General features: G+C 41.0%; 3 protein-coding genes across 10 annotated transcripts; 2 read left to right on the forward strand and 1 right to left on the reverse strand.

Annotated features, from left to right (window-relative positions):
• Window positions 1-11,974: 11,974 nt before the first annotated feature.
• Window positions 11,975-35,057, reverse strand: cenpe (centromere protein E). 8 transcript variants are annotated; one of them, XM_036935814.1, is made up of 65 exons: window positions 34,828-35,057; window positions 34,428-34,537; window positions 34,250-34,339; window positions 33,561-33,679; window positions 33,360-33,479; window positions 32,458-32,539; window positions 32,285-32,352; window positions 32,129-32,203; window positions 31,988-32,039; window positions 31,781-31,868; window positions 31,564-31,693; window positions 31,337-31,456; window positions 31,081-31,233; window positions 30,841-30,982; window positions 29,837-29,912; window positions 29,439-29,745; window positions 29,281-29,337; window positions 29,029-29,196; window positions 28,729-28,803; window positions 28,536-28,604; window positions 28,302-28,433; window positions 27,996-28,173; window positions 27,727-27,881; window positions 27,085-27,378; window positions 26,840-26,986; window positions 26,643-26,756; window positions 26,479-26,562; window positions 26,243-26,359; window positions 25,975-26,151; window positions 25,888-25,932; window positions 25,707-25,814; window positions 25,396-25,617; window positions 25,229-25,291; window positions 24,580-24,678; window positions 24,267-24,428; window positions 23,949-24,170; window positions 23,751-23,846; window positions 23,571-23,654; window positions 23,368-23,484; window positions 23,056-23,277; window positions 22,875-22,958; window positions 22,565-22,786; window positions 22,387-22,482; window positions 22,215-22,298; window positions 22,012-22,128; window positions 18,216-18,437; window positions 18,038-18,133; window positions 17,866-17,949; window positions 17,663-17,779; window positions 17,352-17,579; window positions 17,084-17,167; window positions 16,900-16,995; window positions 16,560-16,640; window positions 16,310-16,447; window positions 14,916-15,110; window positions 14,610-14,825; window positions 14,286-14,498; window positions 13,971-14,174; window positions 13,705-13,881; window positions 13,492-13,604; window positions 13,242-13,339; window positions 13,016-13,151; window positions 12,565-12,923; window positions 12,412-12,465; window positions 11,980-12,210 (listed from the first exon to the last, which is right to left on the reverse strand). In XM_036935814.1, exons 1-65 carry the CDS (start codon window positions 34,881-34,883, stop codon window positions 12,131-12,133), a joined length of 8,589 nt encoding a protein of 2,862 aa, XP_036791709.1. In that variant the 5' UTR covers window positions 34,884-35,057; the 3' UTR covers window positions 11,980-12,130. The 8 variants fall into 8 exon arrangements, with proteins under 8 accessions (XP_036791708.1, XP_036791714.1, XP_036791713.1 ...); XM_036935813.1 differs by having other exon boundaries at window positions 11,975-12,210; window positions 17,352-17,573; window positions 25,888-26,151; XM_036935812.1 differs by having other exon boundaries at window positions 25,888-26,151.
• A 6-nt stretch (window positions 35,058-35,063) lies between these two features.
• ddx51 (DEAD (Asp-Glu-Ala-Asp) box polypeptide 51) lies at window positions 35,064-39,665 on the forward strand. The gene is made up of 16 exons (XM_021621423.2): window positions 35,064-35,498; window positions 35,643-35,965; window positions 36,073-36,275; window positions 36,378-36,528; window positions 36,623-36,768; window positions 36,851-36,922; window positions 37,021-37,127; window positions 37,289-37,397; window positions 37,513-37,658; window positions 37,838-38,015; window positions 38,091-38,206; window positions 38,303-38,419; window positions 38,512-38,613; window positions 38,862-38,925; window positions 39,211-39,345; window positions 39,486-39,665. Exons 1-16 carry the CDS (start codon window positions 35,476-35,478, stop codon window positions 39,510-39,512), a joined length of 2,019 nt encoding a protein of 672 aa, XP_021477098.2. The 5' UTR covers window positions 35,064-35,475; the 3' UTR covers window positions 39,513-39,665.
• A 1,141-nt stretch (window positions 39,666-40,806) lies between these two features.
• LOC110535988 (leucine-rich repeat transmembrane neuronal protein 4-like) lies at window positions 40,807-44,977 on the forward strand. Its single transcript, XM_021621424.2, has 2 exons — window positions 40,807-42,065; window positions 42,558-44,977. The coding sequence occupies exons 1-2, from the start codon at window positions 42,062-42,064 to the stop codon at window positions 44,177-44,179; spliced, it is 1,626 nt and encodes a 541-aa protein (XP_021477099.1). The 5' UTR covers window positions 40,807-42,061; the 3' UTR covers window positions 44,180-44,977.
• The last annotated feature ends 13,776 nt before the right edge of the window (window positions 44,978-58,753 follow it).

Raw genomic sequence — 58,753 nt, forward strand, 5'->3', positions numbered from 1 at the left:
TTGACACAAACTGAGGTGCCTGTCCACGGTCAGAGGTTGAGAAACACTAATCTGAATTAAAGTACCATACCTATGGGTTGTTTAGGGAAATAGTGGAGAGTGATTGTGGTATTGTATGGTAAAAACATCTAACCTAAATGCAAGAGCTGCATGCTGCAAGAGATCAGCTGCGAGTGTGCTTTTTTACATGAATTAGAAATTACATCCATCAACATTGAATTCCTGTGGGTGATATTGAGAGTAATGTGAGGTAAAATGAAAGGTGAGTAGTTCAAGAGGGATAGCAACTATAAAGGAATCATGCTCTATAATTATTTTCAATAAACTATTATGATTAAGACAATGGCCAAGCAGGAATATCTGTAAATTCAAAGATAATTGATGGGGATCTGTAATTTCAAAGAATCTATTAGCCAAGCCTCAAGCCACAAATTTATTGGGACATAAAACCTGTTGTAAAAGTGGTGACCTTCAGTTTCACATACCATAATACTTTCATTTAAGTAATTGGACGTTTTATGTAATACTATATCATGGGACAATAGGACAGCTCAGTTGTGTATAAATGCAAATAACAAACTGAGACAGAAGAAGACCAAAGAAGAGGCTAGGCAACGTTTCTGGTTAGTAATTAAACAGAATCAAAGCAATTCAAATCAGCCCCTGATTCCTTTGACTTATTTATTAATTTCGGTCTCTATGTAATGCATTGCATTTTGCTAATGAGAACAGTGTCAACACGGCATCCCATGAAGGCAGATTGAACACTGATGAGACCAAAAACATAGGAAACCTGTTGATCAAAGTGAAGACTATTTATTTATATCAAAGCTGTATTATGACTACTTACCATAGCTTGCCCTCCTAAGAAAATGAAATTGCGGTTACAAACTCGAGAAAACCCTTAAAGTTATCAAAGCTATAACTTAATAGCAAGACGTTTCAGATGCAGAAATCCTGTCTGCCTGGTAGGCTAATTTCATAAAGGCCACTATCCTAGCCTACAACGGCGGCACATTCGCATTAGCATACGGCAGATTGATAATAGTGTTCCCTTCATGAGGGTCTGCATGGCATATTATGCCTCTAGGAATTTTCCTGTATTTTGTTCTGGAATTATAGGACTTTCAATTATATTCCAATAGCATAGGAAATACATAACACATGGGTTGTCACAATAGCCTAATGTAATCAATTTCGTGATTCGTTTGTCTTTGAGCAGTTGCCTTGCCTTCCATGAGAGCAATGTAGTTGGGCAAATGGAACACATTTGTATGATGTTCAACATACCCATCATGTTTTCGTGGTGTCGGCTCCTTTTCATAGGTTAGAGCCCTCTGATGCTTGATTCCAAAGCCCGCATGTCGCGCGCAGTCCTCACTTGGTTGGACAAATAGCCTAACCAACACAGCTGAACTAGCCCACTCAACGAAGCCAATGCAGCTACTTTGCTCCTTGGCCAAACGGACTGCACTGCAGAGCTACTGCTTTGCTTCAAAGTCTTGTAAGTATGGAGTAGCCGTATATCTCCTTATTTCAGTTGCATACCACGACTCAAAGTATATAAGCAAAGAAAAAGCACTGTAGTCTATTCAACAGATGACGACGGAAAAACCCATTGACCGCATATAGTCTAACATGAAAAAATACACTTTAAAAATAAGTTTATATATTTTATCTGCGGTTTGAATCTAGAACAAGCAACACAATACGCGGATATTCCCAGTGTAAGCGTGTATTCCAGTCAGCAAGCGCCAGTGTATGCGTGAGATTCAACCAAGCGGATTACTGGTTTTTGCCGTGTTTCGCCTTTCTCGCTCTCTAGTCTAGTCGCAACTGGTCCTGATGAGAGAAAATGACTATTCGAGTGCTGGCAAATGCTCGTGCGCTCAGACTGCAAGACAATGATATTCAGGATGCCCTCTCCCGGTCATATCGCGTGCCTCAGTAGTGTTGCCATCGAATGGATGGATAGGCCTACACAAACGAAATTAATTGAACATTTTTGTATGTTTTTGCACAATTAACTATACGCTACTTCTTAGGGATGTAGGCTTAACGATTCACCGACAGGCTTGCGCATCCGTCCGGGTTTCAAATGTTTAACATCGGCAGAGTGCGTTGGGGACACCAAACCAATCCAAATGTAGCATGCATCGTCAGAAAATGATTGAAACGTTACGAATTGCCAGTTCACGATTTCCTTTGTTGCTCAAATTCCTTTATTTTTACCTTCCGAAAATACCTCTCATATTTTGAGACAACTGCGTCCTCCTCTCCTTCAGTGTAAAACTAAGCATGTCATTATGTTGACAATCATTAATGTACAAGTCATTTTGTATTCCGAACAACCCCAGGAAATATCTGTAGCCAAGTCAAACTGCGCGCAGTGCCAACGAGCACTGACCAATGAGAGGTAGGCCTATTTCTAAACTGGCACATCTGAACCCAAGGCCCCAACCACAAGGGGACCCTCTTTGATTTTGTTAGCCACTCTCACGCAGATATAATTTTAACATTACATAAATTATGGCAAAATGTGTAGAATTTCAACTACACCCAATGGGAAAAATCTTTAGAATTGAATTAAACTGCAATTTTATCTCTCCAACCCCATGGGAAAATTAGTTTAGTAAAATGCCGCTGGAGGGAAAAGGTGCCATTTTTACCAGTTGTGCAATCATTTTAAAATTTTTTGCACTGATCATAACTTTATTTGTACATAACTCAAAAGAGCTTCTGGACATCAGAACAGCTACCTCAATTTGGAGGAGGACTTCTACTTCAATGAGTCAGAGGTGAAAGACATATTGATTATACCGGACCAGGCCCAAATCCCTGACACTCGAAGAAAGAAGGAGATGGCGCTATAGAGGCCAGCGTGAGGGATAACTGTCGAGACTACATCGGAGAGTGGATTAACAGCCTCTACCCTCCATTCTGGTGAACGGGCAATCATTGGAGAATAAACTGGATGAGTGCCATTCGAGACTATCCTATCAACGATTACAATAGGTGTAGACCTACAGCGAAATGCTTACTTACAAGCCCTTAAGCAACAATGCCATTTTAAGAAGATGAAAAAAAGTGTAAAAACAAATAAGAGTCAGTGTGCGGGGGTAGGGGTTAGTCGAGGTAATTGAGGTAGTATGAACATGTAGGTAGAGGTAAAGTGACTATGCATGAATAAAAAACAGAGAGTAGCAGCAGTGTAAAAATGGGGGTGGGGGGGACAATGCAAATAGTCTGTGTAGCCATTTGATCAGCTGTTCAGGAGTCTTATGGCTTAGGGGTAGAAGCTGTTAAGAAGCCTTTTGGATCTCCCTGCTACCGCTTGCCGTGCGGTAGTAGAGAGAACAGTCTATGGCTAGGGTGGCTGGAGTATTTGGAGATTTTTTAGGCCTTCCTCTGACACCACCTGGTATAGAGGTCCTGGATGGCAAGAAGCTTGGTCACAGTGATGTACTGGGCCATACGCACTATCCTTTGTAGTGCCTTGCGGTCAGAGGCAGAGCAGTTGCCATACCAGGCAGTGATGCGACCAGTCTGGATGCTCTATATGGAGCAGCTGTATAACTTTTTTGAGGATCTGAGGACCCATGCCAAATCTTTTCAGTCTCATGAGGGGGAATAGTCATTTTTGTGCCCTCTTCACGACTGTCTTGGTGTGTTTGGACCATGATAGTTTGTTGGTGATGTGGACACCAAGAAACTTGAAGCTCTCAACCTGCTCCACTACAGCCCCTTCAATGAGAATGTCAGTGTGCTCAGTCCTCCTTTTCCTGTAGTCCGCAAACATCTCCTTTGTCTTGATCACATTGAGGGAGAGGTTGCTATCCTGGCCCCACACTGCAAGGTCTCTGACCTCCTCCCTATAGGCTGTCTCATCGTTGTTGGTGATCAGGCCTACCACTGTTGTGTCAATGGCAAACTTAATGATGGTGTTGGAGTCGTGCTTGGCCATGCAGTCATAGGTGAACAGGGAGTACATGAGGGGACTGAGCATGCACCCCTGAGGGGCCCCCTTGTTGAGGATCAGTGTGGCAGATGTGTTGTTACCTACCCTTACCACCTGGGTGCTGCCTGTCAGGAAGTCCAGGATCCAGTTGCAGAGGGAGTGCAATAGAGATTGCGTCATCTGTGGATCTGTTAGGGCGGTATGCAAATTGGAGTGGGTCTAGGGTTTCTGGGATAATGGTGTTGACGTGAGCCATGACCAGCCTTTCAAAGCACTTCATGGCTACAGGCGTGAGTGCTACGGGTCGGTAGTCATTTAGGCAGGTTACCTTGGTGTTGTTGGACACAGGGACAATTGTGGTCTGCTTGAAACATGTTGGTATTACAGACTCAGGGACAGGTTGAAAATGTCAGTGAAGACACTTGCCAGTTGGTTAACACATGCACGGAGTACACGTCCTGGTAATCCATCTGGCCCTGAGGCCTTGTGAATGTTAACTTGTTTAAAGGTCTTACTCACATCGGAATGATGCTCTTGTGCATGCTTCAGTGCTGCTTGCCTTGAAGAGAGCAGAGAAGTTATTTAGTTCGTCTGGTAGGCTCGTATCACTGAGCAGCTCGTGGCTGTGCTTCCCTTTGTAGTCCGTAATAGTTTGCAAGACCTGCCACCTCCGACGAGCATCGGAGCCGGTGTAGTACGATTCAATCTTAGTCCTGTATTGACGCTTTGCCTGTTTGATGGTTCGTCTGAGGGCATAGCGGAATTTCTTATAAGCGTCCAGGTTAGAGTCCCGCTCCTTGAAAGCTGCAGCTCTACCCTTTAGCTCAGCGCGAATGTTGCTTGTAATCCATGGCTTCTGCTTGGAGTATGTACGTATGGTCACAATGGGGACGACATCATCGATGCACTTATTAATGAAGCCAGTGACTGATGTGGTGTACTCCTCAATGCCATCGGAGTAACCCCGAAACATATTCCAGTCTGTGCTAGCAAAACTGTCCTCATGATAAACTGTAGATCATACTATTTACCTAGAGAGTTTTCATCTATATTTTTCATAGCTGTCTATTTACCACCACAAACCAATGCTGGCACTAAGCCCGCACTCAACGAGCTGTATAGGGCCATAAGCAAACAAGAAAATGCTTACCCAGAGTTGACTCCCCTAGTGGCTGGTGACTATAATGCAGGAAAACTAAAATCTGTTTTACCTATTTTTTTTACCAGCATGTCACCAGTGCAACTAGAGATGATTAAACTCTAGATCAACTTTACTCCACACACAGAGACATATACAAAGCTCCCCCTCGCCCTCAATTTGACAAATCTGACCATAACTCTATCCTTCTGATTCCTGCTTACAAGCAAAAACTCAAACAGGAAGTATCATGTTTAACATTATCATTGAGTCCATGCAACTTACTTCGTGACTTGTTCAGGACATTTTTACTCCTGAACTTAATTAGGCTTGCCATACAAAGGGGTTGAACACTTATTGACTCAAGACATTTCAGCTTTTAATTTTTTATTAATTTGTAAACATTTTGAAAAACATAATTCCTTTTCAGCATTATTGGGTATTGTGTGTATGCCAGTGAGAAAAACTTAAACATTTAATCTATTTAGAGTTCAGGCTGTAACACCACAAAATGTGGATTAAGTCAAGGGGTGTGGATACGTTCTGAAGCCACTGTACATCATTTACACACACAAGTCAGCTCTGGGTGGGGAACGACCAATGGGTGGGTATCCCTGTGGCTCTTGCTTTTATTTCACATCCATGGGCTTATTAACACTAAAGATAACAATTACATTATTAATACTACCTTTTAAAAAAAAAAAACAATGGCAATGGTAGCTATTCTCTTCTGGAATTGAAAGGCCTAAATGATCCTATTAAAAGTTCCAGCTGTCTTAATATCCCAGCAAGAAACCATATTGATATAGCAATGCTCCAAGAAACACACCTGCTCCAAAATAACTCACATAAAACAGAGAACCATTTGTACAAACTGGGCGCTGTTTCATCAACCCCAAACAAAACTAAAGGCGTAATCATAATGATGTTGGGTAAAGGCTAAGACCAAGAAGGCCGAATCACTTCCCTTAAGTGTATCCACTTAATCCCTTCAATAATGTGTATGGTCCAAATTCATATGATTCCAGGTTTTTTGATTGTCTGAAGAGAATATTGTTAGAATGAACTAAATTCCATCTGGTTATTGGGACAGATATCTATGCCATTTTAGACATGCATAATGACCAATTACAATGCTGTTGATAACCCCCGGAGTCTATGGGATGCCACCAAATGTTTTATAAAAAATAGGTCAGGGGTTATCTTTGTATGCATATATTTGATTGTTTCTGTACCTGTAACCCCCCCTCTGAAAAAGAAAAATGACAAAACGAAATGAAAAGTTGATCAACCCAACAACAACAAAAACATGTGACACCAATCAAGCCAATTCAGCCATTAGGCAACACAGCCCAATCGAAGGATAACATTGGTCCTGTTCCTCTACTTAGACTTTGTATGCATCAACCAATGGTTGCATGCCACATTATTGACTGTGCCGTTGTGCACAAGATTGTGATGTACTGTACTTACTTTTTACCCCTTTTTCGTGATATCCCATTGGTAGTTACAGTCTTGTCCCATTGCTGTAACTCCCTTACGGACTCGGAAGAGGCAAAGCTTGAGAGCCATGCGTCCTCCAAAACACGACCCTGCCAAGCCGCACTGCTTCTTGACAAACTGCTTGCTTAACCCGGAAACCAGCCGCACTAATGTGTCGGAGGAAACACTGTACAGCTGGCGACCGAAGTCAGCATGCATGCGCCCGGCCCGCCACAAGAAGTCGCTAGAGTGCGATGGGACAAGGACATCCCGGCCGGCCAAACCCTCCCCTAACCCAGATGACGCTGGGCCAATTGTGTGCAGCCTCATAGGTCTCCTGGTCGCGGGCGGCTGCGACAGCCTGGGATCGAATCCGGGTCTGTAATGATGCCTCAAGCATTGTGATGCAGTGCCTTAGACCACTGCGCCACTCGGGAGGCCAAAACTTGAATGCAGAAAATATAGGTTGTGTTCCTCTGCTTAGACGTTGCTGACGCATTCCAGATCTTACAACGCCTGGATGGGTATTTCACTTATCAGCTAACCACATAATATGTTATAGCAATCTGGTGCCCGACGGCACAGTCGATGACATGGCACACAACCATTGGTTGATGCATGCAGGGGATCAAAACCATATACAGGGGAACTGATGACCCAGGATAGATGACACATTGGAGGAATTACCATGAATTGGTGAGGGACGGAGAGGAATGGAGTTCCATCACAATATAATGTCCAAATCCAAATTGTACACTTGTAGTATTCAACCATATTTTGAACATCATAATACTTATTTACACAATATACATATTGGAGACAAATAACCAACACATTTTAGTTAATTTTGTTTCTTTTGGAAACCAGGGTTTTAAAAAGTCTAATTCAGCTCATGTAATCACATCTCATTCTGGGATTGGAGCCCAGAGCAAATGGAAGATTTATACCCGGACAATTAGAAATTAAAACATTGCAATTAGTCATGCTACCAGTGTATGAGTTGGTGCTAAGAATAGAGCAAATGTAAAATCTTTACAATATTTTTCCTCTGATATGAAAACATGCCTTAAAGGAACAATATCAAGACATATTGTAAGAGTGAATATGAACAACAGTATTCAGACAGAATAGACAGAAGACTAGAGAGTAGAAACAGTATAGTATGATGTTCCTCCCACAAAATATTTTCAAAATCTTTAACAATGAATCCGAGAGATAACTGGCCTGCCTGTCATGTCTGAAAATTGTTGTTGTAATTCAACAACATTTCACTGTGATGAGGAGATAGAATGTCAAGTCATTCTTTCTTCCTTCCTTTCACATCCCTGTAACAATTTCACTCAGCAATTTAGAGCACTGGGTTTCTTTTGTAAAAAAATATTTATCTGAAAATAAATTGTCTGGGATTCTTATTTCAGAGATTCAGATATTTTCTGCTCTAATCTTTTTCAGCAAAGTATTACAGTAAGCTGCTGTTGTGTATTTATTATCCCATGTAAAGCCAAATACACACAAAGTTTCAATTACCTCCCTAGTGTAGCCTACGTGTTCCCATTTATGTTGCAAAAAAATTCTTACATGACCCATTTTCCACTCAAGGCTATTTCTGCGAGCATGTGATTTGGCAGTTAAGAGGATGCAAGGCATGCAGAATGATCAAAGTTATATTTGTGTATTTCCCAAAACAAGTGTTATTTCTAAGTGTGTATTGGGAGGAGTAACTTGTGTGTTATTCTTTAGGCACTGGAATTTACATTTCTAAATATGACAATAATTATAAGAAAACACATTTTTGGGTTATCTATTTGTGTGCATCATTATTACATATTGTCTCAAGAGTAGGGTTGCAAAACTACTGGTAATCTTCAGTCCTTTTTGTAATTTACAGAAAATCTATGGCAATCTATTGTAAATTTGGTAATTTATACCTGAATAACTTTTTAAAAAATGGTGTATTCATATATAGTATAATTTTTGTATGTATCTGAGTCAATATTATCCACAGGTTTATAGTAGATAACCCATATGGTTCAACAGAAAATAGCCTTGTTAATGAAAAATGCATCTAAATCCACATTGGCATTATTTTCAATGAACTCTGCAACTCTTCCAACTAATGACTTTTTCACAACTGCCACTAGTTTTATGCCAACATATTTACAATAAATGCATATTGACATAGTTAAATAAGAGTGCCAAAAATAATATAAAGGATATTTCATGCTGAAACCCTCACAAACATCAATGGTACACACTAAATGGGTGGTTTATATTTATTATGTTTTACAACTTAGCCATTCTGTTTTTTATTTTTTTTAAATCATCTTATTTAATTATTTCAGACATTTTACATGTGATAAGGCCACACAGAGAGCCCGAGATAGTTACAGACACCTGTGATAATCTGAAGTACCCAAAAGGACCACTAAGAGAGATAAGATAACTCCCAAAGTGACATGCCTAATCAAATACATTTGATCAACATACAATACCACCTGCTCGTTTCTGGGTCAATAGTCCCCAAATGTAATGATGAATGTACTTTTATTCCACATGTAACTTACTCCTCAGTCACAAGTTCACAACAAACATTTCTAAAGGCAACAAGGCCTTTTTTGTTTCCCAAAGCGACCGTGCATGCATGCTCACCTCACTATGCGACCAGCACTGCCTCCAAATTGTCTCCCATGAAACTTTAATGACTGTCTGTGACTGAGCCTGAATAATTGAACAAGGGAAAGACCTTTCCTGGATAATGAATCCCACTGTAACACATTATGTAAATATATAAATAAGAATACAATTAGGTAAAACAAAGAAACATTGGAAAAAGTAGTGGTGGGCTGCATGAGAGTGGATAAAACTGACACTGGCTTACTATAATTACAATGAGGGCTACTCGGACTTGTGCTCAGGGAATGTCTGGTTCAGGCTTGTAATTACCTTAAAGGTCTCCCTTATTCTCTTCCATGTTCATACCAAGGTCTGTCCTTGTTCTCACTAATTGTGTTCCATCTTCTTCTTGTACTGCATAACATGAGAAACAAACTGTAGAAAACTGTCACTTCTGCTCAAATGTCAGCAGGCTCGCAGTCTCATGGCTCATTCAAAGCCAGTCAGTCATTAGGTGATAGACCTGTACTAGATAAGTATGAAGGGCTCAGACACTGGAACCGGTCTCTGAGTACAAATTAAGCCATGCATTCCAGTATCTCTAAATCTGTCATCTTTACTTCCCTTCCATCTGGGACACTGTGATCAAATTACCTTTGATGTGTTACAGCACTCTCTACAAGTTATTTACCTTGGTAGCGGTCCTCTTTCTGAAGGCTCATACTCTTCGGTCCCCACAACCGAGAGAGCAACGGGAAGAACGTCATTACGGACTTTGTGTACCACTGTGTGCAGCACTTGGAGAAAAATAATCTCTCCAAGTTAACCTTCCTTCATTTAAATGTGAAGCCATGCAGAGGAAGTGACCAAACGAATGTGGCCTTGGGGCAGCTGAGACCCGAGTCTAAGTAGACCAATTCAGGCCCCCTGTTTACCTGCACAAATAGTTTAGCCTAATTCAGTGTTTCATTCTGGCATGTAGCTTAAGGAGTAGTTCAGGATGTTTGAACTTGTTAGATGGTTCCTTGCCCTGAAAGTACGCAGTCTGTGCCAAAATAACTGAACCATGGATTAGATTTTCTTTAAAACCACAAACTATGTGGGCATGTGGGCATATGGGCATGTGCAGTGTCTATAGAAATCTACACCCATTGAACTTTTCATTTTGCTGCCTTAAAATATCTAAAACGCGATTAAATGATCTAGATTTTCCCTACAGATCTACCACATTTTCAGTGACGCGGGTCTTCCTATAACTTTCTTGGATTTGCTCCTTTCATATTTATTTTGATCCTGACAAACCTGCCCCTGCCGATGACAAGCATACCCATAACATGATGCAGCCACAATACTTGAAAATACAAAAATGGAACAGCTCAACTTCTGAAAACCTAACACTGGGATAGGGCTTTATTTTTCTGCAGGACAATTACAAAAAAGTAAATGCATGAGACAGAATGATGTCCAAGAGGCCGCTGAAGGGAGGACGGCTCATAATGGCTGGAATTGAGCAAATGGAATGGCAAAGAGTAAAGAGTAAATAAGAATTTGATCCTAATTGACTTGCCTAATCAAAAGGTTAAATTAAAAAAAAGTGAAAATGTCAGTTAAAATTCAATTTAAATAAGCAAACGCCACCATTCTCGTTTTTAAAATGTATGGGTAGCCAGGGGCGCACGTCGACATTTACAAACGAAGCATATGTTTAGTGAGTCCGCCAGATCAGAGGCATTAGGGAGGTTCTCTTGATAAGTGCGTGATTTGGGCTATTTTCCTGTCCTGCAAAGCACTCAAAATGTAACGAGTACTTCTGGTTGTCAGAGTAAAAAGCACATATTTTCTTCAGGAATGTAGTGAAGTAAAAGCTGACCCCCTAAAAAAAAAAAAAAAGTGGCTACGGTTTAAATATTACTGTCCAACAATCTCCAACCATATTGAAGCCTGAGAAATTGACAAAAACAATGGCTGTTGCCCTAAGAGTTGTGCAAAGTTGGTAGAATCTTCATGCAAATGACTCACAGCTGAAATGGCTGCAGAAGGTGCGTTCACCAAGAATAAACTCTATTCCAATTATGATATTTCAGTGTTTATTTTGTTAATTTGGAACATTCTATAACTTTCCTTCACTTTGAAAATGTAGGTAGGTTATGTAGATCTGTAGGGGGAAAAAATGTAATCCCTTTAGATTTAACAGATATATAATTTTTTTAAGTTAGAGGTGCAGACTTTCTATAGACACTAAGCAAATCACCTAAAATCAACTCAATATTCGGTTAGCTGTAACCTAGGTGCATGTAAATCAAATTTAAAAACTATCACTTCCGTTGATTGTTCTCTTGTGGTGGCTAAAGTCAGCAGAAGTTGTGGCTGTTTAAAGAAAACCGAACCATGGATTAGTTTCCCCTGGCCATATAGACTACTTTCAGGGTGAAGAACCATCTAACATAAAGTGGGAAAATCCTGAACTACTCCAGTAATTGCCCTAGTGATCCTCCATCTCTGGAATTGTCAAAAGGGATATCAGTTTAATTTTCAAACTGTGTGGATTTAGAAAACTCTTCCAATGATGAGTCATGAATGGACAATCTTTAGTTCAAAATAGTCTGAAAATAATTAAAATGGGAGAAACTGAACATCAAGACCACCTTCCATAGAGAACATTTCAAATCCTCCATTGTCAAAACATGGACAATCTTAATGAAAATAGTGCGAGCATGCCATCTGCTGTTATGTCAGAACATTTGAAATGGCAAGTCATATTACAAAAAAGAAAGCTGGTTGAGTTGAGTCTTATTCAAGAAACAGCTCTTTATTTTAAACAATAAAACATGTAATCAAATGGATCAAAGCTAAAATTGACTGACAAATACAATTAAAAACATTGAAAATATTTCCAACGTTGAAAAATAGACAATGATTAGTACAATTAGGTAAAACATTTACTGTTGTTTGCATACATCAGATTGCTTTGGTGACAGAGGCCAAAATTCGTCCTTTTTATCCACGCTTGCGCTTGCATCTGAAAAGATAAGACCAAATCAGCCAAAACAATACTAAATAAAAAACAATGCAGAACCAAAGAAACCACAATTTTGTTACCAGCCCTTATACCGCACTCCATTACACCAGTATGTGACAAGTGACATTAACAGCCAGATGAGGTGTTTGTGCTCCAATTAGCAATAACACTTATCCCAAACACATAGATTACACCAATTACCCTCTTCTGCACTTCCAGCAGCCTCAATTTCTGATATGGGAATACCTGCAACCTCTGGTAAAACATGTCATTTCATTAAGGCCAACTGGTGTTGGGTGACTGGATACAAACTGAAATGATAAGGTCAAGTCAAGTAAATTTAACCGTAGTTACCTTGAATGGTTCCAAGGTTGGAGTTATCAAAAAACTGCTTGGGACAGTTGATCGACATGGATTCAGAGCCTGGACGGACATCGAAGAACTTGCTCTTGGGAGAGTCGAGGAACTTCTTGGGAGAGTCGAGGAACTTCTTGGGAGAGTCGAGGAACTTCTTGGGAGAGTCGAGGAACTTCTTGGGAGAGTCGAGGAACCTCTTGGGAGAGTTGAGGAACTGCTCAGAATTCATGGGAAGGCGGTGTTTTGTAGGAGTACATGGAGACAGAGGCTTGTCTACTACGTCCCTCTTCTTCTCCTTCAGTTTAATTGCTCTAGCCTTCCACTTTGTGATCTCTCCTTGCTGAGTGGACACAAGGCTGTTAAAACAGAGACAAAACACCAGAGGTCAGTGATATGAGCTCACAAGAAACATGAAAGCATTACAGTAATCTTACAGATCCATCTTCACCTCTCCAATTCTGAAATTTTGCTCTGTAGCCTTTTCAGTTCCTCCTCAAGTTTGTTCTTTTCAAGGAGAATGTTGCTTTGGACCGTGCGTCCTCTGGCGGTTATCAGTCTGGCATGCAGATCCTGTCCCTCATTGACTGCAATAGAATTAAACATCTCAAATTAGGGCTCATCTAAATATTAACTTGCTGTTTTGGGGTCATCTCAAATTCTATGAATAGATTTACATGACTCTGCTTCCTCCTGTTGTGATCTTCTCAGAGTCTCCTTCAGCGTCCTCAGAGCGTCCTCCTTGTGGTTCAGGACCGTCGTCATCCTCAGTAACCTGAGGGGAACAAATGCAGAACGTTCTAAACATGCAATTTTTCCAATGACTCCGGGAGAGATACTCAAATTCAGCAGTGGTACAAATCAGACAAATAAAGAATACACATTTCTATGACATAGGAGGGCATGATTAAATAAATTAGACCCTACTCTTCTTGGTGTTTAGAGGACGATGCAGTCATCTCCAACTCCATTTTCAAAACTTTAGCTTTCAGCTCTTCATGCTGAAGAGCACTAGGTGATGCTCTTCTCTTAGCCAGAACCTAAACCCCAAAAATAAAACTTTATACAGTACTGAACACATCCCACATAAAATACTAATAAAAGCTCAGGGGTGAAATTCCACCTTGCGCCAAACCTTACTTCAGTCTCTCTGAGTTTCTCTTTTAGGACTTGAATGGAGCCCTCCCTGTCCTTGACTTGTGCACAAGCATCCTGAAGCTCAGTTTGTAGTAGCTGGGTGGCTTGTTTGTGGTTTGAGACACTATTAGCAGCTTTGATCTGGTCCTCTTCCAGCTGATCAACTCTCATCTGCATTTCCTGCAAACACAAAACATACCTGTTGTAAACTAGGTTCACTTAGAAAAATGGAAATCACCCATGAGATTGAAAACTAGTTAAAATGGTACCTTGATTTCTCCATCCAACTGCTGACGTTTCAGGGTAAGTTGCTGGTTGTCCCTCAGCAGGTCAGCTTCAGTCTTGACGGAGGCACGCTCCAGTATCTGCAGTAGAGTAGAGGTCTTACTCCTCTCTTCTTTCAGCTGACTGTCAGCCTGTGCTCGGACCACGCCTAGCTCTTTGAGCAAACCACAGCGCTCATCTCGCAATCCCTGCAAGGCAAGAGGAAAAACCATTCAGACAAACCATGATCAACCTCAGCGATATAATTGTCATTCTGTATGTGGTAACTAAGACTGGAGATTATTGATGGGGTTAACTACCTGGAGAGCCAGTGTGTTGGCCTGTGCCAAAGCAGAGCGCCGGGCCAGCTCTCGCTCCAGGAAATTCTCCACTGCTGCTGAGTCCGGTGAGTGGACCATGCATAGAGCATTCAGCTCCTCGTTGCTCCTCTCTCGCGCCCTCAGCTCCTCTGACACTGCTGCTGGGTGAGCGGCCAGGCTCTCCTCAAGCTTCTTCAAAACACTGTTCATTTTCTTAGAACATGATACAAGATGATTAGTTTCACAACATACAGTATAAAGATATATTTTCTGTTTCATTTTACAGACAAAACCCAACTATGCAGTAATGTGAGGCCCACCCACCTGGAGGTAACCTTCTCTCCTGTCCAACAGCTCTGACAGTCTCTCGTCCCAGACTCCAAGGAGGTCATTCTCAACCACCTTGACTGAGTGACTGGGTGCCTGGGCTCTACAGAGGAGCAGGTCCTGGAGTCTCCTCTCCTCAAATACAGCCAAGTCATTCTGAACCAGGGCTTCAATGTGGGTTTTGTAATCCTTGGCACACAGCTTCAGCAGCACCTAAATGATTTCACTCAATTTAGCAAAAATGGTTAACTATTGCAGTTACACTTTAAATAGCAACTATGACAAAGATGTGATTATTCGTACCTTTGTATCCCACACTGTGTTAGTGATCTGGACAGTAGATCTATTGATATTGCTATAGATCTTTTGTGTGGGCTTTGGAAGAAGGGGCAACAGTTTCAGCATCATGACTTCTTCAACTTGTGTGACATCAACCAAGGGCCCATGTCCAGGCTTAGAAGCACCATTGATAACAAGCTGGAGCCTCACCAGTGACACCTGCAATGGGAAAGAATAACTGCTTTTATTATGCTGCCATCAAATTAAGAACTTGTAAAGATTTTGAAATATACACTGAACAAAAATATAAAAAACGCAAAGGGTTGGTTCCATGTTCCAGATGCACAAAAAACATAATATTTCATGCACAAATTTGTTTACATCCCTGCTAATGAGCATTTCTCCTTTGCCAAGATAATCCAACCATCTGATAGGTGTGGCATATCAAGAAGCTAATGAAACGGCATGATCAATACATAGGTGCACGCACCTAGTGCTGGGGACAATAAATGGCCACTAAAATGTGCAGTTTTGTCACACAACGCCACAGATGAGGGAGCGTGCAATTGGCATGCTGACTACAGTAATGTCCACCAGAGTAGTTGCCAGAGAATTTGAATGTTCATTTCTCTACCATAAGCTGCCTCCGTCTTTTCTGAGAAATTGCCAATATGTCCAGCCGGCCTCACAACCACAGACCATGTGTATGGCGTTGTGTGGGCAAGCAGTTCGCTGATGCCAAATTTGTGAACAGACAGAGTGCCCCATGGTGGTGGGTTGATGGTATGGGCAAGCATAAGCTACAGATAACAAACACAATTGCATTATGTCAATGGCATTTTGAATGCAGAGATACCGTGATGAGATCCTGAGGCCCACTGTCGTGCCATTCATCCACCCCCATCACCTCATGTTTCAGCATGATTATGCACGGCCCCATGTCACAAGGATCTGTACACAATTCCTGGAACCTGAAAATGTCCCAGTTTTTTCATGGCCTGCATAATCACCAGACATGTCATCCATTGAGCATGTTTGGAATGTTCTGGATCGACATGTACGACAGCGTGTTCCAGTCAATATCCAGCAACTTCACACAGCCATTGAAGAGGAGTGGGACAACATTCCACAATCAACAACCTTATCAACTCTTTGTGAAGGAGATGTGTCGCGCTGCATGAGGCAAATAGTGGTCACACCAGACACTGACTGGTTCTCTGATCTCTGATTTAAAAAAAAAAAAAAAGGTTTTTGTGACCAACAGATGCATATCTGTATTCCCAGTTATGTGAAATCCATAGATTAGAGCTTAATTTATTTAAACTGACTGATTCCCTTATGTGAACTGCAACTCAGTGAAATCTTAGAAATTGTTGCGTTTATATTTTTTGTTCAGTATAAATCAAGTTCCAGCCCACCTGGAGCTTCTGCATTGAACCTTCCAGCCTGGAACACAGTCCCTCTCCTGCACTGGTGGTACAACAGCTGGTGCTCTGCTCCAGGTTATTGATCTGCTCTGTCAATATGGAGATGGTTGCGTTCGCGTCACTAAGCATCTGGAATGGGGGGGGGGGGGGGGGGGGGGGGGGGGATCATTTGAAAAATGCCACAGCAATTTCAGACAGAGCAGAAGGAATTACTTGTTATGCAATACAATTAAAAACAAACCTTGTGTGAGGTGTCTGCTTCGACTTTGAAGTGAAACTGTCCTTCTTTGAAACCTTTACATTCCTCCTCCAGCTGCTTAATCTGAGGGAAATGCAAAGTAAACATTTAAAACCATTTTAGCCAAAACCACATGTACCAAACCCTCATTCAAGCTTGGTTGCTGGCTCACTCACGTTATGAATCTACGCCGAGATCAGAACAGTCATACAGACACTCACCATGTCTATACTGTACTCAAGGTTGTTCTTCAGATAGTTAATGAAAGCTGGAAGGAGCCATCTTTGAAAAACAGGGTCGTTTCTGTTTTTTGCTGAGTTTATATAGTTTAACTACGACTCACTTGTTGTTTAAGTTTGTCCTCGTGTTGTTCGTGCTCAGCCTGCTGTTGTGAGTTCAGACGTTGCTGCTGTTCTAATGTCCTCTGGACTTGTATGACCTGGGGCGAGATTACGCTTTTAAAAATTATTTCTATAAAAATTACACATTTTAAAACTAATACAGGCCTATAAATAATTCTGACTCACCATCTCCATATTTTCCTGCAGGTCTCCCTGAATCTGGGCCCTCTCATCTCTCATGTGTGTGCCTTCTTCCTCTAGCTGCTGCATCTGAACAAAATGTGACAAAACAGTAAACAAGCAACTATGAGACACCATCACCTGGATGAGTAGAGGCTTTTACTGACTTGGGCTGTTTTTTTCCTTTGAAGGACTGGTTCAAAGAAATCACATTCATGGGTCAAATAAATCATGTTTATTTCTTGAGAATAATTTGAGAATTTAAGTTACTCACCATCTCCACCTTGCCCTCCAGGTCTCTCTTGAGCTGGTTCCTCTCCTCTCGGGTTCCCTCCAGTATCTCCTGGAGCTGGTCTCTCTCTCCAGTCAGCGAGGTCACAGTAGAGCGCAGCTTCTCCAACTCCTCTGCATGATTCTGAGAGCTGTCTGTCTTCTCAGACAGGAGACGCTCTCTCTCAGCTCGCACAGACTCAAGCTCCTCATTCAGCTGCTTAGCCTTTATCTGGGGGGAAACAGGTGAAATGTTTCATCAATATGCATGTGATCTGAAGAGGCTACATGTCAAAAAGGAAAAAGGGTATTAACCTGCTGTTCTAGAAGAGACTCCTTCTGTAAACTTTGGCTCTCAAGGTCAGAGTTCACTTGTCTCTGTTGTCTGAGCTCCTCTTGGATGGAATGGAGAAGTCCCTGAGTCTCTGCAGCCTAGAATAAAGCTAAAGTGTTAGACTTGGAGCACACTTCAAAGTCAGAGGATTGGTTAACTGGAAAACATTTGGCTATGGCCTCACCATCTCCAGATTTTCCTGCAGGTCACCCTTCAACTGACACTGCTCCTGTGTCATGGTTTCCAGTTCCTCTCCTAGCTGCTGTAGCTGTACAAAAGTTAAGCACAAATGAAACTTATCCAGCGCTTCAACAATATTCTAACATCACCATATAAAATCATAGACCGAGACTAACTTGTTGCTTAAGTTGAGCTTCTTGATGTTCCCTCTCAGTCTGTTGCTCTGAGTTCAGATGTTGCTGCTGTTTCAACTCCTCCTGGACTTTGATGGACTGGTTTGAAGATAACATATTCATGGGTCAAATAAGTAATAAAATCAACAATTGTGATTGTAGAATTTAAGTCAATACTTACCATCTCCACATTGTCCTCCAGGTCTCTCTTGTGCTGGTTCCTCTCCTCTCTGACTCCCTCCAGTATCTCCTGGAGCTGGTCTCTCTCTCCAGTCAGTGAGGTCACAGTAGAGAGCAGCTTCTCCAACTCCTCTGCATGATTCTGAGAGCTGTCTGTCTTCTCAGACAGGAGACGCTCTCTCTCTGCTCGCACAGACTCAAGCTCCTCATTCAGCTGCTTAGCCTTTATATGGGGGCGAAACAGGTGAAATGTTTCATCAATATGCATGTGATCTGCATGGACACTTCCGGCGCCGACAGAGATGGCCGCCTCGCTTCGCGTTCCTAGGAAACTATGCAGTTTTTTGTTTTTTTACGTGTTATTTCTTACATTAGTACCCCAGGTCATCTTAGGTTTCATTACATACAGTCGAGAAGAACTACTGAATATAAGATCAGCATCAACTCACCATCAGTACGACCAAGAATATGTTTTTCGCGACGCGGATCCTGTGTTCTGCCTTACAAACAGGACAACGGAGTGGATCCTATGCAGCGACCCAAAAAAACGACTCCGAAGGAGAGGGAAACGAGGCGGTCTTCTGGTCAGACTCCGGAGACGGGCACAGCGCGCACCACTCCCTAGCATTCTTCTTGCCAATGTCCAGTCTCTTGACAACAAGGTTGATGAAATCCGAGCAAGGGTAGCATTCCAGAGGGACATCAGAGACTGTAACGTCCTTTGCTTCACTGAAACATGGCTCACTGGAGAGACGCTATCCGAAGCGGTGCAGCCAACGGGTTTCTCCACACATCGCGCTGACAGAAACAAACATCTTTCTGGTAAGAAGAGGGGCGGGGGCGTATGCCTCATGGCCAACGTGACATGGTGTGATGAAAGAAACATACAGGAACTCAAATCCTTCTGTTCACCTGATTTAGAATTCCTCACAATCAAATGTAGACCGCATTATCTACCAAGAGAATTCTCTTCGATTATAATCACAGCCGTATATATCCCCCCCAAGCAGACACATCGATGGCTCTGAACAAACTTTATTTAACTCTCTGCAAACTGGAAACAATTTATCCGGAGGCTGCATTCATTGTAGCTGGGGATTTTAACAAGGCTAATCTGAAAACAAGACTCCACAAATTTTATCAGCATATCGATTGCGCAACCAGGGGAGGAAAGACCTTGGATCATTGTTACTCTAACTTCCGCGACGCATATAAGGCCCTGCCCCCCTTTCGGAAAAGCTGACCACGACTCCATTTTGTTGATCCCTGCCTACAGACAGAAACTAAAACAAGAGGCTCCCACGCTGAAGTCTGTCCAACGCTGGTCCGACCAAGCTGACTCCACACTCCAAGACTGCTTCCATCACGTGGACTGGGAGATGTTTCGTATTGCGTCAGATAACAACATTGACGAATACGCTGATTCGGTGTGCGAGTTCATTAGAACGTGCATTGAAGATGTCGTTCCCATAGCAACAATTAAAACATTCCCTAACCAGAAACCGTGGATTGATGGCAGCATTCGTGTGAAACTGAAAGCGCGAACCACTGCTTTTAATCAGGGCAAGGTGTCTGGTAACATGACCGAATACAAACAGTGCAGCTATTCCCTCCGCAAGGCTATCAAACAAGCTAAGCGCCAGTACAGAGACAAAGTAGAATCTCAATTCAACGGCTCAGACACGAGAGGCATGTGGCAGGGTCTACAGTCAATCACGGACTACAGGAAGAAATCCAGCCCAGTCACGGACCAGGATGTCTTGCTCCCAGGCAGACTAAATAACTTTTTTGCCCGCTTTGAGGACAATACAGTGCCACTGACACGGCCTGCAACGAAAACATGCGGTCTCTCCTTCACTGCAGCCGAGGTGAGTAAGACATTTAAACGTGTTAACCCTCGCAAGGCTGCAGGCCCAGACGGCATCCCCAGCCGCGCCCTCAGAGCATGCGCAGACCAGCTGGCCGGTGTGTTTACGGACATATTCAATCAATCCCTATACCAGTCTGCTGTTCCCACATGCTTCAAGAGGGCCACCATTGTTCCTGTTCCCAAGAAAGCTAAGGTAACTGAGCTAAACGACTACCGCCCCGTAGCACTCACATCCGTCATCATGAAGTGCTTTGAGAGACTAGTCAAGGACCATATCACCTCCACCCTACCTGACACCCTAGACCCACTCCAATTTGCTTACCGCCCAAATAGGTCCACAGACGATGCAATCTCAACCACACTGCACACTGCCCTAACCCATCTGGACAAGAGGAATACCTATGTGAGAATGCTGTTCATCGACTACAGCTCGGCATTCAACACCATAGTACCCTCCAAGCTCGTCATCAAGCTCGAGACCCTGGGTCTCGACCCCGCCCTGTGCAACTGGGTACTGGACTTCCTGACGGGCCGCCCCCAGGTGGTGAGGGTAGGCAACAACATCTCCTCCCCGCTGATCCTCAACACTGGGGCCCCACAAGGGTGCGTTCTGAGCCCTCTCCTGTACTCCCTGTTCACCCACGACTGCGTGGTCATGCACGCCTCCAACTCAATCATCAAGTTTGCGGACGACACAACAGTGGTAGGCTTGATTACCAACAACGATGAGACGGCCTACAGGGAGGAGGTGAGGGCCCTCGGAGTGTGGTGTCAGGAAAATAACCTCACACTCAACGTCAACAAAACTAAGGAGATGATTGTGGACTTCAGGAAACAGCAGAGGGAACACCCCCCTATCCACATCGATGGAACAGTAGTGGAGAGGGTAGCAAGTTTTAAGTTCCTCAGCATACACATCACAGACAAACTGAATTGGTCCACTCACACAGACAGCATCGTGAAGAAGGCGCAGCAGCGCCTCTTCAACCTCAGGAGGCTGAAGAAATTCGGCTTGTCACCCAAAGCACTCACAAACTTCTACAGATGCACAATCGAGAGCATCCTGGCGGGCTGTATCACCGCCTGGTATGGCAACTGCACCGCCCTCAACCGTAAGGCTCTCCAGAGGGTAGTGAGGTCTGCACAACGCATCACCGGGGGCAAACTACCTGCCCTCCAGGACACCTACACCACCCGATGTCACAGGAAGGCCATAAAGATCATCAAGGACATCAACCACCCGAGCCACTGCCTGTTCACCCCGCTATCATCCAGAAGGCGAGGTCAGTACAGGTGCATCAAAGCTGGGACCGAGAGACTGAAAAACAGCTTCTATCTCAAGGCCATCAGACTGTTAAACAGCCACCACTAACACTGAGTGGCTGCTGCCAACACACTGACACTGACTCAACTCCAGCCACTTTAATAATGGGAATTGATGGGAAATGATGTAAATATATCACTAGCCACTTTAAACAATGCTACCTTATATAAATGTTACTTACCCTACATTATTCATCTCATATGCATACGTATATACTGTACTCTATATCATCGACGGTATCCTTATGTAATACATGTATCACTAGCCACTTTATACTATACTATGCCACTTTGTTTACATACTCATCTCATTTGTACATACTGTACCCGATACCATCTACTGTATCTTGCCTATGCTGCTCTGTACCATCACTCATTCATATATCCTTATGTACATATTCTTTATCCCTTTACACTGTGTACAAGACAGTAGTTTTGGAATTGTTAGTTAGATTACTTGTTATTACTGCATTGTCGGAACTAGAAGCACAAGCATTTCGCTACACTCGCATTAACATCTGCTAACCATGTGTATGTGACAAATAAAATTTGATTTGATTTGATCTGAAGAGGCTACATGTCAAAAAGGAAAAAGGGTATTAACCTGCTGTTCTAGAAGAGACTCCTTCTGTAAACTTTGGCTCTCAAGGTCAGAGTTCACTTGTCTCTGTTGTCTGAGCTCCTCTTGGATGGAATGGAGAAGTCCCTGAGTCTCTGCAGCCTAGAATAAAGCTAAAGTGTTAGACTTGGAGCACACTTCAAAGTCAGAGGATTGGTTAACTGGAAAACGTTTGGCTATGGCCTCACCATCTCCAGATTTTCCTGCAGGTCACCCTTCAACTGACACCGCTCCTGTGTCATGGTTTCCAGTTCCTCTCCTAGCTGCTGTAGCTGTACAAAAGTTAAGCACAAATGAAACTTATCCAGCGCTTCAACAATATTCTAACATCACCATATAAAATCATAGACCGAGACTAACTTGTTGCTTAAGTTGAGCTTCTTGATGTTCCCTCTCAGTCTGTTGCTCTGAGTTCAGATGTTGCTGCTGTTTCAACTCCTCCTGGACTTTGATGGACTGGTTTGAAGATAACATATTCATGGGTCAAATAAGTAATAAAATCAACAATTGTGATTGTAGAATTTAAGTCAAGACTTACCATCTCCACCTTGCCCTCCAGGTCTCTCTTGTGCTGGTTCCTCTCCTCTCTGACTCCCTCCAGTATCTCCTGGAGCTGGTCTCTCTCTCCAGTCAGTGAGGTCACAGTAGAGCGCAGCTTCTCCAACTCCTCTGCATGATTCTGAGAGCTGTCTGTCTTCTCAGACAGGAGACGCTCTCTCTCTGCTCGCACAGACTCAAGCTCCTCATTCAGCTGCTTCATCTGAAGAGTAGGTTAGTATTCATATTAGAATCTACACTTCGATTGATGTGACAATGAATTCTGTTGTGCAAGTAAAAGCACATTTTACCTGACTTTGCAGCTCCTCTAGATTTGCAGTCGCCATAGGTTTCATATTTTTAAGTGCCTCCCGTAGTTCCTCCTGGTTTTCAATCTGAAAAAAATATAAGACGTAATCTTGTAATATAAAAAGCTTCTGATTGAAATTAGTGTGAGCATTGTCTAAACATTCTGTGTAATCCATCATTCACCATCTTCACATTCTCCTCCAGGTCTCTCTTGAGCTGGTTCCTCTCCTCCAGGATTCCCACCAGTATCTCCTGGAGCTGGTCTCTCTCTCCAGTCAGTGAGGTCACAGTAGAGAGCAGCTTCTCCAACTCCTCTGCATGATTCTGAGAGCTGTCTGTCTTCTCAGACAGGAGACGCTCTCTCTCTGCTCGCACAGACTCAAGCTCCTCATTCAGCTGCTTAGCCTTTATCAGGGGGGGAAACAGGTGAAATGTTTCATCAATATGCATGTGATCTGAAGAGGCTACATGTCAAAAAGGAAAAAGGGTATTAACCTGCTGTTCTAGAAGAGACTCCTTCTGTAAACTTTGGCTCTCAAGGTCAGAGTTCACTTGTCTCTGTTGTCTGAGCTCCTCTTGGATGGAATGGAGAAGTCCCTGAGTCTCTGCAGCCTAGAATAAAGCTAAAGTGTTAGACTTGGAGCACACTTCAAAGTCAGAGGATTGGTTAACTGGAGAACATTTGGCTATGGCCTCACCATCTCCAGATTTTCCTGCAGGTCACCCTTCAACTGACACCGCTCCTGTGTCATGGTTTCCAGTTCCTCTCCTAGCTGCTGTAGCTGTACAAAAGTTAAACATTTAAATACAAATTAAACTTATCCAGTGTTTCAACAATATTCTAACATCACCATATAAAGTCATAGACAGAGACTAACTTGCTGCTGAAGTTGAGCTTCTTGATGTTCCCTCTCAGTCTGTTGCTCTGAGTTCAGATGTTGCTGATGTTTAGGTTCTGTATGTACTTGTATGATCTAGGGGGAACGCATATTCGTTTTACATCCCCACTCACGGCTTGATGCGCCAATCTACACACCAAAAATGGCCTTCCTAAGGGTAAAACAGTTACGACTCACCATCTCCACTTTGTCCTCCAGGTCTCTCTTGAGCTGGTTCCTCTCCTCTCGGATTCCCTCCAGTATCTCCTGGAGCTGGTCTCTCTCTTCAGTCAGCGAGGTCACAGTAGAGAGCAGCTTCTCCAACTCCCCTGCATGATTCCGAGAGCCGTCTGTCTTCTCAGACAGGAGACGCTCTCTCTCAGCTCGCACAGACTTGAGCTCCTCATTCAGCTGCCTTATCTTTGTGATTGGTTTTGGAGATAAATAATATATTCAACCTACACATTGGTTGCATTTAGGTAGTACATCGTGGCGACAACTGACTAAGAACCTCACCTGGTTTTGCAGCTCTCCTAGACAGGACGTATTCTCTGGAACATTTCTGTTGTTCAATCTTGTCTCAACATCTGCATTCTGAGTCTGAAGTCGTTGGATTTTCCCCTGTAGCGATTTGATCTTCTCTTGAGCCTCCCTTAGTTCCTCTTGATTCTCAATCATCTAAAACAATGGTTAAAAAATGAATTGCATTTACATGCACACATTTCAAAAAAGTAGAGTAAGAGCAGATTACTGATTAAAATCTTTGTGCAACAAGCACATTTCAATCTCACGTCTCTTATGAATAACGCAGTGTATAATATTTCCTCACCATGTCTACATTGTCCTGAAGGTCAGTCTTCAGCTGGCTCCGCTCCTCTTTAACAGCTTCCAGTCGCTCCTCTAACTCCTTCACTGCCTCTAGTTGCATCTATCGGCAACAATGTAAAGCAATAATTAATAAACAAATACAGTTGAACCATGGTGTTCGGCATCACCTGAATATACAGTGTACAAAACATTAAGAACATCTTCCTAATATTGAGTTAATCCCCCACTGCGCTTTGGGCCCTCAGAACAGCCTCAATTCGTTGGGGCATGGACTCGACAAAGTATCAAAAGCATTCCATAGGGATGCTGGCCCATGTTGACTCCAATGCTTCCCACAGATGTGTCAAGTTGGCTGGATGTCCTTTGGTGGACCATTCTTGACACGGAAAACTGTGCTTGAAAAAACCTGCAGCGTTGTAGTTCTTAAATAATTTGTCATGCCATTCACCCTCAATGGCACACATACACAATCTTGGTCTCAAGGCTTAAAAATCCTTATTTAACTAGTCTCCTCCCCTTTATCTACACAGATTGAAGTGGACTTAACAAGTGACATCAATAAGGGGTCATAGCTTTCACCTGGTTAGTCCATGTCATAAAAAGAGGTGTCCTTAATGTTTTGTGCACTCAGTGTATAAACAATGACTTACCTGCAAACGTAGGTCAGTCTCCTGATGTTCTCTATGGGGCTGGTGTACTGAGTTCAGATGTTGCTGTTGAACAAATACATGTATTCTGTCAAATCACGTGGATACACAAAATAGGATAAAAGCAGAAAATATGGATTTCAATAAATATAAAAGTAACTCAGACTGACCATCTCCACATTGTCCTCCAGTTCTCTCTTGAGCTGGTTCCTCTCCTCTCTGACTCCCTCCAGTATCTCCTGGAGCTGGTCTCTCTCTCCAGTCAGTGAGGTCACAGTAGAGAGCAGCTTCCCCAACTCCTCTGCATGATTCGGAAGGCTATTGGTCTTCTCAAACAGGAGACACTCTCTCTCAGTTCGCACAGACTCAAGCTCCTCATTCAGTTGCTTCATCTGAAGAGTAGGTTAGCATTCATATTAGAATCTACACTTCGACTGATGTGACAATGAATTCTGTTGTGCAAGTAAAAGCACATTTTTACCTGACTTTGCAGCTCCTCTAGATTTGCAGTCTTCGTAGGCTTCATATTTTCCTCTTGATGGTATATCTTTTCAAGTGCCACCCGTAGTTCCTCCTGATTTTCAATCATCTGCAAAAATATAAAACGTAAACTTGGTGTGAGCATTTTCGAAATAGTGTATTTAAATCGATCAATCACCCACCATGTCCATATTCTTCTCCAGGTCTCTCTTGAGCTGGTTCCTCTCCTCCCGGATTCCCTCCAGTATCTCCTGGAGCTGGTTCCTCTCCTCTCGGATTCCCTCCAGTATCTCCTGGAGCTGGTCTCTCTCTTCAGTCAGTGATGTCACAGTAGAGCGCAGCTTCTCCAACTCCTCTGCATGATTCTGAGAGCTGTCTGTCTTCTCAGACAGGAGACGCTCTCTCTCAGCTTGCCCAGACTCAAGTGCATCACTCAGCTGCCTCATCTTTGAGGAGAAAAAAAAGGTAAGATCTAATTGTTTTATTACAAAACGACTGAAGAAACATACTACTCAAATGAAAGTCAAATAAACTAACCTGCTGTTCTAGAAGAGACTCCTTCTGTAAACTTTGGCTCTCAAGGTCAGAGTTCACTTGTTTCTGTTGTCTGAGCTCCTCTTGGATGGAATGGAGAAGTCCCTGAGTCTCTGCAACCTATAGAGGAGAGAGTAATATCACATTAATATAACTGTCACTTCCATGTTTTTGTTTACAGTTAGCTACACCATCAAAGTGCAGTGGTTGGATGAACAAAAACACAGACATGGCCTCACCATTTCCATATTTTGCTGCAAGTCACTGTTCAACTGGCTCCTTTCCTCTGTCATGGTCTCCAATGCAGCTCGTAGTTCCTGTATCTGTGCAAATGAGAAAGATAACAATTTAAATCTTCCATTTAAAAATGATCCCAGGCCATAACTTGTATAAAGACACTGACTTGTAGCTGATGTTGATCATCTTGTTGGGCACATGACTGCTGTTCTGAGTTCAGATGCTGTTGCCGTTTTAGTTCTGCCTGGACCTGTATCACCTCCTCACTCAGCTGCCTTATCTGAAGTACAAATTAACCAAATAAATTGTAAATACCTACTGTAAGGAGACAGCTGAAATGTGTTGTTTTGAGAGGCACTGCACCTGATCTTGGTGTTCCTGGGATAAATGGTCATATTTTTCCTTGGATGATTCACAGTCAGCAAGCTTCTCCTCCAACTCTTTCATGACTTGTTGCATTCCACACAATTGATCTTCAATTGATGCGCGATACTGTTCATTCTCCTTCAGCTAAATAAAAAAACACATTGTTGGAGGACAGCCTTATAGAAGATTCAACAAACACATTCAAGATCATGTGATTTATCAAGGACCAAAGACCAATTTACTCTCAGGCTGGACTCTTCCACAGTAGTCAGAAGCTGACTGTTCTCCAGAGAGGAGCGCGCCAAGTCCTTACGGAGAGTCTCCAGTTGCTCAGTGATGTCGGTGCACTGCTGGGTTAGGTCGTTTTCCCTCAACTCTGCTTTGCTCAGATCACCTTGAAGTTTGACTAGCTGCTCCTGGGAGCTCTGGACATGTTCTCTGAATTGATGAGCTTCCTCCTCACTGCAGGCCTTAGCAGACACCAGCATGTCTCTCTCTTTTTGGACTGCACAGAGGTCCTCCGTGAGATCACATACCTGAACAGCCAGAGGACATTAATTAAAAGATAGGACTTCTTAAATACAAGTCTCTGTTCTCCGTCAGGGAGCATAAAAAAAAATAATTATTGGGTGGATGGTCAGGGGGCGAGAACATAATTTGTAGACTACAAATTGACCGCAAGAAGCCCAAAACAATCATTTAAAACATTGATTACATACATCTCTCATTGGAACAGAATTCCAAAATTAAAATCAGCTGAACATGATTTGCTGGTGTTTTTACTATATATATATATATATATATATATAAAACATTTACAATACTTGAGCGGCCAAATTATAAACATTTGGGGAACTGTTCTACATCGTATCAAACAGGTTTACCTGCTTCATAAAACTGTTGACTTTATCTGGAAGATCCTGCAGTGCACTCAAATCCTCGATCTTAGCTTGTAGGGTTCGCTCATCTTCATGAGACTTCTCCAGCTCTTTCTTCAGGTCAGCAACTGTTTTCTCAAGTTCAATGCTGTCTATAAGATCTAGGCAAAAAGAGGACACCCCATGTTAGATAGGTCATTCATTAACTACATGGCAAATAAATGAAAGGCTGGAGAAGAGGAAATACTATACAAAAGACAACCAAGAGTACAAACTTTTGGGAACTTTTCCATCCAGAAGAGTAGTAAGCTTGGTGTTCTCCTCAAAGGCTCCCTGTAACTCCCTCTGAAGGTCAACTTGCATCTTTTTGAAGCTCGATTTTTCTGTCTCCAACTGATGTCGAAGGCCATTCACCTGAGCTTCCATCCTCTCATAGCCAGCAGTTAGTGTGACCTGAAAGCAAGGCCAGAGCATAACGTTAGGGGTAATACAACATGATAATGGTCCATCTATGGAGTGCAGTTTACATTTAAATACAGGCTGCAAACTGACATATTGGCACAGAAGTAGGGGAAACTTACAGCCCTCTGTTTGAGTGATATATTTTCACTGCGCAGGTGGGCCCACTCCTTCTTAGTGTCACGGCTCAACCCCTCAGCATCATCCAGAGAGCGTCGCAGCTGCTTCACTTGTTGGACCAAGTCAACGTCACTCTTAAGAGAAAAGTATGATGGCTATGTTACACCAGGGTGGTGCTGCAACATCAACCATTGTGAACACGTCAAGAACAAATCAATTAGCAAAAATGAATGTACCGATCTTTGTAGTTCCTCTGCCCAGTCGCCTTTCTTTTTCAGCTCCTCGGACATTGCCACCAGATTAGCCTAGGGATGGATCAGATTTGGCAAATCAAACAGCCATGCAACCCAGCACTCATTGACAACAGACCCACAAGACAACTCGTTAGATACAGCTTTTTGCTTCTGCCTAAACATTTCATAGTTTTACCTCAAGCTCTTGAGATTTGCGTCCCGAGGCCTCCATGGCCTTCTTTAAGGAGGAAATGTCATTCAGTAGTTCTTTCTGTAGGGTTAATAAAATCCAATGAGTGCAAAGCTACAAACCAGCAAGGGAGCATTTCAGAAGTGCTAGTTATCTTAATGACTTCTAATAAGTCCCTAAGATACGATATTTATGGGCTTGCAATTGGCTTATACCATACATAGTACATTCCAATTTTACTACATTGAAATAAGTTGGTTATAGAACTTTTGACATCTCTAGGCAATCTACGCAGCAGTCTATAACCTCATATTCTCTTTTGCTCTCCTCTTCCAAAGAATTGAATTCATCTATCTCTTTCTTCTCCTCCATCTCCTGAAGAAGTACAGCCTTTTCTTTTTTCAACTTTTCAGTCTGTTCCATTATGATGTTGAGCTCCTTCTTGAGATAATCACGCTCAGTAGCAACCATTTCCTGTCAACAGACAGCATGGTGAGGTGAGAGTATTCAGAAGAAAAAAAATATATATACATATACTATATAAAAATAGCTATATACCTTCTCAGACACCAACGTCTCACAGAGTTGAATGGTCTCTTCAAATCCCCTTTTCATCTGTAAAAAAAAAAATGATAGTTATACATGTTTTTCATTTAGATTAAAGGATTCAACATTCTGTACAATAAAACAGTGAGAAGGAATTGGCGATCACCAACCTGCTCCTGTGCATCAGCAGGCATTTGAGAATTTTCTAGCTGCTTCTCCAGTTCAGCAACCCTCATCTCGAAAGTAGCCACCTTCTCCATGGCTTCCTGGTTCTGCTGAGTCTCATTGTCCAACTGTGCATCAGCAGGCATTAGTGACTTTTCTTCTAGCTGCTTCTCCAGTTCCACAACCCGCCTCTGAAATGTCTCCACTTCCTCCATGGCCTCCTGCTTCTGCTGAGTCTCATTTTCCAGCTGGAGCTCCAGACAGGACACCTTCTCAGACAATTTGTTCAGTTGGTTTGGAGATAAAAATTCACTAGAAAATAAGAGAATGTAGGAACATGAGTATGAAGGACAACAAGCCGTAAGGAATGTGCAAAGATAAAATGGCAATAGTCCATGTTCACCTTTCTGCAAAACCCCGCACGGTCAGATTGCTCTGGTTCATCTCCATGTCAAAGGTAGAATCGAACTCCTCGCCATCTGTGAATAAACAAACAAAAAAACAAGCACTTGATCAGGATTCATGTACCAGTACGGCCAGTGCTCGACTTAGACTGAAATAGGTTCCGGTACTACTTTTGGGTGCTGGTACTGTTTAGGTGCGGCAGGGTAGCCTAGTGGTTAGAGCGTTGGACTAGTAACCGAAAGGTTGCAAGTTCAAATCCCCGCGCTGACAAGATACAAATCTGTCGTTCTGGTTAACAGGCACTGTTCCTAGGCCGTCATTAAAAATAAGAATGTGTTCTTAACTGACTTGCCTAGTCAAATAAAGGTGAAAAACAAATAATAAAAAAGGTACAGGAGCGCCACAATATACAATTTATTTTGTGTACTTTCTCCCCAATTTCAAGCCCAACAGGCTCGGGAGAGGCAACGGTGGAGTCATGCGTCCTCCGAAATGTCACCCGCGCTCCTTAACACCCGCCAGCCACACCAATGTGTCGGAGGAAACACTATTCATCTGGCGACCTGGGTCAGCTTGCAGGCACCCGGCCCGCCACAAGGAGTCACTAGGGCGCGATGAGCCAAGTAAAAACCCACCCACCCACCCCTAACCCAGATGACACTGGGCCAATTGTGCACCGTTTTATGGAACTCCCAGCCATGGCCGGTAGCACAGCCCGTGAAGGAACCTGGGTCTGTAGTAATGCCTCTATCACGGCGATACATTTCCTTAGAACGCTGCCCCACTCGGGAGGACTGCTACACAATACTTTTGATCTAAAATTCTATAAGAGGAGCAGGAGCTCAAGCAGTAGAACATTTTAAGTGCCGGTACTCCACTCCGTTGAGCCCCTGCTCCATTGAGTCAAGCACTGCGTATGGTAAAATATAGCATACTGTATATAGCAGAGTAAAAGCTATCCCTGAGATAGGAAAAATATACTTAATACCATTGCGTACTTACCTTCATTCTGCTCTGTCAAGACAGACATATCAGCTTTTCTCTTTTTGAGAAAAGGCTCAGCAAAGCTTAGATCTGACTCTCCAGCATGGTGGAAGGCTGGTGATGGCAGTTTTCCACCCCACGTAACCCTGCGTTTCGGCATCTTTACAAACAGACATGATTAAACATAAAAAATAAAATAGGTACTAAAATAAAGGAATAAAGCATCATATACTTATCTGCAAGGCACTAAAAGTCTACCTTTTTGATGGTAACGAAGTTTGCCGAAGTGACTAGAAGTTTGGTTAAATTCTTATACCGGTCTTCTTGTTCTCTTTGGAGCTGATCCTTCTCTTGCAAAATCTGGGACAGAGTCTCCTTCTCTGTCGCAGTTGTTTGAGTGACTGATGAGACCTTAAGGCAGTGTACAAAAATTAAAAAGTTGAATTTGCAAATACTTGAAGGAGAGCCGGCAACATTTCTAAAGAACCCCAATAGCCGGTACAGGTAGACTTGCCTCCAAAAGTCTGCGCTTGAGTTCTACAATTTCATTTCTGTATCTTCTCAGAAGGGCTCCGTCATCAGAAACCTCTGTGACATGCGGGTCATTCTTCATGTTCTTTGCTGCACTAGCAAACTAGATTGTAGAGATGGACAGTTGATTAGAAAATGTAACATTTGTCTTACATTAAAACATTTAAAAATAAGGATTTAAGATGGAAGTCTGACAAAAAAGTCACCCACTTGAAGAGTGCTAAGTGTTTCTTCCAGAGTAACTGGGGTGATGGTGCAGATGATGACAGTTTTTGCATTTCCACCCAAGGAATTTTGGAGAATGCGGGTGAGTTTACTGTCCCTGTAGTTAGTGAAACCCCTGAAAGTATGGATAAAATTACATTAGTGAACTTTAAAACACATGGCATAAGTTAAGCTAAAAAAAGTATAAATAACTAACACCTACTTCTGGGTTTCATCAGACAGTTTCTTGATCACTTGACCGAGGGTGAACAGGCTGCGATTTATATTACATCCTTCTTTGAAACGTGTACCTACAATATCAGATGTCAAAAAATACCAAAAGCAACTGAAATCGACCACCAAATGAAGTCTGTTCAGATTCCGATATTTCACACTGTTGTTACATTAGCACAGGTATCAAACCACTTACCTTCAGCACCTGTTTGACTTGCTCGCTCAGTCCCAGCCAGGTCAACCAAATTCTACATGAAAATGAAGACTGGTAAGAAAAAATACAAAATGGAAGACCCATATCTGAGTTCACAAAACACACTTGACTGTGGCAGCTTACCAAATGGGACACAATAATGGCGCAGTCTGAATTTTCACCAGATGCAGAGTCACCCCTGTCACGACTCTCCAAGATCTAAGAAAAAGCATCAGCATCATCTCCAGCACAGATACCAGAAATACATTGTCTATTGTGATGTATAACAAAATGTCTCACCATGCGGAAAATTGTGTGCGAACGACTGCTTCGCTGGTTCATTTTTGTCTTTCCATAATGGCGATTCTCTAGCAGATACATTTAACATCAAATAGAATAGTGTCAGTATGTTCTTCAAGCAATACATAGACTGTACTTAGTCTAGCATGATGAAATAAGGAAGAGTATTTTACTTTCTCCTTTTCTAATCCACGCAAGGGCTTGCTCAGGAGATGTCACCAGTTCCTCAGTTAGGTCAGCTACATAGACATTTTTCTGCAAAGACAGGCATTTCACCATTTATTCCACCATTCAAAATACCAGGGTTGTAAACATTAGTCCAAAAGTTGCAAAACTTTCTGTTTTGCAACTAAAATAGTTTTTATTGGACAAATTAAGATGGGTTCAAGGTCTCGAAAACCCTTATCTGGAGATTAACTACAATTATGAAGCTGTGTTTTAATGTTTGGAAACATCAATAATCGTCGCTAGAAACGGTTTTGAAACGTATGCTGATATGCCCCTTATCTTTCATATCAGCAAGAAACAATCTTTCAAATAAAAAATATGCACCTACTGAATCAGTTTTGCACAGATCCATATGCTGTGTGCCTCCAGTTGACGAAGTATACTTCCTCCTGTTACACTTACACAGGTGTTCGGGGCACGCTAGATTGCCAATTAACACAGGTGACCGCCTATGCCTTTTGTCAGTCTTCTGTAAACAAGTGCTGTAACATGGAGATATGGCCATGTGGGAACACTAACCATAAAAAATGGTGTAGTAATTTAACCTTTTTTTTGCTGATATGAAAGATATGTTCCTCATGTTTTCAAAACTGTACCGCAAGTGATGCATTTTGACATTCAGAAAGAGCGTTGGGACTCTTAACAAAACTCCCTCGTCCAGAAGATACTGACGTCAATAGGCGCTAAAAGGTAGTTAGCGTCTATGAATGGGATATGTAGGTCCATCCCTGTTTTGTTCACTTTGAGAAACATCTTTCACAAGAATCAGTGTAATGAATACACCCCAGTCATATCTTTATTATCGTCTAAAAGTTATACTGTCTTACAATATATCCATCAAACTTACATTGTTTCCCTCTCGGATCTCTAGAGGTTTCCTTTTCCAACTGTCACAGAGCAAATCTGTCACTGTTTCATTGTAGATCTCCAAGTATGACACCCTCAGGAGGAACTCCTTTTTTGGACACTAAAGTAAAAATGAAAGCAAACCACTTAGAACACTAAACACGTGCATATTATAGAAAATTAACGATCTACTACTACTCACATTTTTTATCGTCTGGAAGACATCCTCCATGGCAAGGGGTATAACTCCTGGAGTAAGAGAACTCCCCATCATAGTGAAAGTCTTTCCAGATGAAGTTTGTCCATAAGCAAATATTGTTCCTGAGAAAATAATGTATGCCACTTAATATATATGTCAACAAACAAGTTAACCCAATAGAGATTTCAAATACAACTATAGTGTTACTAAATAGTGTTCATATAGCCAGCAGCATACCACTGCTGGCTTGCTTCTGAAGCTAAGCAGGGTCGGTCCCTAGATGGGAGACTAGACGCTGCTGGACGTGGTGTTGGAGGGCCAGTAGAGGTACTCTTTCCTCAGGTCAAAATAAATATATCCTAATGCCCCAGGGCAGTGATTGGGGACACTGCCCTGTGTTAAACGGGTGTCCTGACTCTGATCACTAAAGAGCCCATGGCACTTATTGTAAGAGTAGGGGTGTTAACCCCGGTGTCCTGGCTAATATCCCAAGCTGTCCCTCATATACCATCACGGTCACCTAATCACCCCCAGCTTACAATTGGCTCATTCATCCTCCTCTCCCCTGTAACTATTCCCCAGGTCGTTGCTGTAAATGAGAATGTGTTCTCAGTCAACTTACCTGGAAAAATAAATAATAGAGTTATGGTCAAAATACTGTAATCTGAGAAGATAATGTGTCCCTCCTTTACCATTATAACCTTCAACAGTGGAGACAACAAGAGGCTTTGCAAGTTCCTGGTACAGCTGCAGAGTTGTTTCTTCAGCACTAAATACACGGTCTGTCAGGGAAACAAATCAGACACAGAAGTTATTCGCCTACACGTTCAGACACAGACAGCATTCATTCTCGCCTTTTTGAAAACTCACCAAAGCTGAAGTTCTTGGTAAGATTTCCATCGTCGACCTGATGAATTGTCTTCTTATCCGCTTTCCAATAAAACTTGACTGGCTCAGCGCTTTCTGCAGCAGTTTCCTCCCTACGACGAATGTAACGAACGTTAGACAGATATCCGCAGATAAAGCTAGCAAGCTAATTTCTCAAATGTATCAGTTATTATACAATGTAGCTGACATAAACCACAACATTTTCCAACGTTGGCTTTGTTAGCTTACTAGCTAACGTTAGATGAAATAGCCATCTGCCAGAGCTAACCAGCTAGCGAATGTTACGATCCCTAACGTTACTCACAATTGCTAGCTTATTCTTTACTAACGTTAGGTAGTAAGCCAGCTAGCTATATTTAAAAAGTTCAGAAAATAGCCTCACCTTTCTATCAGAGGTCGAACCCGTACACAGACTTTGACAGCAGATTCCTCTGCCATTGTATATATAAAACAAAAATAAGTCCCTTTCCCCGGAGGCTAACTAAATACCTTTCACTCGATGAATAACGTTAGCTTTCTGGCTAGATTCAAAAGTTGAGTTTGAAAATGTGCGCACTGTCTTATCCTTTGTTTTCATTGGACGGCGTCATAATTCGGAAGGCTGCATATTACAGGGGTGTGGGTTCCGAGGATAGCGGGCTTTTCATAACGCGCTCACTGTATTAAAATATATATACAAATATTGATAACACTAGTTAAAATATTAAGCTATGAACAAATAAGATTAAAAAAGATTAGCGTTACTTACTCACAAGACATAAAGAAAACATTACCTTTTAATTTTTGAAAGTGGTCAACCCTTTTTTTTTTGGTCAACTCTTCTTCTGAAGCTACTAACGTCATTTTAAAGCGACTTTAAACAGGAAGACACCTCCTTTCTCTAAAAAGCTCTAGGAAAACACACACGTGTGAAACAGCAAAAATAGTTAAAGTTATAATATATATTGTTGTGGAATGGCTGCTAGATAACGTTGCATTATTGAAGTTATTGCCCACATCTCATTTTTTGGCCCCTTTCAACATTTGAACAATGGCTCTGTTCCTTATTAATAGGTATGTTCACTGTTTGTTGTACGCTAACGTTAGCTAGCTTCCTTAGTTCTTGATTGACATAGTCAGCTAGCTATGTAGTTATATTATGAAGTGTGTTTATTGGGGACCTGAAACCAAGTACATTGACGACTATGCTTTTCACAGATACCTTGGGGATGAAGGAGATGATGGCTCGAGCAACGAATCTCGAGCCAAAGCGTTGTTGGCTAAGCTTCAGAGGAAGGCCAAAGTCAAGGAGCAACAGAGCTTGTCATGTCAAGAAGAATACCAGTCAAAAACAACAGTTGAGAATGACGGGGACACCTCGGTGAAGAAGAAAAGAAAAAACAAGGGAGGCAACCTCGATGAGACAAAACACCCAAAGAAGAGGAAAGTGTCCCCACCAGACCCTGAAGAACTTTCCGAGGGTGACAATGCACGAAAGAAGAAGGATACGAAAAAGATGCAACTGACAGAAGAGGACAAAGGTGTGTATCTATTATTTTATATCACACATTTACAGTTGAAATGGTATAACATTCATAAGAATTTATTTTATATTAGTATTTCTTATTCTCTTTGTTTCTCTCCTTAGATGGGATGAAGCAGACATCTGTCCACAATAAGAATAGAAACCTGCAAGAGGCTGCTGCTGCTGACAAAACAGAGCTGCTAAAAAATGATGATGAAATGGTGGAGAAAATTCAGACTGACCAGTCAATACAAGACACAGAAACAAGTCCCTCTCAGACTGGTTTCACCATACTAGGAGGATTTGAGAAAAAGATTATTCAAAAGGTACCGCCGTTTGGTGAAGTGCACTAGCGCGTTGATATAACTTGTAGTGGGAAATGTCTTTACAGTATGTTCATGATACATTTTAGATATTTAATATGTTAGGTACAAAGAGTCCTGCCCAAGTGGCTTGCTGAACCAGATGTAATCCAGAGAGACATTACAAGCAACCTAGTCCCCATCAGTGACGTCCCAGGAATTTGTACTAAACTCCAGCGGAAACTTGAGAGCAATGGAATTCATCACCTCTTTCCAGGTTAGCAGGCATAAAGGATTGGAAGTTGAAATCTGTTTTGCTGTCGCAATGTGGGAGGGGAAAGTACTCAACTTCTATTGTTTCCCTTTTGCAGTACAAGCGGAGGTCATCCCAGCCATTTTAGAGAGTGTCTCTCATGGTCTATTGATTGGAAGAGGGGGCTACAAACCCAGAGACATTTGTGTGTCTGCTCCAACGGGGAGTGGCAAGACTCTGGCATTTGTCATACCTGTTATTCAGGTATGAATTAAACCATTAACTAAATATATAATGTTTTTTTTCACTAGATAAGTCATAATTGTTTTTTTTTTTATGTCATTAGGCACTGATGGAGAGAGTTGTATGTGAAGTCCGGGTTTTGGCAGTGTTGCCCACCAAAGAGCTTGCACAGCAGGTAACTTGGGTCAAACCTTCAATCTCCATGATGGAGATAACTTGTGATTTATTTTGGTTAGCTGAGCTTGAACATTTTTTAAATGTTTTCTCAAACAGGTTTGCAAAGTATTCAGTTCATATGCGGAGGGCAACAGCTTGAAAGTGGTCATGCTTGCTGGTCAAAAGTCCTTTGCCGCCGAGCAAGCATCACTCTCAGAAAACAGGTAGATACATCAAGGTCTTTCTTCCTTGGTGGATAATGAATTATTTTATTTGTTTAAGCTTAGTTTCCTTTCATTCAAAATAGTAATATCTGCGTAAATAACACCATGATTTTAAATAGAAAATTGATCTGAAAGAAATACACATTTTGCTTGTTTTGCAGAGGTGGAATAAGCCACAGTTTGGCAGACATTGTTGTCGCAACCCCTGGGAGACTAGTTGATCACATCAATAAGAATGATGGTTTCAGTTTGGAACACCTCCGCTTCCTTGTGAGTGTACTAATATTAGTGAATGTCATTTGTATTTTTATGGGTGTTATGACTAACAGTATTTCAATAAAGGATTCATATTTCATGATGGTCAATATTAAAACTTTCTCTGCAGATCATTGATGAGGCAGACCGGATGATTGACAGCATGCACCAGTCTTGGCTCAGTCAGGTGACCAAGGCAGTTTACAGACCCAGGAGAGTTTCTGAAGCAGTCTCAATCTTCAAGAGGACAGAGCCTGCACCTATCACAGCAGCGAGGTAAGACCTCACTTCTCAGCATTCTTTCAGACAGTACTGGAAAATGCAGGACTGGCAACTATGTGGTTTGTTTGTGAGAATACAAACTGTTCTGCACCTATGGGTTGTGTGCTTTCATACATTATTCTAGGGTATATGCATTTCAGTGATGTAGTACATCTGTTTTTACTTTGTGACAGCTTGTCACCGCCGCAGATGCCTCTGCAGAAGCTCCTGTTCTCAGCCACACTGACTCAGAATCCAGAGAAGTTGCAGCAGCTAGGCCTGCATCAACCCAGACTCTTTAGCTCTGTCCACAGTCGGTCAACAACCAACCCTGAGTCTCAAGAGAGGTTTAACTTCCCACAGGGCCTGACAGTAAGTTACAAAACATCCCAATTTTTTAAAATATAATTGATCCTATATTCCAGAGCATTGTGGTCTCTTTTCTAGGAATACTATGTGCCCTGCACTCTGAGTAAGAAGCCCCTCCTCATCCTTCATTTCATATTGCGCCTGAAGTTTAGTCCCATTCTGTGCTTCACCAATTCCAGAGAAGCCGCTCACAGGTTGGTGAATCTTCACTGGTTTTATTCTTACTGCGTTATTGGATGAAGATTACATGTTCACAGCAATTTGATTTTGCTTTCTGTTCTCTCTGACAGACTGTACCTGCTAGTGCATCTTTTTGGTGGAGTGCAGGCAGCTGAGTTCTCCTCACGACTCTCCCCCAATGAGAGGAAGAGAACCCTCAAGGAATTTGAACAGGGAAAGATCCAACTGTAAGTATGAATGTCTGTTAGCGGATAATTGAATATCCTATTTTCTTTGCTGTTCTTTGCTATATATATATAATTCTTTTTTTCTGTTCAAGTTTGATCAGCACTGATGCTGCTGCCAGAGGCATTGACATCAACGGGGTGAAATGTGTTGTGAACTACGATGCACCACAGTTCATCAGGACTTACATTCACCGGTAAGCTAGCTTGTTTTATTTAACTGTTACACTTGTAACTGCATAGGTTGAATTGTATTTGTTATAGCTTTTGTGTGCAATGTTCATACAACAAAATAGGGAAATGTGTTGTAACAACATTTGGGCTACATACAACTATAAGTCAAAACTAAAGATGCATAGTTTGTCAATGTAAAGTACTACAAGGGACCCTTCAATGTATGCAATGTTCTTTTGCCTTTCTGTGCAACAACTTTTTGTTGGCACAGGGTTGGAAGAACTGCAAGAGCGGGAAAATCTGGACTGGCCTTCACATTTCTGTTGGGGGTACAGGTGAGATGGATGTATTTTTCAAACATAAGACACAAAGAGCAATGAAAATATGTCAATGTGTGGCCAAGGCTGGAATGATAGCATTGCAGAAAAGCAATATTCTGTCAATTACATTGCTTCTGCATAAACAAAATGCACATTTCTATTTAAATAAATGTGAGTTTTGTTTAGTTGTGATTTAAACTGCAAGACAAGTTTTAATAGCTATAAAATTGCTGCTTTAGTTATAGATCTACAGTTCTTGTATGCTAATTCTGGTTGATGTTGGTCGTTGCTATTCTATAGGAGAATAAATTTATTCAGATGGTGAAGGATGCAGGCAGCCCTGGGATCCACAAACAGATAGTCAAGCCTGGGAATCTGAAGAGCATGGAACCCTGCTATCAACAGACACTACTGGAGTTGGGGAATACCATTAAGGTAGTGTAGTAGACTCACATCACTGAAATTCAAACAAATGGCATGAGGACAACTGTTGTCTGTTGCTCTAGCATTATCGTCATCATAGCTGCAAGTTGTCATTACTTTTAACAGTACATCTTTTTATTTTTTTCCCCCAGGGTGAAAAGGCCAAGAAGCGCGTCTAACACAGTGACTTGGGTCAACATACTGTAAGATTGTTCCTTCTCTTGTGACAGGCAAAACCAGTGGTCAGCATGCACACAAGATTTGGTTCCAGGTGCAGACTTTTGTATGAAATGTTTGTTTTTCTCAAATAAATATGGGACATGTCAATTAATCTTTGTTTTTGATTAAACAATCCATTGGCTCGATGTTAAACACTGCTGCGCATTGCTAGCAGAGTTCACATGGCCCACTGAACAATGACCTGTTGCAAAATGATAGGCCCATGATGTCAATCCCCAGCACATTTGTTTCCTTGGAAGTTGTGGGACCGTATGTTTTTGGTTTCACGTTGGTTGTGGGAACAAAGCATTACGCTTCCTGACTGGTAAAAATGTTTTTTTAAATGTTCTGAGAACAGAAGTAAAAAATATCCATGTTATAAAAAAAATTATTTTTAGGTCACAGGGAGGTTCTGAGAACATTTTACTTTTGTTCCTTGAAAGTTTTCCTGTGAGGTTTTGTTGATTCTCTGAAAAAATCAATTCTACATTATTTGAATGACTTTCGCTCAATGTTAAGCAAGTGGTCATGACTTTAACACTGCTAGCTTATTTGGGGTTAACTTTTTTGAACTACAAGCACAGTTAAAATGCATGGAAATTCATTTCCTTGGGCATTAATCACGCAGACACTTTTATTTTGGGACAAGGCATCAGTGAGAGGTTTGTATGATCTTTTGTTTTCTATCCATGGAATTAGTCCACTGCGCCACCAGGAAGGAGCTAGAATGCCATGTTCTTTTTAGTCTATTCAAACAGACCCCATTTCATAGGAACCAAGTGCTCATTATGATCAGGTGTGGCCAATTAGTGGGCCAATACACCTGAGCACACTTAAGGACAGTTTCGTTGATGCTGAGACTGGATTGTATGTTTTTAAGTAACATTCTTAGAACGTTCTCTGAATATTACTCAAGTTTCTTGTGGTTTTTATGGAAAGTTTTCTTCATGTTCTTAGATCAATTTGAGAACACAACTTTAAATAGAACCATGAGGAAACCGGTATGAAACGTTATGCTGAAGTACTGAAATTCCCACAGAATGTTTTTTACATTCTGAACTTTTGAGAACATTCCCAATGTCGAAACAGTTGGAGAACGTTCCTAGAACATTCCCAACATTGAAATGAAATGTAATCAATGTTTGACTTTTTTTTTGTCTAGTTCCTTAAATGTGCTGAGAATATTCTAAAGCAAAGCAACTATCCTGCACCATTCACAGAAAGTTAAGGAAAGGTATGCAAATAACATAGGGCAACCACGCTCTCACCAAGCTCTAAGAAACATATGGTTCTCAGAACGTTATGTGCTACCTGGGTAGGGACTTAAAAACAAAAATCCAATCTTATTTCTCAATAAGAAATCACAAAAGGCCAAAATACTGAAAAAAAATCATTTTATCCTGCCATTAGTTTAAACAGCACTGATCTGATTTCCCAAACATATTTGATGTATTAGGAGAGATTGTTCTCACTGTTATTGCTGACCTGAACTGCACATGATGTATGTTTGAAGGGTCCCTTGTAGTACTTTACATTGACAAACTATACATCTTTTGTTTTTACTTATAGTTGTATGTAGCCCAAATGTTACAACACGTTTTCCTATTTTGTTGTGACGCTATTTATAGATACTGTGGACAGTCGGCCTGCTATAGGCTACGACAGCGAAATTAGTCATTACATGTTTTAATGTTTTAACAGATTAGGGATGCCAGATTATGGAGGCTACTTTTTCTTATGAAAATTCGTCATGAGTAAGGTAGCTTTTGTAAATAATTATAGATCGTTCATAAATCACTATGTTGAAGAACTTTTATCTTTCGATAAATGCACAAGTTTAAAAATATATATATTTTAGTAACTCGAATGTGACCGATTATTATACAGTGAAATTCTCTCAATTCGAAGGGCTTTATTGACATGGGAAACATGTTTCCCCTTAACAAAGAAAGTGAAATAGATCACACAATTTAAATAAAAAATGAACAGTAAACATTACACTTAAAAAAGTTTCAAAGGAATAGAGAGACATTTCAAATGCCATTATGGCTGTGTCTCTCTCCCTCTCTTTTCGCGAGGGTGCATGCATGTGTATGTAGAGAGCGAGAAGGCGCAAGGTGTTGCAGTTGCACTTGGTTGTGCAATCCGACACGCCTGAACGGAATTGTTTATTGCGCATAGCCAGTATTTCCATTTTTTTTTTGCCGCGTACGGGTGAAGTCGCTACCAGTCCAGTAGACTATTTAGGGATGAGTACATTATGCTCTTCCGCGGATATATTGAACAGTTGGAACTGCTTACGTTCTAACTTGTCTTTTATTCTGATTTAAAGTATTATTGTCAGTGATGTATACATTTAAGAGCATCTCTTGAAACTCACTAGGCAATTCATGTAATATTTTCAGTTTTCTAACGGTAGAGCAGGCGTGTGTCGAATGAAAGGAGTTAAATGAATTATTTGGACAGTTCCATGGTGCTGAAAGGATTGCTCATATTTCACTAAGCAGCCATGGGTAAGTGACCACCAATGAAACCCATAAAGATACATATTTCTATTTCATGAAAGTTCATGGTGCTTTGAAGCTTTGTTACATAAAACTCCTTGATGCTTGCTTTTCCTATGTAGTGTACAACCATTGTTTTATATGGGGTTTATAATGAGGGGTTGTTTGGCTGCTCTAAAACCCAACAAATGATTGGTCACTGAGTAATATACCTGCCGTTTTATATATTTATGAATATGCATTATACATTATTGAGCTCATAAGTGGTATGAAATGTGAAAGTTATTCCGTGTCTGCTCTGCTGCTGTGCATTTATGTCTTAGAAAGACCCATCACCCATAGTTGACTGGATTTTCACTTCACAGAATGCCACAGAAAAATGCAAATCTGCCTGAAATATCAATCAATCTGTCATGGACATTGCACAGTGACAGGGCACACATACTGAAATTGAGGTGTGCTTTGGTAGCCACATGCACTCAAATCTCTTCTCATCTACAGGTTCCCTAGTTTGGGATAGGCGTCTTTCATGTCTTCTTCTCCTGTCATCTTTTCTTCTGCTGCTCAGCAAGGGGGAGAGGATGTGCCCAGCAAGTTGTCGCTGTGAAGGGAAGATTGTTTATTGCGAGTCTGGCATCTTTCAAGACATCCCAGAAAACATCTCTACTGGATGCCAGGGTCTGTCCCTGCGCTACAACAGCCTACTGACTCTGCTGCCTTACCAATTCGCTCATCTCAACCAGCTCATCTGGCTTTACCTGGACCACAATTCCATCACCGCTATAGATAGCTTAGCCTTTCAGGGTGTGCGTAGGCTCAAAGATCTGATTCTCAGCTCTAACAAAATTACACTTCTACAAAATAAGACTTTCAATGCTGTACCAAACCTGCGCAATCTTGATTTGTCCTACAACCAGCTACATTCTCTGCAGCCAGGTCATTTCTATGGTCTGCGTAAGCTCCAAAACCTTCACCTACGATCCAATGGTCTCAACAGGATACCTGTACGCACTTTCCTGGAGTGTCGCAATCTGGAATTCCTGGACCTGGGTTACAATTACCTACGCACCCTTACCCGCACCACCTTCTTGGGGCTGTTCAAGTTGAAAGAGCTACACTTGGAGCATAATCAATTTTCAAGGATAATTTTTTTTATTTTCCCACGCCTTAACAATCTACAGGTCCTCTACTTGCAATGGAACCGCATACGAGCCATCAATCAGGGCCTGCCTTGGATCTGGCATACACTGCAAAAATTAGACCTCTCAGGAAATGACATCCAGATCTTGGACCCAGCTGTTTTCCAGTGTATGCCAAACTTACAGATACTCAATCTTGAATCCAACAAGCTGAGCAATGTGTCTCAGGACACGGTTTCAGCCTGGGTCTCCATTAATACCATCAGCCTGGTGGGTAACGCCTGGGACTGCAGCCCTACTATTTGCCCACTGGTGACCTGGCTGAAGAACTTCAGAGGCTCAAAGGACATCAACATGATATGCAGCAGCCCCAAGTCAGTTCAGGGAGACAGAGTAATCGACATAGTGAGGAACTACACAATCTGTGTGGACATATCAGTTGTAGACCAAACCACAGCTATGATCATGAGGCAAACCACAGCCTTAGCTGTGGACACCAAAAAGCCCACCACACCTCTCTCTGCCACGACGACAATAACCCAAGGTCTACCTGCATCAACTGTACAAAGACTCGCTCCACAACCTGTCTCTCCCATTGTGACAGACAAAGACACAACAGAGTTCATACTCATGACCTCCATCTCTCCAGAATCCTCCTCATTTTTCCCAGAACTAGAGTTTGAGCATATGGCCTTCCATAAAATCATTGCAGGCAGTGTAGCCCTATTTCTGTCTGTGTCATTGATCCTGCTGGTAATTTATGTCTCGTGGAGGCGCTACCCCAATAGCATGAGGCAGCTGCAGCAGCACTCAGTCAACCACAAACGCAGAAAAAAGGCCCGGAAGCAGGAGCTTAACCTTAACTCTCAGTTGCAAGAGTATTATTTGACTTACCATTCAAACTCTGAGACCATGGATGCATTGGTAAATGAGACGAGGTCCTGCCCCTGCACGATCTCAGGATCCAGAGAATGTGAGGTATGATCTGTCAAGTCCATCCTAAAAACGCACTCTGCCTGGGGGTCAGAGGTAAATGTTTTCCACAGGGATGCACTGTAAACCTCTTTAGTGAATGGAGACTGAGTTAAACTTCCATCCTCTGACTCTGTTCTTACTGTTGTTTTAAATTAAAGTTATCCATCCTAAAAATGCACTTTACAGCTGCTTGGGAGTCAGAGCTAAATGTTTTCCACAGGGATGCACTGTACAGATCACCGTGTGCATGGTGACTGACTACTAACATCCCCTGTTTGACTCTTGTTATTGTTGTTTTAAATTAACGTTATCACATTAAGGACAAATTGATTGGATGAATTAATCCTGTTTGTGAATATAAACCTAAACCTACTTTCTTTCAGCAGGAAAATAATCCTGCAGCAACAGGAAATTTGTGGATTATAGTTAATGGCCATTTTTGTAGGGGTTGATACATTTTTCCTTAGGGCAAACCAAGTTGTAAGCTAGTAATAATAAACTTTAGAAGCCTTTTTAAGCCTTGAATATACTAGAAATGTGCATTTCCTGCAGTGCAGGAAAATTGTCAGCAACAAAAGAGGGATAAAATTGAGATGGCACATCTGTATCTGCTGTTGATTACAAATTACCCCACTTTTCACTTTTCTTATCCTTGAGTAATATTGAGATCTTCGTGTTCATACAAGTAACTGATAGACTTTATGTGTAGTCTTTTCCAATATTTAGCTCTTATTTGTTTTATGGAATTATGATAACTGTATGTGAAATTGAATTATGTCATTAAACTTGTGAATGGTAGTTGCTAAATAATGGGTGTCATAAACATGATTACATTATTTTGTCCTGTTTTTAGTCTTCTTACTGGCATGCAATATACCATAAAAGCCAACAGCATTAGTATGCTTTCTATTGAGGCACTTCACCATGACATAAAACATGGTGTAACAAGACAATTTCAAATCTTATGAAAAATGCATAAAAGTTTTTATCCTGTGTTTTATGGATGTGCGTGGTGTACCAGCCCACTAAGGCTATGACAAATGCAGCCATGTAGGATTCACAGTGTAGAGTTCTATCTAGGCTCTATGGAAGTGTATATTTCCATTTAGATTGTATTTACATTTCACATTACAGATGTTCTTGTCCTTATCCTTAGTTGCTAATTGTTCCAGAGCACTATAGCTGTCTGAATTAGAGGTAGACCGATTATGATTTTTCAACGGCAATACCGATACCGATTATTGGAGGACCAAAAAAGCCTATACCGATTAATCGGCCTATTTATTTATTTATTTATTTATTTATTTGTAATAATGACAATTACAACCATACTGAATGAACATTTATTTTAACTTAATATAATACATCAATAAAATCAATTTAGCCTCAAGTAAATAATGAAACATGTTCAATTTGGTTTAAATAATGCAAAAACAAAGTATTGGAGAAGAAAGTAAAAGTGCAATATGTGCTATGTAAGAAAGCTAACGTTTCAGTTCCTTGCTCAGAATATGAGAACATATGAAAGCTTGTGGTTCCTTTTAACATGAGTCTTCAATATTCCCAGGTAAGAAGTTTTAGGATGTAGTTATTATAGGAATTATAGGACTATTTCCCTCTATACCATTTGTATTTCATTAAACTTTGACTATTGGATGTTCTTATAGGCACTTTAGTATTGCCAGTGTAACAGTATAGCTTCTGTCCCTCTCTGCGCTCCTCCCTGGGCTCGAACCAGCAACACAACGACAACAGCCACCATCAAAGTAGCGTTACCCATGCAGAGCACGGGGAACAACTACTAGAAGGCTTAGAGCGAGTGACGTTTGAAACGCTATTAGCGAGTGCTAATGGTTACACCAGCCTCATCTCGGGAGTTGATAGGCTTGAAGTCATAAACAGCGCAATGCTTGATGCACAATGAAGAGCTGCTGGCAAAACGCAAAGAAGTGCTGTTTGAATGAATATTTACACGCCTGCTTCTGCCTACAAGATAAGTTTAATGCTAGCTAGCAACTTACCTTGGCTTACTGCATTCGCGTAACAGGCAGTCTCCTTGTGGAGTGCAACGAGAGAGAGGCAGGTCGTTATTGCGTTGGACTAGTTAACCGTAAGATTGCAAGATTGGATCCCCCGAGCTGACAAGGTGAAAATCTGGGCCTCCCGGGAGGTCCGTGGGGCGACGCACAATTGGCCTAGCGTCGTCCGGGTTAGGGAGGGATTGGTCGGTAGGGATCTCCTTGTCTCATCGCGCACCAGCGACTCCTGTGGCGGGCCGGGCGCAGTGCGCGCTAGCCAAGGTTGCCAGGTGCACGGTGTAGCCTCCGACACATTGGTGCGGCTGGCTTCCGGGTTGGATGAGCGCTGTGTTAAGAAGCAGTATGGCTGGTTGGGTTGTGTATCGGAGGACGCATGACATTCAACCTTCGTCTCTCCCGAGCCCGTACGGGAGTTGTAGCAATGAGACAAGATAGTAGCTACTACAACAATTGGATACCATGAAATTGGGGAGAAAAAGGGGTAAAATTAAAATAAAAAAAAAGGTGAAAATCTGTTGTTCTGCCCCTGAACAAGGCAGTTAACCCACCGTTCCTAGGCCGTCATTGAAAATAAGAATGTGTTCTTAACGGACTTGCCTAGTTAAATAAAGGTGTAAAAAATATATATTTTAAAAATCTGCAAATCGGCGCCCGAAAATACCGATTTCTGATTGTTATGAAAACTTGAAATCGGCCCTAATTAATCGGCCATTCCGATTAATCGGTCGACCTCTAGTCTGAATATCTGCTTCTCTCAGGCTTTTAAAGCATGTGTTCGTTTATGATCTCAATGACATTGAAATGTTTGCTTCAAGTTGCAGAATCACTGAATTGCATTCAATTGATCACTATTATGCTTTTAACAGAGGTCTTAGTTTAAGGGAATATTTATTTCCCCAGATCACACGTGTTCTCAAGGATAGATGCTATATATCTAAAAGAGTTATATCATATATTATACAAATAGTCAAAATAGGTGATGTTTGGCTAAACTACTACTTATGAGGAGAACACTCATACTTGCTTGATATTGTCTAAAAATGGGTCCGCACTCTTTTAAAGTAGCGTGGGCCAAATCACTCCTAGCTGTGGAAGCAGTTTAATTAAATGTCTTGCCCATTATGATTTTTACACCCATACAATTGTTGTACAGGAAATGGCTATGTTTATTAATTGCATGTTTTTGATTCAGCTGCGTAAGAACTCATAGGGAAGCGGGCGTGCTTTTTGTGGAATATTAGATATGGATTAAGGATGGAGTTATAAAATGTTCACTGTAAAAATTGCCGTAACTATTCATCATTGCTTGTGTATGTACATAGGTACAGTACCAGTCAAAAGTTTGGACACATCTACTCATTCAAGGGTTTTTCTTTATTTTTACTATTTTCTATGTTGTAGAATAATAGTGAAGACCTCAAAACTATGAAATAACACATATGGAATCATGTAGTAACCAAAAAAGTGTTAAACAAATCAAAATATATTTTATATTTGAGATTCTTTGTATTTGAGATTATTTGAGATTTGCACACTCTTGGCATTCTCTCAATCAGCTTCATGAGGTAGTCACCCGGAATGCATTTCAATTAACAGGTGTGCCTTCTTAAAAGGGAATTTGTGGAATTTCTTTCCTTCTTAATGCGTTTGAGCCAATCAGTTGTGTTGTGACAAGGTAGGGGTGGTATACAGAAGATAGCTCTATTTGGTAAAAGACCAAGTCCATATTATGGCAAGAACAACTCAAATAAGCATGGAGAAATGACAGTCCATCATTACTTCAAGACATGAATGTCAGTCATGCGGAAAATTTCAAGAACCTTTAAAGGTTCAGTTGGAAAAACCCTCAAGCTCTATGATGAAACTGGCTCTCACGAGGACCGTCACAGGAAAGGAAGACCCAGAGTTACCTCTGCTGCACAGGATTAGTTAATTAAACTTCATTAGAGTTACCAGCCTCAGATTGCAGCCCAAATAAATGCTTCACCGAGTTCAAGTAACAGACACATCTCAATATCAACTGTTCAGAGGAGACTGCGTGAATCAGGCCTTCATGGTCAAATTGCTGCAAAGAAACCACTACTTAAGGACACCAATAAGAAAAAGAGACTTGTTTGGGCCAAGAAACATGAGCAATGGACATTAGACCAATAGAAATCTGTCTATTGGTCTTATGAGTCAAAATTGAGATTTTTGGTTCCAACCGCAGTGTCTTTGTGAGACACAGAGTAGGTGAACAGATGATCTCTGCATGTGATGTTCCCACCATGAAACATGGAGGAGGAGGTGTGATGGTGTGGAGGTGCTTTGCTGGTGACACTCTCTGTGATTTATTTAGAATTTGAGGCACACTTAACCAGCATGGCTACCGCAGCATTCTGCAGCGATACGCCATCCCATCTGGTTTGCACTTAGTGGGTGTCACGACTTCCACCTAAGTCGTTTCCTCTCCTTGTTCGAGCGGTGTCCGGCGGTCAGCGTCACCAGTCTTCTAGCCATCGTAGTGCCACTTTTCATTTTCCATTTGTTTTGCCTTGTTTTCCTACACACCTGGTTTCCATTTCCCTCATTAAGTGTTGTGTATTTAACCCTCTGTTCTCCCCATGTCCTTGTGTGGAATTGTTTGTTTGTAAGTGCTTGTGCACTATGTTACTGGTGCGCGTCGGGTTTTGTACCCATGTAGGTTATTTTTCTTATTGCCGTTGGTTTTGAAATTAAACTGCTCTGGCTATTACCTATTTCTGCTCTCCTGCGCCTGACTTCACTGCCACCAGTTCCGCAACCCTTACAGTGGGACTATACTTTGTTTTTCAACAGGACAATGACCCAAAACACACCTCCAGGCTGTGTAAGGGCTATTTGACCAAGAAGGAGAGTGATGGAGTGCTGCATTAGATGATCTAGCCTCCACAATCACCTGACCTCAACCCAATTAAGATGGTTTGGGATGAGTTGAACCGCAAAGTGAAGGAAAAGCAGCCAACGAGTGCTCAGCATGTGTGGGAACTCCTACAAGACTGTTGGAAAAGCATTCCTCATGAAGCTGGTTGAGAGAATACCAAGAGTGAGCAAAGCTGTCATCAAGGCAAAGGATGGCTACTTCGAAGAATCTAAAATACATTTGTTTAACTTTTTTTTGGTTACTGCATGATTACAAATGTGTTATTTCATAGTGTTGATGTCTTCACTGTTATTCTACAATGTAGAAAATAGTAAAAATAAAGAAAAACCCTTGAATGAGTAGGTCTGTCCAAACTTTTGACTGGTGCTGTATGTTGCGTAGCTATATGAGTTGGGACAATGACAATATCAGATACTGTCAATAGTAAAAACGAAGTGTGAATGGACATACTTGTTGTCAACTTATGTTTACGCAGAGTAGGCATTGTATGCCAGTACACCAATTTGACTGAACCATTCATATCACAGATACTGTCATCTGCACTATAGAAAGAAACTGTACGACTGAGTAACTTGGCAACATGCCCCTCCATTACCATTCACTGTATTCTGTGATTGTCCTCTTTTCTCTCCCTCTACTGGCAAATGCCTAAGTTAGCTCTCTCCATGCTGTGTCTGTTTGTGTTGGTGTGGGAGGGCCGTGTGTTCCTGCTGTGTAACAGGGAAGGGAAAGAACAGGGGCAACAGCCACTCAGAAAACATGGTCCCAAGGGTCAGGGCACTTTTGCTATTAGAAAAATGCCACCCACCTCCGCCTGTCTTCCCCTCTCCTCCTCCCTCCCTAGTCAACTCCATACGGTCAACTCCCTCAACGGAAAGGAAAATAAATTAAAGTGGGCAAGGAGGCATGTGTTAAGCCAGACAGGATTAGGGGAATTTGGTGCCAGCGTTCAAAAGCTATTTACATCAGTGAGCTATCCCACCTAATCAAAAAGGGGTGGAATTTAGTCACAGTCTACAATTGAGGATAATAATCCACAGTGTATTATCATCCTTCTACTGGTCCTAAACTAGAAACATGTCATTTCTCAGACTTGGAGACTCCTCATGTGTGTTGTTGTGTATAGGCTGGTATAAGCAGCTACTTGACAGCTTGGTGTGTGTAGAGTGTAATATTCATAATGATCACTGCTCTTGAGGCCAATAGAGAACGTTATAACGATCTAACCACAGCTTACTCATACTAAACAGCATGTCTATACAGAAACATCATATAGTGAAATATGGCAGGAGGGTGATGTGTCCATGGCCATCATGTGATGTAAAGTGAATGCAAACAAACATTGAGAATGGTTGATGTCCATTTGATTTCAAATGGATTTATGTGCCCCATCACTTGTTTCACTTTCTCAGTATGAGTCATGACGAGGAGTTACTGCTGGCAGCTAGATTTATATACCCATTTATTATGCTTTCAGCTGCTGCATTTATGATGAATTCCTGTTTGGAATACAAATGTGCCTTTGTATGTGTAGAAAAGAGCAATGTTGTAATTATGTGCATGTTAATCTGCCTTTTTAAAATTCTGATAGATGAAACATGGTTTACATTGTCTTGAAAACTCCAGATGGTTATAGCACTGTATGGCTGCTGTATCTGGGAAAGGAGGCAGTGAAGAGGACAATCCGAGGTTCATGAGTTAGGTGTTTTACTATAGATGGGGAAACAATAATTGCTGCACAGTTAACCTATGCTAGCTATGATTTCCAATTTTAGTAAACTACAGTGTGTGCTTAAATTATCCAGGCTGTACTGCAATATGCCTACATAGATATTTCCTTCTTCTTCTTTGTATTAGTGATTGTGTAGAGCTGGTATTGAACATGTCAAATTAATTACCCTAGACAATACCCGGTCAAATGCATTTTGATAGGCTATTAGTATTAGAGAATTGTATTTTTAGAAAGGGAAAACAATTGTATTTCTCAATAACTGAGTAAGATTAACATTCCATTGCACGTTGTGGTATACTCTGGCCGATATATCTTTACTTCCAGACCTACCCATACTGCAATATTCTTAACACTCGCTGCAGATGACATGACAATTAGCATTCATAGTACTGCTTGTAATTAATATAACATTGCCTAAACACTATTTCCATTCCAGAGGACTCTGAATGCCAACACGGAACCATTACAGGCCCAAACCTACTGTGTCCTTCATTTTAGACTGTACTACATAGATTCCAATGTCCTCATGAAATAATTTGGCAGAAAATCAGTCAACGTGTCCAATGTTTCATATTAGGAACTAACGTCGGACCACCTTAGGATCTCTGGAGTTTGGAATTGTTTTAATTTATTTTATTAACCTCTGTTTAATTGGGGTTTCATAATGCATGGAGCAACATCATGTCTCCTGGTCACCTCCGTGGCATTCACCACTCCAGAGGTTGGAAATGAACATTCTCCACTGACGCACTGTATGTGCAGCACAGAGGCCCTGGTTCTGGTCCAGTGGATCTTCATCTCCAGCACAGCTTTTGCTGTTTGATGTTTCTTTTCGAGTTGGGGCAAGCATTGTTTTGTGGTTGCGGTTGTTATTTTTTTAACGTGTTAATGGGATCTCAAGTGAACAGGACACCCTGATTGCCCACTTTCTTCTTTTCCGACAGAGTGACTCACATTTCCTTGAGACTACCTCCCTGATTTGAAGACAGACATCATGATTCAGTCCTACATCCTCGCCTTCTCTCCCATCTCGTTATGAACTGTGTATTGTTCGGGACGGCAGGTAGCCTAGTGGTTAGAGAGTTGGACTAGTAACCGAAAGGTTGCAAGATTGAATCCCCGAGCTGACAAGGTAAAAATCTCTCGTTCTGCCCCTGAACAAGGCAGTTAACCCACTGTTCCTCAGGTGTCATTGAAAATAAGAATTTGTTCTTAACTGACTTGCCTAGTTAAATAAAATAAAAATTGTTGTGATTTTTTTAATGTTCAGGGGCGGAGACAGGGTTTCTATCACCAGGTCTGAAAGTGTATAATTTAAGTAATTCTTAATTGGATGACAAAGGTGTTGTTAGTACAACCATGATCAGGGTTACAAGGATGAAGTAAATTACCACGTACAAATCTCGAAAAATCAGTGTAAGCTAACCATGCCTCTTGTGAAATTAGCCCCATATTTGTCATTTTTGTAAAGCACAAGGTTTTGTTTGATCAATTTGATTTCATTATGAAATTATGAAATCACTATACACCCAGTATTCAGTAAACATAATGCATAGTCTGTGTCAGACCTGGGCAGAAAATAGTTGTATTTTGTAGTTTATTTGAAAATACCAACTTTTCATATACCCGAGGTAGTCGAATATAGTTTATATAGAGTTTCTTTCTTTTATATACAGTTTCTAAGCAACTGGTTTCTTTCATATTCAAATACAGGTCTCAGAAAAACAACTAATATTTGCAAGTATTTAGAAAACCTCTCAGAAAATCGAATAATATTTGAAAACAAAAATATATATATTTGATGGCTGCCAGAACCAAAAACTTCAACAGTTAGTTGTATTAGTCAAAATATACTATCATTAGCACATGGTTTGGAGGGCTCTCAGATTTGAAAATAGCCTAAAATGAAATCCACAAGGGACATGGAATCACCTCAACATTAGAGTAGACCACTTTTGCAGCTTCAAATTAATTAACAAATATATTTTAGTAATTAGTGAGACATAAGGTAAAGCTTTACATCCAGTTCTTATACATGTGTAGTAACTTTGTGATTATTACAATAGCAACATTGTCAGTACATAGGACTTTGGAAATTGCTTTATAATTCCACAATAAGGGAGTTATTACATAAGTGGAATAAGGAAGTCACTATTCCTCGTGTACAGAAGTTACAAAAATTCTCAGCTCATTGCTATGCAATTAAAATGCAATTACTAAAGTATTATGTGAAAACATGCTAATAAAATGTTGCTCCTAAAGTAATTACAGTTTTACTACACAGTCACAAGAACAGTTTAATGTTAAGTGTTACTGAGAATGCTAACAGCAACAAAATATGTCTATTAAGTGTCAGAAGGAAACTCAATATCCAACTGCCTTCTTGAATCAACAATAGCCAAGGTAGGTAGAAAATCACGTTAGTTTGTATTCTGAGTAAACTTTCCCTTTAAAGATGGTACAGTGTGTGTTTGAAACATGAACACTTCTCCTCAGATGGACAAAGAGGTTCAAAGTAATTTTTGCTAAGCAACCAACTTGCTGTTTGCAATGCTTGAAATGACTTTGTCCAGTATTTTCAGGTATCATAAAATTATTTGCAGCTTTCAACGTGTTCAGTGGCATGTTGAAAGAGAAATACAGTACAGTAGTTGAGCATCACAAATGATTTATACTTATCTGTACAAAATATCATTGGTAATTGTTTTGACTTGATTATGCACTGTACATCTGAGGCAATGGACATTCAGAAGAATGGACATTTACAGAATGTTCAGATATAAACGTATTGTGTAGATCAAGTATGACTGTCAGATATATTGGCACGCATTAGTATAGGAGATTGTGTTCTATTCATTTAACATTAGTTGAAGGCAGCCAATCGAATAGTTTCTGAAAAGTAGTCACTTCCTGAGATCTGTATTCAAATATATTTTTTTAAAGTAGTTGCTTTCTCAGATCCATATTCAAATTGTTTAAAAAAGGAGTTACTTTCTGAGATCTGTATTCAAATAGTTTTCAAAAGTATTTATTTCTGAGACCTGTATTCAAATCATTTTGAAAATTAGTAATTTTTTGGGATCTGTAATTCAAATAGTTTTAAGAAGTTGTCATTTTTTGGGATCTGTATTTAAATAGTTATAATCACCTCCAAAGTAACTCTTTGTTCTCCCCCAAAAAAACTTTCCACAAAGCATAGTTAAAGCATGCATAGTTAAAACTATAGTTACAATTTGTTTTTGATTTATTCATACCTGTATAGAATTGTATATTATGATTTCACAATTTGCTCATTTACATCAATTCTACACTTACTGTAATGACAATGACAATGTCATCGTCTATGACACAGTATGACAAAATAGCAAGAGATTAAAGTGTTATAAAGAAAATACACCATTTGTTGACAAGATCGTCAAGATGGCTACATTCATAGAAAGTTCATCTTGACTGTTGGACTATGACAACGCCGTGCAATTTCCTTGGTATTTTCCCATTTTTGATGTGCTCACTGACTGTAATGATTTGATCATGTGTGCGGTCATGTAGAAAGTAAAGTTGTCATAGCAAATTATACGCTTAGGTTAAAGAACAATTCTGATGGGCCATTCATTATGCTTTATTTTATGAAATGTCAGAGAAAAGAAGTGGCTGATTTGTATTTATTTATTTAACCTTTATTTAACTTGGCAAGTCAATTAAGAACACATTTTTATTTACAATGATGGCCTACCCCGGCCAAACACTAACCCGGACAATGCTGTGCCAATTGTGCGCCGCCCTACGGAACTCCCAATCACGGCCGGTTGTAATACAGCCTGAAATTGAACCAGGGTCTGTAGTGACACCTCTAGCACTGAGATGCAGTGCCTTTAGACCACTGCACCAATCGGGAGCCCCCCAATTTAAGTTTTTAAAGAGGCACGTCAATATCAATTCTTTATGAACCATGTATGCAGTGAAATGTTTGATTCCACCCTCCCAATAAGATTGAGTACATTTTCCGGTTTTAAAAATCCATTTTAAAGTGAGGAGTATCTGCCAGCCAGCCATGTTACTAAAGACCCAGCTCAATTTAATGGAATTAGTATTGTTGTGTTTAGACGGCAGCACCAAGGCTTGCTCTCTTTTGTTATACTTTTGAATGAAAATGCCTTGTGAATGGACTGAAATTCATGAAGCAATCTCTTTCTCTGAGCAACTGTATAAGAATAGAAGAATATCATCATAAAAAAAATTGCATACACATAGCTAAGTATTTGAATTATTTATTTTGTATTATTTTATTCTTTTTTGCTAATCTTTATAAAGGGTGCATCAAATTTTTCACCTGACTGCACCTGAAAGCAAATCACTGAGATACAATGTTTTCAGAAAGTATTCACACCCCCTGACCTTTTCCATATTTTGTTGTGTGATCAAGTGGGATTAAAATGGATTGAATTATAATTTTTGTCCACAATCTACACAAAATACTCTGTAATGTCATAGTGGAAGAAAAAGTACAACATTTGTGAAATAAAACACTAATATACAGTATCTTGATTAGATACGTTTTCAATCCCCTGAATCAATACATGTCAGAATCACCTTTGGCAGCAATGACTGGTCAGGTTTTCTGGTAAGTCTCTAAGAGCGTTCCACAACTGGAATGTGCAACATTTGCCCATTATTCTTTTCAACATTTTTCAAGCTCTGTCAAATTGATTCATTACTAAACAACCATTTTCAGGTCTTGCCATAGATTTATAAGCAGATTTAAGTCTAAACTGTTACTCGGCCCCTCAGGAACATTCTCTGTCTTCTTGGTAAGCAACTCCAGCGTAGATTTGGCTTTGTGTTTTAGGTTATTGTCCTGCTGAAAGGTGAAGTCATCTCCCACTGTCTGGTGGAAAGCAGGCTGAACTAGGTTTTGCCTGTGCTTAGCTCAATTTAGGTGATGTTTTAATCCTAAAAAATGATGTTTTCTCCCATCACAGCCCAAAATAAGACTTTGAAATTCAGGACAATTATTTGCTTTTCCAAATTTTTTGCAGTATTACTTTAGAGCCTTGTTGCAAAAAGGATGCATGTTCTGAAATATGTTTTATTCTGTACAGGCTTCCTTCTTTTCACTCTGTCAATTAGGTTAGTATTAGTATTGTGTAGTAACTACAATGTTGTTGATCCATCCTCAGTTTCCACCTATCACAGCTGTTTTAAAGTCACCATTGGCCTCATGGTGAAATCACTGAGTGGTTTCCTTCCTCTCCGGCAACTGAGTTAGGAAGGACGCCTGTATCTTTGTAGTGACTGGACGTTTTGATACATCATCCAAAGTGTGTAATTAATAACTCCCACATGCTCAAAGGGATATTCATTGTCTGCTATTTTTACCCATCTTCCAATAGGTGCCCTTCTTTGCGAGGCATTGGAAAACCTCCCTGGTCTTTGCAGTAAAATCTGTGTTTGAAATTCACTGCTCGACTGAGGGACCTTACAGATAATTGAATGAGTGGGGTACAGAAATGAGGTAGTCATTCAAAAATCATGATAAACATTATTATTGCGCACAGAGTGAGTCCATGCAACTAATTATGTGATTTGTTAAGCAAATTTTTACTCCTGAACTTATTTAGGCTTGCCATAACAAAGGGGTTGAATACTTATTGACTCAAGACAAATCAACTTTTCATTTGTTATTCATTTGTAAAAATCTCTAAAAACATCATTCCACTTTTACATTATTTGTGTGTAGGCCAGTGACCAAAAAATCGTAATTGAATCAATTTGAATACATTTTGTATTCAGGCTGTAACACAGCACAATCTGGAAAAGTCAAGAGGTGTGAATACTTTCTGAGGGCACTGTATAAGGCTTTAGCAGAGTTATACAGTGCCTTGCAAAAGTATTCATCATCGTTTTCCCTTTTTTATTGCATTACAACCTGTAATTTAATTACATTTTTATTTTTATTTCATGTAATGGACATACAGTAAACAAAATAGTCCAAATTGGTGAAGTGAAATGAAAAAAATTACTTGCTTAAAAAAATTCAAATAAATTTAAAATGCAAAAGTGGTGCATGCATGTGTATCACCCCCTTTGCTATGAAGCCCCTAAATAAGATCTGGTGAAACCAATTACATAATTAGTTCATTAAAGTACACCTGTGTACAATGTAAGTGTCACATGATCTCAGTGTATAAACACCTGTTCTGAAAGGCCCCAGAGTCTGCAACACCACTAAGCAAGGGGCACCACCAAGCAAGCAGCACAATGAAGACCAAGGAGCTCTGCAAACAGGTTAGGGACAAAGTTGTGGAGAAGTACAGATCAGGGTTGGGTTATAAAAAAATATACGAAACTTTGAACATCCCACGGAGTACCATTAAATTCATTATTAAAAATGGAAATAATATGGCACCACAATAAACCTGCCAAGAGAGGGACGCCCACCAAAACTCACAGACCAGGCAAGGAGGACATTATTCAGAGAGGCAACACAGAGACCAAAGATAACCCTGAAGGAGCTGCAAAGCTCCACAGCGGAGATTGGAGTATCTGTCCATAGGACCACTTTAAGCCGTACACTCCACAGAGCTGGGATTTACAGAATAGTGGCCAGAAAAAAGCCATTACTTAAAGAAAAAAAATAAGCAAACACGTTTGGTGTTCGCCAGAAGGCATGTGGGAGACTCCCCAAACATATGAAAGAAGGTACTCTGGTCAGATGTAGCTTTTTGGCATCAAGGAAAATGCTATGTCTGGCGCAAATCCGACACCTCTCATCACCCCGAGAACTCCATCCCCACAGTGAAATACCACGCTGTGGGGATGTTTTTCATCGACAGGGACTTTGAAACTGGTCAGAATTTGGAATGATGGATGGTGCTAAAAACAGGGAGATTCTTGAGGGAAACCTGTTTCAGTCTTCCAGAGATTTGAGACTCAGACGGAGGTTCACCTTCCAGCAGGACAATGACCCTAAACATACTGCTAAAGCAACACTTGAGTGGTTTAAATGTGTTGGAATGAGCTAGACCTCAATCCAATTGAGAATCTGTGGTAGATTGCTGTACACCAGATTGCTGTAAAGATTGCTGTACACTAGTGGAACCCATCCAACTTGAAGGAGCTGAAGCAGTTTTGCCTTGAAGAATGGGCAAAAATCCCAGTGGCTAGATGTGCCAAGCTAATAGAGACATACCCAAAAGACTTGCAGCTGTAATTGCTGCAAAAGGTGGCTCTACAAACTGTTGACTTTGCGGGGGTGAATAGTCATGCACGCTCAAGTTTTCTGTTTTTTTGTCTTATTCCTTGTTTGTTTCACAATAAAAAAAATTTGCATCTTCAAAGTGGTAGGCATGTTGTGTAAATCAAATGATACAACCCCCCCCCCCCCCCTCCCCAAAAAAATCAATTTTATTTCCAGGTTGTAAGGCAACAAAATAGGAAAAATGGCAAGGGGGGTGAATACTTTCGCAAGCCACTGTACTCAAAGTTTAAAGCAAGCTCTATATAATATAGAATTTACACTGTAATATTCTTTATTTACATGGATGTAACATTTTATAAATAGTAGGGCACCTTACTCAACATTGTTCTATTCAAATGATTCTTAATTTGTAATTATGTAACATTTCAGTTACTTTTAGTTTGTTTTGTTGGGATTGCCATAATGGTACAAATCTAAAATCCATCCAGTAAATATTCACACATTTGGAAGCCCTGTCAACCAAGCATGGAGGACTAGACTCAACAAAATGATGAATTGATTTACAAAACTGTAATTACTCTTGATGAAAATTGCCTTTATTCATTTTGTCGTACCTTGTCACTGTATGTTGTTTACACATTGAAAGTAATTATACAGCACAACAGAATAGATTGAGAATACACAAAAGAGTTATTAAAGAAAAGAAACATCC

This window comes from Oncorhynchus mykiss, chromosome 11, assembly GCF_013265735.2.
Source record: "Oncorhynchus mykiss isolate Arlee chromosome 11, USDA_OmykA_1.1, whole genome shotgun sequence".
NCBI lineage: Eukaryota > Metazoa > Chordata > Actinopteri > Salmoniformes > Salmonidae > Oncorhynchus > Oncorhynchus mykiss.

Coding starts and splice junctions, on each gene's coding strand:
- cenpe (XM_036935812.1), bottom strand. CDS start 34,883: ATGGCAGAGGAATCTGCTGTCAAAGTCTGTGTACGGGTTCGACCTCTG. Junction 30,983..31,080: donor ACTTCGTTACCATCAAAAAG/GTAGACTTTTAG, acceptor CTGTTTGTAAAG/ATGCCGAAACGCAGGGTTAC. Junction 14,499..14,609: donor GGAGAGAAGGTTACCTCCAG/GTGGGTGGGCCT, acceptor TCATGTTCTAAG/AAAATGAACAGTGTTTTGAA.
- ddx51 (XM_021621423.2), top strand. CDS start 35,476: ATGGCTCTGTTCCTTATTAATAG. Junction 36,276..36,377: donor AGAAAAAGATTATTCAAAAG/GTACCGCCGTTT, acceptor TTAATATGTTAG/GTACAAAGAGTCCTGCCCAA. Junction 37,659..37,837: donor GCACCTATCACAGCAGCGAG/GTAAGACCTCAC, acceptor ACTTTGTGACAG/CTTGTCACCGCCGCAGATGC.